The sequence below is a fragment of the Pinus tabuliformis genome, chromosome Q, assembly GCF_031772625.1.
Source record: "Pinus tabuliformis cultivar Carrire ecotype Pingquan chromosome Q, CPIR1, whole genome shotgun sequence".
NCBI classification, from domain to species: domain Eukaryota; kingdom Viridiplantae; phylum Streptophyta; class Pinopsida; order Pinales; family Pinaceae; genus Pinus; species Pinus tabuliformis.
This window is the reverse complement of record NC_142296.1, coordinates 1,146,618,466-1,146,690,554: the sequence shown is the minus strand read 5'-3', so window position 1 is coordinate 1,146,690,554 and position 72,089 is coordinate 1,146,618,466. Positions and strand designations below refer to the sequence as shown.

The 72,089-nt window shown below is 37.2% G+C and overlaps 1 protein-coding gene, 1 long non-coding RNA gene and 1 pseudogene across 2 annotated transcripts; 1 reads left to right on the top strand and 2 right to left on the bottom strand.

Moving 5' to 3' along the window:
- Window positions 1-2,789: 2,789 nt before the first annotated feature.
- Window positions 2,790-4,137, bottom strand: LOC149223642 (DEAD-box ATP-dependent RNA helicase 20 pseudogene; annotated as a pseudogene).
- Window positions 4,138-35,702: 31,565 nt separating this feature from the next.
- On the top strand, window positions 35,703-36,535 carry LOC149223641 (uncharacterized). Its single transcript, XR_016248986.1, has 3 exons — window positions 35,703-36,022; window positions 36,105-36,182; window positions 36,281-36,535. It is a non-coding gene; the product is annotated as an uncharacterized LOC149223641 (long non-coding RNA).
- Window positions 36,536-63,932: 27,397 nt separating this feature from the next.
- Window positions 63,933-68,130, bottom strand: LOC149223640 (nuclear poly(A) polymerase 1-like). Its single transcript, XM_089387959.1, has 10 exons — window positions 67,984-68,130; window positions 67,435-67,503; window positions 67,252-67,317; window positions 66,680-66,835; window positions 66,480-66,593; window positions 65,919-66,015; window positions 65,306-65,439; window positions 65,071-65,196; window positions 64,780-64,944; window positions 63,933-64,349 (listed from the first exon to the last, which is right to left on the bottom strand). Exons 1-10 carry the CDS (start codon window positions 68,128-68,130, stop codon window positions 63,933-63,935), a joined length of 1,491 nt encoding a protein of 496 aa, XP_089244085.1.
- Between the last annotated feature and the right edge of the window lie 3,959 nt (window positions 68,131-72,089).

Below are 72,089 nucleotides of genomic sequence, written 5' to 3'. Positions count from 1 at the left end.
TTGATGAATTAATGTTACATGTAGGCCACAAGGTTCTTCAGTTTGCAGTGGAAGCGAGGATGAGATAAGTTTGTGGGATCATAATCCATAGGGCTTAGGATTAGGACCATAAGAAAACTTGAAATGATAAACCCCCATAAATCGTTTGCATCAAATGGTATCAGAGCACAAAACATTTATGTGTGTAGTGTGGAGGAGAAGCAACCTAATAAGGTACAAGTGATTGAAGATATGGTAATAGATTTGTTTTCTCTGTGTAGGTGAAAACAAAGGAAGGTGAGAAGATTTGCAACAACCTATAACAAGGAGTGCTCGAAGGGTTATAGAGAAGAGAACTAGGAAGATGCCAAAAGCCCAAACTCAGGAGAAAGTTTTGTGAGGTATCATGTAGCAAGGTGTTGACTTGCTACTGTAGAGGTGAGTTGTATCTTACAAGTTGAAGCAGTTACGAGAAGACTAGATGCATATGATGAAGAGGTCATAAATTTTTGTACCTTGGGAGTTTGATGCAAGAGCATCGACCCATCCTTTGAAAAAAATGAGCAAGAATGACTTTTGGAAGGAAAAAATGAGAAAAAGACATCAAAAGGCAAGAGATTTGTTAAAAATCTTGAAAAATTAGATCTATGAGGGATCTTAGGGATTATGTTGAGAGCTTTGTGAAAAATATCATGTTGAGATATTTGTGGAGATAACCATGTTGGGAGCTTTATGGAGAAGATCATGGATCTTGAAATGATCCACAATATTGTAATGTCCTCTATAAATTGTAGCCTTTGGGCATTGAAAAGAGGCAACCATTAGAATGAAGATATGGCCAGGGAAGGCGCCAATAAATGCTATGTAATAGTTTAGTGGGTATAATTAATGAAACTTGATTTCTACTTTATGTAATTCTATGTGTGTGCATGTAGATTTAATGCATTAATGGCTTGATGCATAGATTTGTTAACTTTATTTGATGAATTAATGTTACATGTAGGACACAGGGTTCTTCAATTTGCAGTGGAAGTGAATATGAGATGAGTTTGTGGGCTCATAATCCACATGTCCTAGGATCGAGATCACAAGAAAACTTGAAATGGTAAACCCCCACAAATTGTTTGCATCATTTTTGGTCAAAGCATGTTCTTCATGCTTATGGAGTGAAAAAGAGTCAATTTTTATTATTATTTTAAGTCAAATAAGAATGTTCTTGAGTCATATGGCATTTGGACATTTGTAAGAAAATAATTTTGAATTTTATGTTAAGTTAATAAGTCCACAAAATGTTAAGTCGACCCAACTTGGAACAAGTCGGCTTAGGCCTCCAACAGACACATGTTCGACCTCTTAGATAACTATATATAAGAAGGAAGTTTGACCCTCTTAGAGATCATCAATCACACATAAGAAGTACATTTGAACCATGCGAAGAAGGATAATAAGCAGAAGTCAAAGGAGAGAAAAACAAAGTCAAAGAAGAGAGAATAATATTTTTTCTTGGCTGAATTTCAAACTTGACGAACATATTTTTTTTACAACAAGTGCAAAATTTCAGGGGCCAAAATTTCAGGAGTTGACCAAATTTGGGACAATTTGACCATTGTTGACTTTGACCTTAGATGTGACTTGGAGGAGGGTTTGACTTAGCATTTTCAGTTGCATTTTTTGTCTTGGGCTTAGTCTTGGTCTTGGTCTTAGATATCTCACTTTGATATGATTCCATAAGGGAAGGCTTGTTGGGTTTTCCCCTTGTGGGGTTTTGCCCTGGCTAGTAGCCTAATTTTGTGTCTCGTCTCTTTATTTTCCTTGAAGATTAAACATTTCATATAATTGGTTGATGAAGAAGACATAATAAATAATAAAGAAGAAATCTAAACATTCACAAATAATTATCAAGTAGAGAAATCAAGCCTAGTTCTGCTACACTTGGTTTCTCACAAGGGTTCCCGACTTCTATCCCATATTAACAATGAAATTCTCACCCTGCAACCTCACAAGTGTTCATGGGGATCATGCATGGGATCGTGTAACCTTATTAAACAAATTGATAGTATATGCAACTTCTATTATCTAGTTCCGTGTAACCATCATATGGATTTATATCTGGTGTGTTAGCTGGAGGTGGTTGCTGATAGCAGTTTAGCCTAGCTATCCTAGAAACTATTGCACATGAATTGTCTCTCAAAAAAAATGAAACGAGCCACTCTCCACTCACTACTCTCCACTCACTAGTAGACTATAATTTGTTGTGCTTTGATTTTGAATATTTCTAATAGTTTTGAAAATGATTTCTTATTGTGTACCTTTATCTATGTTCAACCTCTAAGATCATCTTGGAACCCTCAATAGGTTTGGCACAATTTTCCTTACAAGTAAGAAGACTATTTTTATTGAAACTTTACTTCATGATTTCTTTTCATACTAACATACACACAAAACTTTTATGATTCAATTAGTATGAATACTAATAGGTTTATTTTGATGATTTGATTAGTGTATGTATGCATTTATTTACAAGATCCATTATTCAAATGCATTTTGTGTTTCCTACTGTTAAATTGTTTTTTGTGTAGAACTTCATATATTAAATGTTTATATATTTCAATCTATGATTATGGACTTTCAAAATCACAAAAACTAAGGACATACAAATACAATATACAATATTGTTTTAATGTAGATTTTTGCATTTGTTCACATTGTAGATAAAATTTTGGAATTGAATTATATAAATAAGTTAAAACATTCAATGTGTCCAGTAAATATTGTGTCTACCAAAAAATACTATGATACACAAAATATCAGATTGTTCTTGAATGTGCTCCCTAACAGAGTCGCAATTGTATTAACTCTACCATTGCCTGTGCGCAGAATTACCAAGAGGAATAGTGTTTGAGCCTGAAATAACATTTCGATTTCCATACCCTCCTCGTCCGCGACCACGCCCACCGTATCCTCCTCCAAAACCGCCACTACCACCTCCACCTCCGTGAGTCATTGCAGCCAATTCAGGATTAACACGCTGCCCGGCTTCTTGAAGAATGCCAACCAACTCCCCTGCAAATCTTCCATTTGCAGCAGTAAAAAATGAATATGCTGTGCCCTTTGCACCAGCTCTACCAGTACGTCCAATACGATGTACATAATCCTCCAGTGAGCCAGGAAAGTCATAGTTAATGACACATTTTATATCCTTGACATCCAAACCACGGGCTGCAACATCCGTAGCATTCATGATAGGGCTTTTGCCAGCCTTAAACTCTCCCAACACCCAGTCCCTTTCGGCCTGGCTTTTATCACCGTGGATGGATAATGCCGGCCAACCATCCACGCGAAGTTGCTTGGTAACCTGATCACATCCCTTCTTGGTTTCCATGAAAATAAGAATCCGACTTCCATCCATGATCTCTTCTAGTAGCTTCATCAATTTGGGATACTTCTCGTACTCCGAGATAACCTCAACAATCTGATTAATTGCATGGTTAGCTTTCAAATCTGAAGATCCAATAATGACCTTGTAAGGATTATGCAAAAACTGCCTTACTAAATTTTCCACTTCTCTTGGCCAAGTAGCACTCCAATACAATGTCTGCCTATCCGGGCGAATTTGAGTTATAATTTTTCTAATTTGCGGTTCAAATCCCATGTCTAGCATGCGATCAGCTTCATCTAACACAAGATATGTCACTCTGCATAAGTTTGTATGCCTGGCTTCCAGCATATCAATCAGTCGACCTGGTGTAGCAATAACAATCTCAACTCCTCTTTGGAGATCCCGAATTTGGGGTCCTTTTGGGGCACCTCCATAAATGCATGTGCTCTTAATTTTGGAAGATGTTCCAAATTTAACGGCTTCCTGCTGAATCTGGACCGCAAGTTCACGGGTAGGTGCTAACACTAGAACTATGGGACCATCACCATGAGCTAAACGGGGTTGTGCATTGATGTGAACAATGGCTGGCAAGAGGTAGGCCAGTGTTTTGCCTGATCCAGTTTCAGCAATACCAATTAAATCCCTGCCCTTTAGGGCCATTGGCCATCCTTGAGCTTGAATAGCCGTAGGTTCACTGAAGCCCGCTCTCTCGAGCTCTCTGAGAACATGATCTGTGAAACTTGCTTCACGGAAGCCCCGAAGCGGCTTTGGAACATCACGACCTTATGTGAGGACCGTTTTATACTCTCGGTGGAGGAGTGTTTTATGGTCTCGGTGGAGGATTGTTTTGTGGTCGGTCGAGGGTTGGACGTGTGCAGTGTGCTGCAGGTTTTCGTGAATGTTTTGTAAAAGATCTTAAGTGTTGGCCGTGGATTTGCCCGGCACACTTGTTTATTGTATTATTGAAGAAAGTTCATGATATAATATATTTGGGCAGACTTTCTGGGAGTTGCCTCTCCCACTCTTCTCGGTTGTCTTGCAATTGTATTTGGTTAAATTGCATATGATAATGTTAAGAATGGTCTACGAAGATTTATGCTTATGGTAATAAGTGAAGATATATTTATATTGGTTTAAAGCTGTTGATATTGGTTAAGGTGTAGTCCATAAACGTGCACTTGGTTAAAAGTGAGCGTTCGGTGGTGCCGCACCCTGCCCAATAAAAGAAAAAAAGATTGGGGGCGTGACAGGTGGTATCAGAGCTCGGTCGGAGCTGGCAGTTGACAGGTGAAGATAAGGTATGGAGAACAACCGAGGTCTTGTAACTTTGAATATTTGTGGCAGAGATGTTCAAGCGTTGGCAAACTCAGGTGGACCATATAACCTTATATCGGCACGGTTGATAGAAGAAATGGAGCTGATATCTACTATGGAAAACTGGGAGATAACCTCGTGGAATTTGGCAGTGGGCATGATACGAGATGTACCTGTACAGTTGGAAAGATGTAGAGGTCAGTTGGACTTCGTGGTGATAAATACAGATGGCATTGATGTAATGCTTGGACGAGATGGACTTCTTCAAATCAGTTAGGCAATAGATGAGATTGCAGACCCAGAAGAGGAAGTCATGGTGGCCGAAGATGTTGAAGACTTGACTATGATGGAGGTTAGACTTGAAAATGATCAAGCTAAGCCCGAATCATGTAGCTCATGGACATGGACCGATGAAGATACTCATATGGAAGGGCCATGTGATGATGAGGATATGGTGGAGGCCGAACTTGAGTTTAATCAGGTTGAACCGGGATCACACAGGTTGACAACATGGATGGACGCTCACATGGAAGAACCACATGATGATGAGGACTCGATAGAGGCAGAACTTGAAGCCTTGGAGAGAAACATCGAAGAAGAACTTCTTCAACTCGGTTGGACAATGGAGCAAGGTAGAGTTGCAAATTGTGCAGCCCAGGGAGAGGAAGCCATGGAAGAAGAAGATGTTGCAAGCTCGACTACGATGAAGGATGAACTTGAGGATGGTCGGGTCGACCCAGGATCGTGCGGTTTGACAACATGTATGGACAAGGTCACTCACATGGAGGGACCGTATGATGATGAAGTAAGTATTGGTACTTGTGTTTCATTTGGACATTTGGTAGATGGATCATGTGTAGGAGATGGCAAGGTCAGCTTGCCTAAGCATGGAGGCATTTTACCATGGATGACTATGATGGAGCCTTGTATGGAGAAGCAAGGGTTGTTACCTGCTGAAGGACTTGTTGAGGATGCTTGCTACCTTGAGATGGAAGGTGCAAGACCCCCAGACAAGGGTGGAACTTGATGACCGTTGTGGATGATTTGGGTCATGCTTTAGCCACATGGCTAAGTGCCCGGCATGACTCATGGACTGATTGAAGGGCACACCCTTGGGTGGACTTCTCATGGCCGAACTTTTGGAGGAGCTATGAAGAAGGGACTCGTGATGACATGGTGATATGGTTGGTGACCGAGTTCACTAAACCAAAGATCGATTACTTGGATGATGATGGACTTCTCATGGCCGAGACCAAGAGATAGTCTTGGTGGACCTTTGGTGGAGGAGTTCATGATGACATGAGATCGTTGTGACTTTTGGGACATCATATATGGTGACTTAGAGGTCTGATGCATTGAGGAGCTGAGGTCAGGTGACTTTGATGCAGTATGGGATGCATACTTCCAAAGTACATGTATGGGCATGGCTTGGAAGAGTGACTTGGTGTGGAGGATCGATGAGACACTTTGAGGTGATGGGGTTACGATGATGATGATGATGCCTTGGTGGCCGCACTTTGGCATGGGGTTGAGCCGAGACTCAACTACTTTACACACGTGATGATGTTGGGATAGAGGTGGCAGACTTAGCACATTGATACCAACACTTCGTGGACAGCATGTTGCAGATGAGATGGATGGAGTTTTTCATGGACCTGAGCATGGATTATGGGAGCTGATTCTTGGTGAGTTGGGGATGTGGCAGGATGCTTTGAGGAACAACTGATGGTGACATGAGGATGTGCATTCTCATGGGTTGGACGTGACGGTTGGATTAGCTACCCAACTAGTTCAGACATGGGGGTTAACAGTGTACAGAGATGTGTTGGCATTTGTTGGAGTATCATGGCAGCAGTTCACATGAGGACGACATATGGTGATCGAGATGACTTCCCGTGGATGTTGATCTTGGTGGAGAGCTACCGAGATGATATGTTGTCGAGGACGACAACGACTTCAGGTGGAGGAGAATGTAACGCCCTCGAGTCTCGGGCAGGCGTGCACGATGGCGCGAGCGCCCCGTGCACGACGACGGGTGCGTTTTGACACGACAACGGGCGGCGGGGCAAACCTCCGACATATGGGCGGACCCGACAATGGGCGGACCCGACGATGGGCGGACCCGGCGAATGAGTCACCAGCGAGTTGGGATGTGAACACGGTGCAGCAGATGGGCGAGCGGGTGCAGCAGAACGACGAGCTGGGCGGCAGCATACGCAGGCGAGCTGGTTTACAGTAGGTGGGCGAGCGCCCCGGTGGACGACCGCGCACGACGGGCGGACAAACCGGGCGAACGACCCGACCATGCGACAAAACGACGAGCTGCGGTTGCGACGAAGGCTTGTGACAAAGTGCGACATAACGGAGCACGCACGACACTTAGCAATAATGGATAATGCGAAGTGTTTTATACCTTGGTTGGGAGCTTTACATATGGTAAAGTCCGACATAACATATGGGCGTATGGAGGCTTGTACGCACATATGGAAATAATTAAAATATAATATGTGGGTGCATACGTGTATGATAATGGGGCAACCATGAGTGAGAAACCCCTTTATAAACATGAGAGCAAAGCATATTGTATGGATATGGAATTAATAAGAATATAATAATGTAAATTAAACATAATACGTGGGCTTATTATGTAATGAGGGTGGTCGGCCATAAAAAGAAGCAACCCCCTTTGTAAACATGGAAAGATACGTATAAATGGAGAGAGATGGAGTTCATTCTCTCCATCACATCACATCTTCGCTCACATGTCTTGGCATAAGTGGAAAGAGAAAAGTGCGAGGTCTTGTAATGCGCATTCCTCATACGCATGAGGAATAAGGTAAAGGGACCTTCGCATATTTTCAGATTGACTTATGTGAGGACTGTTTTATACTCTCGGTGGAGGACTGTTTTATGGTCTCGGTGGAGGACTGTTTTGTGGTCGGTCGAGGGTTGGACGTGCGCAGTTTGCTGCAGGTTTTCGTGAATGTCTTGGTGACCCGTAGGGGTGCCCGTTCACGAATAAAGGTGCAGAATTGTGTGCGTTGAAAGGCTTCTTATGCCTGATTGTATATATTGTAAAAGATCTTAAGTGTTGGCCGTGGATTTGCCCGGCACACTTGTTTATTGTATTATTGAAGAAAGTTCATGATATAATATATTTGGGCAGACTTTCTGGGAGTTGCCCCTCCCATTCTTCTCGGTTGTCTTGCAATTGTATTTGGTTAAATTGCATATGATAATGTTAAGAATGGTTTGTGAAGTTTGAAGAAGATTTATGCTTATGGTAATAAGTGAAGATATATTTATATTGGTTTAAAGCTGTTGATATTGGTTAAGGCGTAGTCCATAAACGTGCACTTGGTTAAAAGTGAGCGTTCGGTGGTGCCGCACCCCGCCCAATAAAAGAAAAAAAGATTGGGGGCGTGACACTCCCCGTACAGCAACTCCTCCCCGTCCGCCAGCTCCTCCCCATCCACCCCCAGAACCCCCCCAAGCAGGTGCTCCACCACGTCCAAAACTAGGAGGTCCACCCCTGCCACCGCCACCACCGTTAAAAGCGCCATCGCCGAAGTCCCCTTCGAACTCACTTTTGAGCTCCCGATAGGAGTTAGGGTCGCCATATCTGCCGTCGAAGCGATTCATTTTGGAAAAATTGGCTTGCTGAATCCGACTCAATTCTTTACGGCGCAGAGAAATCTTATGACAATATTACTTGAAGATGAAACCCTTCGCATTGTATGTCAGATTTATTAGGACACAACAGATCCACTGTTTGCAAACCCTCTGCAAAAATTGAAGAGGAGGAAGCTCCAACCTTCAGAGCTCGAGAACAATCGAAAACCGTGGAACTATAAGAGCTCAGATGAAGGGAAAAATCGCGTTTAACAACTTCAATCTTCTTCTTTTCCTTCTTCGCAATGCTACTTGTCTCCCTATATATGGGTTTCTTATCTCATACTTTTTCATATTTATTTAGCGTGTTGTTGACCGACATTTGGCTCCTCTTTGGAGCATGGTTAGTTTTACCTTCACCCCAAGTTGGGAAGAGGTTGATCCATCTTATCTTTGAGATTAGTTATATGTTTTAATTAATAGTGAAGTTAAAACATATAAATATAAATGTAAAATTTAAACTAATGTTAAATAATTTCATCTAACAATGGTTTACTTTGATTATCTTTATTTATAAAAAGAAATTTACCAAATAAAAATTAACAAATTGGATAAATACAAAGTACAAAATCATGGACAAAACCTAATAGATTAAAGTACAAAACCACTCTAACCAAATCATGGGCTATAACACTTTTCTCAAAAGCTACTGTAACATGATCAAATATAACTACTAAAAATGAATGGTAAATGAATGGTTTAGTAATAGAGTTCAGGCTTCTGTGATCCATATCAAGTTAAGAAAGATTCTTCGGCGAAAATCACATGGAATATCATTTGTCGACGCGTTTCGAACCAACCAGTGTGGTTCATCGTCAGGACAAGTTGAAGAAACAGATCAAGCTCATCATGTTAAATAGTCTAATCGGAGCCTCCAACAACTATCTTTTCTAATGACTAGTTTGACTCAAGGACAAAGGTCAAAATTATTATATTTGTTTAATATTGTTTAAAGACATAATTATTAAAAATTATTAATAATTTAACGGAAAGTTAGTTGAATAAATGACCTTATAGAATACCTAAAAATTAATATAGAAAATAATAATTTTATTTAAATTTTATTAATATAAAAATAATAATTTAATAATTTTCTTTAAATTTTTATTAATAGATAAAAGGTAATTAAGTTCAAAAATCAAGGCCAACTATCATAAGTTAAGGGAAATTAGTTAAATACATGACCTTATGAAAAAGGTAAATGCTTCAATAGAATAATATTAATTAAAAGAATCATTAAAAATTATAAGTTGATTAATAATTTAAAGGGCAGCTAGTTAAATAAATGACCTAAAATAATAATTTTATTTACATTTTATTAATATAAAAATAATAATTTTAATTAAATTTCATTAATAAATAAAAGGAAATTAGGTTAGAAATCAAAGTTAATTACCATAAGTTAATAGGAAAAAGACCTTATGAAAAGGTAATTGCCTCAATAAAATAAAAAGAATAAATAAAATAATATTATTTAGAAGAATCCTTAAAGAATGTATGCTAATTACTACAAAAAGGTAAAAAAGGACCCAAAATTAGTTAAAAATAAAAGGAACAAAAATAGTTATAAGAAGGACCTCAAAATAAGAAGGTCTTGAAATATCAGAAGAAATAGAAAGAAAGGAGAAAACAAAAATAGAAATCACACTAAAATTAAAATAAATAAAATAAATTAGTTAAATAAAAAGAAAAAATAAAAATAAATAGATTAAAAAAATAATAATAAATAAATAAATAAATAAAAAATAAAAATGAATAAATAAAATTTTAATATATAAATAAAAATAATTATATATATATATATATATAATAGATCAAAATAAATAAAATAATAGTAATTAAAAAAAAAAAAAAAACAAAGAGGATGAAAAACGACTAGGACGAGAGGGCAGGGACCCAACACCTACTGACTTTCCAACCAGGGTAGGGACCCAACACCCAGTGACTTTCCAACCATCGTCTCTATTGAGATTGCTTGGTCTCTTTTCAATCTCAAGCGCTTCCCTGAATTTTCGATGATGGAAATGCGAAACCTTAGCAATAACACTGGCCTCTTCAATACAAACATGATGACTCAAATAATATTCATATATAATATTTATTTTAATAGAAATTAAAAAAATTAATAATTTAATAATATTTTTAAAATCAATTAAGATTAATATAAAATAACTAATATTAATGTAAGATAGTTAAATTTAACCATCAAAATTTAATATAATAATAAATTTATTATACAATTATATGAATGCTATATATATATATATATATGATACATTATATAAAATTTACTTTTACTATATTTATTATACAAATTATGTGCATTTATGTGTATTGTCTATTAAAATAATTAATATAAAATATAACTGAATAATAGAAATATTTTTAGAAGAAATCACATCAGAAGAATTAGGTGAAGCGTTTGGAACCAACTAGTGTGGTTCATCATCAGGATTCATCACGACAAGATGAGGAATCACATCATAGCTCTAGGTTAAATAGGGAGATGGGCCTTCTAACAACTAGGAAATGGCTATATTTGACTGGGCCAGGAAAATAGAGAAAAATTGGAAATTTGTATTAATAATTTAATTAATTAATTTTTATTTTATTATAATTATAGTTATAAAATATAACTATATATATTAATAATTTAATAAATGTAAATATATGTATATGAGAGATCAATTAAATACTTTAACAATAATTACTGTAAATAATATAAATGAAAATGTTCATCTCAATTTATAAGGGAAATTAAAAAATTATAAATAAATAAATTGAGAATTAAACAATATAATTTATAAATGGATTAATAATAAACGTTATGATATTTTTTTTGATTTCAAACTTTTGTGATCCATATTGTTTTTGAGAATGTCTTTCAAATTAATCACATCATTAGTTGTTGGTTGACTTATTGAACCATATAATATTGTTTATTATGAGACAAAGATGAAAAAAATGGATCTATCATTAGATATAAATAGTAGAGGTGCATGAGTTATAAAAATTAGATTAATAAAATATTTTTTTGTTTAATTTATTATATGTTAGAAAAATTGAGAGAGAAAGATCAAAGAGAGATTCATACACAACACAAATTACACTATGATTTTATTGATCTTAATGGTTACATATTTGTAGTATATAAATAACTCATTACGACACATCTAGATAGCTACTACAACTCACACATAGGGAGCACCAACTTCTAGATTGATGGCCAAGGACTCACAATGATAACTACACATGACATGGAAGCATTACTTCCAACATTATCAAGATTATGAATTAAGTTTGGGTAGTCTAATTAATAGTTTAGCTAGTCTAAGTTTTTGTTTGTTTGTTTGTTTTTTTTGTAGTCAATTCTATTCAAAATCTAATACAAATTTTTAAAAATACGTGTGTTTAATTTACAAAGATAAAGAGTGCCCCATGGGTTTTTTTAGTGTGCAAAACCCATTTAGGCATTCAAAAGCATATTTAAGAGAACAAGAAATCACAAACATGCTAGATAAGAATTTATTTGGTATATACTAAGTTCAATTAAGTTTAAGATAATAATTATTTATATTAACAATTAACCATTAATAAATTAAAATAAATAAATAAATATTTATTATAATTTTTTTTTTCAAAATTTTCAACATAAATTATTATTAACATATGATGATTTATATTAATTTATAAAAATAATATTTACTGTAAACAAAACACATAAAAATTATAAATTATATTATTTTTAAAACCAACCTAGATCCATTTAACTCTAGATCTACCAAGTGGTGAGAGGGACCAAATATCTTGAGATACAATCTTATTTTAAAATGAAAAGCGATTTGATCCCTCTCGTGGCTTAGTAAATTCAGAGCTAAAATACATCTAGACTGATATAAAATAATTTGTTAATCAAACAATATTTCCATTTCAAAATAATGGTACTAACAACAACATCAAGAAAAGTAGGCAAAATATTATTCTTTTAATCAAGAAAATATTGCAGAAAGATTTAAGGGCCCAACAACGTCAACATTAAATTCTCTACGATTCCATATTGCTTTCTTATTTTTCATTTTGTTTACTTTGTAATAGGTTTTGCATGCTACTTAAAACTGCAAAGGACTTACACAGATTTTTCTGTGTAGGGTGTAGATTCGTTTCTTCCTTCTGCGGAAAATTTAAGTTTTCTCAACAAGTGTTCATACCTTTAGCGCTCCCTTCACGTAATTTTTATGAAATCATTTGTAAAATTGGGTTCCCACATTAATTTATTCATTTGCACCTAGCTAACTTAATTTCTCGCTCTGTGTTGGGGTTTCAGTATGCAACAAAATTCTAGAAGTGTTTAACGTGCTGAGGGTTTCTCTGCCATGTCTTCGACCTCCACGTGTGGTTCTCGCCTTAATTTTCATGTACTTGGTTTGGCACTATGCCATTTTACGAGATGGTGATCCCAATTAGATTTGCATGGCAGTAATTTGATGGGTTCCTAATGTAATCCTGGTGCTATCTTACTATAGGTTTAGTTTTCCTTTTCCAATCCTTACTGTATAGTTGGACATTATATATACTCCACGAGCAAGATTAAACTAAATGTATGTTTTGGTATAAGAATGTTTTTCAGAATTATATGGTAATGTATTTGGTTTGAGTTTTTTTTTTGTTAATTTTTTGATACAATCAACTTCTATATAAGAGAGAATCTACCTTTCATACCCATTACTCTGTAAACTACCTTTCATACCCATAACTCTGTAAACTGTTCAAGGTTATTTCTTGTTTGACCTCTTTTCCATAATGTATTCAAGGTTATTTCTTGTTTGACCTCTTTTCCATAATGTATTTAATATGCAACTGTGGACTTTGTTATGCAACTGTGGACTTTGTTATGTTTATTCTTGTACAGTTTAGAAGATGCCCACCAGGTTTTCCTGCTATCTAGGTATTTTACTTAATTTATTCAAAGAGAAAACTCTGTTCATTTTTCCTGTTATCTAAGTATTTTATTTTATTAATTCACAAAGAAAATTCTATTCTCCAAGGTTCTCCCATTCTTACAGTGCTAATGTAGCAAAGGTTATTCTTTGTACAACGAGACTGTTTACGGGTGGCCTTACTCAACTCCCTCGTAGCTAAACCATTTAAAATAAATGATTTGACCTCTTGTAACTTGAAATGTTTAGAACAACTACTTACCTACTTGTAAGGTAAACTAAAATATTTCCTTATTTTTTTCTTTTTATCTCAACAATACTGTGTTTTTTATAGTTTATAAACAAATAGTTTATTGTCAAATTCATAAACAACAATATTTTGACATACATTCTGCAATCATTCATGGTTAATTCATACTTTGTTCAATTTCTGATTTTAATTATCTATGTTCTTCCAAGTCCCCAAACACAAAATCACGGGGAGTCGAATGTTCCTCCCATCCTGTGAGAACTAGAATCTCTTCTGGTACTCCCCCCAAGATTATTTCATACTAGGAAACATAATTGTTTAGGTCCTTCTGATTCCATAGACCACCTGTTATGCTCTTAACCTGAAAAATGATACCCAAATACAGAATATGCGAAGAAAAGATACCCAGAACACAGAGTAGCAATGATTTTATTTGAGAGTAATGTTCACTTGCCTCTTCGAGGGGGCAACCTCCAATAGAGCAGAGCTCGACTACAAAATAAGAAACAATGCTCCTCGCAGGGAGTCTCTATCCTTTATATATGACTCATACATGCAATACCACGGGCCAATACTGTGGGTTTTATTAATACCATCTATCTAATACTACGGCCCATTTGCAACTAACTGTGGTCCCGTCATTAATTGCGGGTTAACCATTTACAAATATTAATATGGGCTTTATTGACTCTTGACTATGACGTGATCCCACGACATAAATAAGGGGGTTAGGGTGGGACCCTAACATGCCCTCCCCCTTAAGACTAGCCTTGTCCTCAAGGCTGAAGCTGCGGAAACTGCTGAAGAATAGTGGCTGGTTCCCAAGTTGCATCTTCCGGAGAGGTGTCTTTCCATTTGACGAGGACTTCCTTAATCATGCGGCCGTGCAGTTGCTTGTCTCGTGTGTCTAGAACCTGTTCGGGTTGAAGCCAGATTGACCCTTCTTCTTGCAATTCAGGTAGACTGGTTTGAACTCGGCAATTGTTCCCAATCACTTTCTTGAGGCACGATACATGGACAACTGGATGGATTTTTGCAGTAAGTGGCAAAGCCAACTTGTAAGCCACTTCTCCAATGCGCTGAAGTACTTGGTATGGTCCGTAGAATTTTGGAGAGAGCTTTTGACAACCCTTGTCTTGGTTGCAGCCTCAAAAAGACCTGATCCCCTTCTTGAAATTGGCGCTCTGAGCGATGCTGGTCGACCTGTTGCTTCATGCGGTTCTGAGCTTGATGAAGATTCTCTCTAAGATGGGCGAGCATGGTTGCGTGGTGTTGTAGGAGTTGATCCACTGCTTGTACTTTAGAGCACCCCTTGAGATAAGAAGTAGGAGAAGGCGGAAGTTGACCATATACTGCTTCATAGCGAGTCATTTTGGTGGTGGCATGATAGTTGGTGTTATACCACCATTCAGCCAGAGGTAACCACTGTACCCAAAGGTGTTGCTTTTCTGAAGTGAAACACCTAAGGTAGGTTTCTAGACATTTGATGATGGCTTCAGTTTGACCATCTGTTTGTGGATGATAGGAAGTGCTGAGTTTTAGTTGAGTGCCTTGTATCCTGAAAAGTTCCTGCCAAAAATTACTGGTGAAGATCGGGTCGCGATCAGACACAATAGAAGTGGGCATGCCATCCAATTTGAAAATCTGATCCATGAAAGATTGAGCAACCAAAGTTGGTGTAAACGGATGGGGTAGGGCACAAAAATGACCATACTTCGACAGTCGGTCCACAACCACCATGATCACTGACTTGTTCCCGGACTTTGGAAGACCTGTAATGAAATCCATAGAAACCTCCGTCCAAATTGACGTCGGAATGGGCAGTGGTTGTAATGTGCCTGGTGTGTTGACGGTTTCCCCTTTGTGGCATTGACAGACATCGCATTCTGCTACGAAAGTAAGGATGTCCTTTTTCATGCCTGTCCAAAAAAATGATCTTCTGGTGCGAGCATACGTCTTCTGAAAGCCCGAATGTCCTGCAATGGGAGATGAGTGCAATTCTGCCAAAATGTGACTTTTGAGAGTGGATGTTGGTGCTATTATGACTCTGTCCCTATAGCAAAGAATATCATCCTACCACGAGTAGCCCTTGGTGGAATTTGGATCTACCTGCAATTGAGAAATGAGTTGGGATAGCCCGGGGTGTGAAAACCATTCCTTGTGAGCCTCTTCAATCCACTCTGGAATGGGGAGGGAAATTGCTAGCAGAGTACTTTCTTCCTCAAATTGGTGAGATAATGCATCTGCTACACTATTGTCTTTCCCTTTCTTGTAAATGATCTCATAATCATATCCCAGCATTTTGGCAAGCCATTTATTTTGTTGTGGGGAGGATAGGCGTTGCTCCAAAAAATATTTAAGACTGTGATGATCTGTGCGGATTTGAAAATGTCGCCCCAATAAGTAAGGTCGCTAGGTCTCGACTGCATGTAAGATGGCCATCATTTCTTTTTCGTAGGTAGATTGGCCCAGATTCCTCCCACTTAGTTGTTGGCTTGTGAAGGCCAAAGGTCGCCCTTCCTGCATTAAGATCGCCCCAATACCTGTCCCCGAAGCATCACATTCAATGACAAAGGATTTGGTGAAGTCAGGTAGTGCTAAGACTGGAGTGGAACACATGGCGTTTTTGAGAGCGGTAAATGCCTGTTGTGCTTCCTCGTTCCAGAAGAAGGAATTTTTCTTTAGGAGTTGAGTGAGGGGCTTTGCTATGCGGCCATAGTTGCGGACAAATTTACGATAATAGCCTGTGAGACCCAAAAATCCTCTCAAGCTCTTCAAGGTCTTAGGTTGAGGCCATTCTTGCATTGCCTGGATCTTTTTGGGGTCCACCTTGACACCTTCACGCCCCACAATGTGGCCCAAATACTCAAATTCTTCCATGCCAAACGAACACTTGGACATCTTGACAAATAATTTATGCTTGCGGAGTAGTTGCAAGAGTAGATCGACAAGCTGAAGATGTGCAGCCCAAGTGCCACTATAGATGAGGATGTCATCGAAGAAGATAAGGACAAATTTCCTGAGATATGGTTTGAGAATGTGATTCATAAGGCTCTGAAAAGTAGAGGGGGCATTACAAAGACCAAATGGAATGACCAGGAACTCATAATGGCCTTCATGAGTTCTGAAAGCAGTCTTGGGAATGTCGCCTTCCTTCATGCGAATTTGGTGGTAGCCTGAGCGAAGATCCAACTTAGTGAAGAATTGAGCCCCATTGAGTTTGTCCAGCAAATCGTCAACCACCGGGATGGGAAATTTATCTTTGACTGTCAGTTTATTGAGGGCCCTGAAGTCGGGACACATCCGCCACTCCCCATCTTTCTTGAGCACCATGACCACTGGGGATGAATAAGGACTAATGCTGGGACGAATGACACCTGCTTCCAAAAGTTCCTTGATTATTTTTTCTATTTCATTCTTTTGGGTGAACGGATATCTGTATGGCCACACATTTGGGGGTTGGGCCCCTGGAACCAAGGTGATGCTATGATCATGTTCCCCTCGCGAGGGTGGAAGCTCATGAGGCTTTTCAAAGACCGGCAGATGGTTATTTAAAATCGGTTGCATCTCAGGAGGAATTGGCAGAGACTTGGTGTCGACTACCTGGATGGCATTAAATTGAGCTACCACTCCATGATGGCCCTTTTTTAACAATTTTTCCATCCTATGCGAGCTGATGATAGAGGGGGCTCCCGCTTGGAGTCCACGGAGGGTATGTGTGGATTTGTTCTGCTTAAAACTCATATATAACTCCTAGAAATCCATTGTGATTGGCCCACGAGTGCGGAGCCATTCAGCGCCGAGGACAATGTCGCAACCCCCCATGTTTATGGCAAACATGTGGGTTTTCAACTGATAATCCCCCATTTGAAGTTTGACATTTTCATAGCGGCCTTCACATTTCATTGTGCCCCCATCCGCAATTTGGACTTGGAAGTTAGAAACTGCTCGTACAAAACAATTCACTGCTTCTGCGACTTTTTGATGGATGAAATTATGTGTACTTCCACTATCAATCAAGACTACTACTGGGCGATATTTAAGAAAACCTCTGATTTTGAGAGTTTGAGGGGAAGAAATCCCTGCCAATGCATGTAACAAAATAACTGGTTTGTCAGAGACATTGTCCTTTTGGTTGTCTTCTTCTAGCGCCTCATGTTCCTCAAGTGGTGGATCTTCCTCTGTTGAGTTGTAGTCAGTGGCATCTATTTGAAAAAATTTAGGCTCCTTGCATTTATGACCTGGGGAGTATTTTTCATCACAGTAGTAACATAGTCCTTGCTTTCTTCTTTCGGCCATTTCCGCAGGTGACACCTTTTGGACCTTAAGTGTTTGAGTCGTGTTGTGAGCTTGTGGGGGGTGAAATTTAGTGTAGAAATTTGGGCGACTGTATTGGGCTGCTAATGCACGTTCCACGTTACGGGCTACCTTGCAAGCCTCTGTCCATGTGGGAGGGTGGTGCAGTAAGACTTGAGCTTTGATGGCTTCTTTAAGACCGCTGATAAAACATTCCATGTAGAACACATCTGAGAGACCCCAACTGCGGAAGGCTAAGGCTTCAAAAGCTGTAATATATTCATCCACTGTACCCGTCTGTCGGAGCTTAGTAAGACGACCCAAAAAAGAGTCCTCCTGTTCAAAGCGGCTTTGAAGAGCTTTTGTAAATTGGTTCCAAGTCTTAAAAGGTCCATTGCAACGTTGATGCCATTCCCACCATTGCCACCTTTCATTGTCCAAGTACATGCTCCCCAACATAAGCTGAGTCACATCATCTAAGATGCGGTTCAGTTTGAAATACTGGTCCATTTGTGCTATCCATGCTGACGGGTGTGAACCGTCAAATTTATGCATATCCAACTTGGGAGGTCACTGACTGGGTGATTGGTGGGTGTGCCAGACGTGAGGAGAGTGGCTAGAATCACCCTCATTATATTCATGGCCATTATACACCTCCTCGTGGGCTTGCTCCTTGCCCTTCGGGATTAATTGCTGGACCTGGATACATAGTCCGTTAAGCTGATTGTTGAGGGCTTGCATGGATTCTTCAAGTTTGTCTATCCTTTCATTGGCCATCGCTTGGGCTCTAGTTTCTACCATACACCAACCTGATGAACAATTGGGACCATCGAAAATTTTTTCACTAATAATTGAATGGTACCATCGTGCTTAGCTCGTCGTCCTGATTCTGATGGGCTAGATCACCAATAAGCGCCCCGGAAGATCTCAGACTTTTTTTTTTTTTTGAAAACTCCTAACGGAGTTTTACTCCTTCCTGATCAATACTGCAGTCGCCAAATCCTCAAAATGTCAATGCGGCCAAAAGTCCTGCGAAAATTATACCCCGGTATAGGAACCCTTCACAACAACTCCGATCTGGTGGATCTGAGAGATCTGAATGGCGGATCGGATAGCTCTGGGCTACGGAACAGACTGCTGCTGCGGATCGGCTGGGCCGAATAGATCGGAATGACTAATCTGTGAACTCGAGACTGCGGGACTGATGTCTGCTGTTGCTACTGCACTCCTTTGCACAAGCGGATCTGATATAGATGATGTGCGATCCCCCGATAGAAAAGGGAACTATGGTCTTGAGGAGTGTCAGGTGCTACAGATCGCAATATACATAAGGGTCTGGCAGTAGTACTCGGCCCAATGTTTCAGGGCTCTAACTAAGGAGGATCTACCGTACCCTTAGCCGTACAACCCGACTACCCTATCGTACGGGCGAGTAATCTCTCCGAGTGTTGTTCTCGGTGTACTGTAGCCACAAGACGGCTGACAGTTTATCTATGGCGAGGTTTCAAGGGAGCCTAGGGGGCTTCCGATATACCCAGAGGGTACGTGGAAGACACTCCGTGCGCGGTTCTGTCTAATGCGCTACTACTCGAAGGGGTACCCACAGGGGTTACAAGGGAGTCTAACAGACGTGACCACCTCTTGTATTTCCTGCGTGCATGCCTCCCCAAATCCGCAGGTTTATGCGCTCAACGACAGATCCTGTGGTTTAAAGACGCCGGAACACGTCTCTAGCCAAAATTTTTTTTGCTAAGAATTGGAGATCCCACCGGCCTTGGAAAGTGCTCTGATACCACTTGTTATGCTCTTAACCTGCAAAATGATACCCAAATACATAATATGCGAAGAAAAGATACCCAGAACACAGAATAGCAATGATTTTATTATTCAGAGAGTAATGTTCACTTGCCTCTTCGAGGGGGCAACCTCCAATAGAGCAGAGCTCGACTACAAAATAAGACACGATGCTCCTCGCAGGGAGTCTCTATCCTTTATATATGACTCATACATACAATACCACGGGCCAATACCGTGGGTTTTATTAATACCATCTATCTAATACTACGACCCATTTGCAACTAACTGTGGTCCCGTCATTAATTGCGGGTTAACCATTTACAAATATTAATATGGGATTTATTAACTCTTGACTATGACGTGATCCCATGACATAAATATGGGGGTTAGGGTGGGACCCTAACACCACCTAGTCCCAACCAACTTCAGTCATAGATCTTTCAAGAAGTCCCACTAGCCAACCATCTTAAGTACTCAGGGATTGATGTGATACCATTAACCTGGCAACATTTAGTTTAGATTTTCTTTTAGTTCTCCTCTCTCTCTCTCTCACCTCAGGTTCAAATTACCCCTTTGGTTTTTCCTTTCCTCTCTTTCCAAGGGTTCTATTTCCAGAGAGAGAGAGAAGTTGGGTAGGTAACCGCCAGCACATAACTGCTATTTTTAATTGTTTCCACATATGAAATCTTTTCTTTTCATTCTATCCCCATGACTTGTGGCTACTTTCTTTCCATAAAACTTTATAATATAATTTCATATTGACAATGCACCATTTAAATCAAATCTTTATACTAGGTTGATTGTAGTAAAGTAAAATAAAGTAAAGTAAAGTAATTCTGGAAAATTATCCTAACACCAGAGGGGTGTTACATCTTTACCCCCTTAAGGGAAAAACCATCCTCAATGTTTTCTTCCCTCTGGAAAAGGCTCGGGTATGCTCCTTGCATAAACTGTTCATCCTCCCAAGTAGCCTCCTCCAGACTAAAGTGCTGCCATTGCACCTTAACCTGGGGGATAACTCACTTCCGCAATGTTGTTTCTCTCCGATCGAGAATACGCAAGGGTTCAAATAGGAACTCCCCGTCCGGTTCGACTTGTCATCAAACATCATTATTGTTATTTCTTAGCAAGGTACTTGAAATAATTTTTTTTTTTAACCAAAATTTATTTCCACTACTTGCATATCCTGCCAATGAATAATGTGTCCAGGGTCATGTATGTATTTGTTTTAGTAAAGAGACGTGAAATATATTGTGCACCCATATATGACTGGGTAGGGCTAGCTGATAAGCCACTAGGCCAATTCTAGCAATGATCTAGAATGGGCCACAAAACTGAGGGGCTAATTTAGAGCATCCGCTCCATCTTAAAGTACTCCGCTTGGGTTTTACCCTCACATATACACATTCTCTGATTTCATATTATCTGTAGATTCTCTGCTGGTCAGCATAGTTTTTTGTCGATCTTGGGCTGCCTTTAAGTTGTATCGAACCTTTTTCACTGTAGCTTCCATCTCCTTAAGAATCTCAGGTCCTAACATCAACTTATCCTCTGGGCTATTCTAATTACCAGGTATTCTACATCTCCTTCCATATAATATCTCAAAAGGAATCATTTTTAATGATGCATGATAACTATTGTTATATGTAAATTCCACCAAGTGTAAATATTCTTCCAATTTTGTGAGCTGCTACATCACATACATCCTAAGCATATCTTCTAAAACCTGATTTAATCTTTCGATTTTCCCATCCGTTTGCAGGTGATAGGTAGTACTAAATTGTATTTGGGTGCCTAAACTAGTAAACAAGGCCTTCTAGAAGGCAAAAGTAAACTTTACATCTATGTCTGAGATTATCATCTTAGGTATCCCGTGTAACCTGAAAATTTCATTCATAAAAATATCATCAATTTGTACAACCTTATAGGTTGATTGTCTATATATAAAATGAGCAACCTTGCTCAATTTATTTACTACTACCATTATGGAGTCATTCTGTCTTTTTGACCTTGGCAACCCAATGATAAAATCTAATGTTACAACCTCCCACTTCCACTCTGGAATAGGCAGAGGGGGACGTAGGCTTGCGGGGTGTTGATGCTCTGTCTTCACTCGCTGGCACTCTAAACACTATGCTAAGTACTGGGCTATCTCTGACTAAATGTTTGACCAAAAATAGTCTCTCCTTAATGCTGTAATCAATTTTTTGGTATCCTGGGTGCATAGTATATGGGTTTCTATGGTATTCATTTAGAATAAATCTTTTAAGATCTTGTTGGTTTGGTACATATATGTGATTCCTATATACCAGCATACCCTCGTTATTAACATCATAGCCCAATTTTCTTTTAGAGTTGTCCTCTTTCTTTGCTTGCTGCCATAAGAATTAATATTCTAGATCTTTTTGAGCAGCTTACTTAATTTGATTTGTAAAGTCAAATTTTATTTTACTCACGGAAATTTCATAAATACAATTACATTTTCAGCGAAAGGCATCAACCACCTAATTCTCCTTTCTCTTCATGTGCTTAATGTCAAAATGAAATTCACTTAAAAATGTGGTCCATCGTGCCTAATTGATCCAAGTGGACTAATGCAAACACTCATTTTCAAAAGGCTTCAAATGCATTGGCACATAGTACCATGTTGAAGTGCTCGGCGATACACACCCAACACCGTGAACGACACATCAAATAGACATCGTATGCGAATTCTATGCTTAGTTGAAGTTTGTCCCGTTTTACAAAAAGAAGGGCCTCATGGCACTACTCACGAGCGCCACATGACCCCATGCCTCAGTAGTGACTGGGCACATAGTTGGACATTTTGGACCACACAACCAATCCAGAGCTACTATGTGGTAGTTCGGATTGAGGCCAAGTGGCCCAAGGAATTTCAAAAAATGTTGCAACAAGACTCCGAGAGAATCGAACCCGTAACCTCAAATCTTGCAAAAACCTCAACAAATTCGGCTAACCAACATATCCAACGGGTAGTTCATGACCATATAACGGATTTGGTATTACTTATCATTAATTGGTGAAGGCAGAGTAAAGGAGAGGGGACGGAGCCCACCACCCACACCACTAAATTATAAGGCGGATATGACCGATGCATCAAAACTTTATCAAATCGCATAAGTAAATGGTTATCACATAAAACACGCCATGGAATGGGGCCGAGGGGAGTCGAACCTCTGACTTTCCCTCCCACACAAAGCTTTATAACCAATGCGCCAGGGCACGTTCACGTAGAGAGAAAGGATTTAAATTATTTTGAAGTTGCAAGAGCCAGGGGCGCCAGCCAGAGTTAGCGGACCTCCGCTACAGTTAGCAAAATTGCTCTAGATTGATGGATTTTCTCAAATTTGGCAGTGTTGTAAGTGGATAATTAATTTTGGGGGGTCAAGACATCACCTGGTCCAAATATAATCAAGTTTATACTCAAATTTCATGTTTTTTCATGATGATTTTGATTCTGCAGTCCTTTTCTGCATCTGAACCTCTGATTTTGAGATCATTGTTATAAGTGCACATTTGGAGCCTAATAAGAGTGATTTGTTGATTGAGAAGCGACCTAGAGAGATAGCCAGGGAGGTACTGGTAAACTCCATAATCAAATACTGTGTTATTTGTTTGTGTTTGGTTTGATTTGGCTTTATGTTCTTTTATTTATGTTAATTCACAGTCTTATTGATCTGTTGCACACGTTAACATAAATGGAATTTTTAACATGTTTGTAAGACCATTTTGACATTTAGATCACTGATGGGCATTCAAATTCAGGTGATGAAAAAAATTGGTTAGGCTGTTGTGGTTTGTCATAAGGATGAATTTCTTTCCTAGTAGATAATGTCGCCAATTTGTTAAAGAATGAATTATTGTTGTAATCTCTAAATCATAGGCCGAGTAGCGTTGTTCATGCTCCTTTAGTTTCTGTGATTCATATGCCACCACTCGATCCTCTTGCATCAATACACTCCCAATTCCGGTTTGGCACACATCTGTACAAATAAAGAATTCTTTATTCGGCTCTGCCATCCTTAGAATGGGTGTGGTAGTCAGCAAATGCCTCAACTGATCAAAGATTTGCTGACATTACGTAGACCACTTGAACACTTTCCCTTTTTTCTGTAAAGATGTCAAGGGATGAGCCACTTTATAAAATCCTTCAATAAAGCGATGGACCTGACTAGCCCGAGGAAAGAACGAATATTTTCCATGTTCTTAGGGACATGCCAATCCATGATCGATTTAATTTTCTCTGGGTCTATCTCTACACCCTCTTGTGTGATAATATGCCCCATATATTATATTTGTTCCTTGTAGAATTCACACTTGCTATATTTTTCATACAATTGGTGTTCCCTTAAGGTATGCAACACAATTTGTAAGTGCTTATGATGATCCTCTAGACTTTTAGAATAAATCAGAATGTCATTGATAAAAACCAATACAAATTTGTCAAGATACGGGTGAAATATCCTATTCATAAGACTCATGAATGTAGATAGGGAATTAGTTAGTCCAAAGGGTAAGACTACAAATGCATAATGACCGTAGCGAGTGATGAATGCAGTCTTACATATATCTTCCTCTTTTATTCTAATCTAATGGTACCCTGATCATAAGTCACTTTTAGAGAATACCTTAGAGCCCTTGACTTGATCAAACCAATTGTCAATTCTGGGCAATGGATATTTATTTTTGACAGGAAATTTGTTTTGTTGTCGATAATCGATGCACAATATTAGGGTGCCATCCTTCTAATTAACAAACAACACTAGAGCTCCCCATGGGGATACATTGGGGCATATAGAGTTTTTATCTAGCAATTCTTGTAGCTGAATTTTTAATTATGTGAGCTATGATATACTCATCCTATAATCCAAAGCTGCTATGTGGTAGTTCAGATTGAGGCCAAGTGGCCCAAGGAATTTCAAAAAAGGTTGCAACAAGACTTCGAGAGAATTGAACCCGTAACCTCAAATCTTGCAAAAACCTCAACAAATTCGGCTAACCAACATATCCAACGGGTAGTTCGTGACCATATAACGGATTTGGTTTTACTTATCATTAATTGGTGAAGGCAGAGTAAAGGAGAGGGGATGGAGCCCGCCACCCCCACCACTAAATTATAATGCGGATATGACCAATGCATCAAAACTTTATCAAATCGCATAAGTAAATGGTTATCACATAAAACACGCCATGGAATGGGGTCGAGGGGAGTCGAACCTCTGAATTTCTCTCCCCCACAAAGCTTTATAACCAATGCACCAGGGCACGTTCACGTAGAGAGAAAGGAACTTAAATTATTTTGAAGTTGTAAGAACCAGGGGCGCCAGCCAGAGTTAGCGGACCTCTGCTACAGTTAGCATAATTGCTCTAGATTGATGGATTTTCTCAAAATTTGGCAGTGTTGTAAGTGGATAATTAATTTTGGGGGGTCAAGACATCACCTGGTCCAAATATAATCAAGTTTATACTCAAATTTCTTGTTTTTTCATGATGATTTTGATTCTGCAGTCCTTTTCTGCATCTGAACCTCTGATTTTGAGATCATTTTTGTAAGTGCACATTTGAAGCCTAATAAGAGTGATTTGTTGATTGAGAAGCGACCTAGAGAGGTAGCCAGGGAGGTTCTGGTAAACTCCATAATCAAATACTGTGTTATTTGTTTGTGTTTGCTCTGATTTGGCTTTATGTTCTTTTACTTATGTTAATTCACATTCTTATTGATTTGTTGCACACATTAAAATAATTGGAATTTTTAACATGTTTGTAAGACCATTTTGACATTTAGATCGCTGATGGGCATTCAAATTCAGGTGATGAAAAAAATTGGTTAGGCTGTTGTGGTTTGTCATAAGGATGAATTTCTTTCCTAGTAGATAATGTCGCCAATTTATTAAAGAATGAATTATTGTTGTAATCTCTAAATCATAGGCCGAGTAGCGTTGTTCATGCTCCTTTAGTTTCTGTGATTCATATGCCACCACTCGACCCTCTTGCATCAATACACTCCCAATTCTGGTTTGGCACACATCTGTACAAATAAAGAATTCTTTATTCGGCTCTGCCATCCTCAGAATGGGTGTGGTAGTCAGCAAATGCCTCAACTGATCAAAGATTTGCTGACATTACGTAGACCACTTGAACACTTTGCCTTTTTTCTGTAAAGATGTCAAGGGATGAGCCACTTTATAGAATCCTTCAATAAAGCGATGGTACTACCCGACTAGCCCGAGGAAAGAACAAATATTTGCCATGTTCTTAGGGACATGCCAATCCATGATCAATTTAATTTTCTCTGGGTCTATCTCTACACCCTCTTATGTGATAATATGCCCCATATATTATATTTATTCCTTGTAGAATTCACACTTGCTGTATTTTTCATACAATTGGTGTTCCCTTAAGGTATGCAACACAATTTGTAAGTGCTTATGATGATCCTCTAGACTTTTAGAATAAATCAAAATGTCATCGATAAAAACCAATACAAATTTGTCAAGATACGGGTGAAATATCCTATTCATAAGACTCATGAATGTAGATAGGGAATTAGTTAGTCCAAAGGGTAAGACTACAAATGCATAATGACCGTAGCGAGTGATGAATGCAGTCTTACATATATCTTCCTCTTTTATTCTAATATAATGGTACCCTGATCATAAGTCAATTTTAGAGAATACCTTAGAGCCCTTGACTTGATCAAACCAATTGTCAATTCTGGGCAATGGATATTTATTTTTGACAGGAAATTTGTTTAGTTGTCGATAATCGATGCACAATATTAGGGTGCCATCCTTCTAATTAACAAACAACACTAGAGCTCCCCATGGGGATACATTGGGGCATATAGAGTTTTTATCTAGCAATTCTTGTAGCTGAATTTTTAATTATGTGAGCTATGATATACTCATCCTATAGGGAGATCTTGATACTGGGGCGATCCTTAGAATTAAATCAATAATGAAATATATATCCCTTTTCGGTGGTAACCCTGGTACCTCTTCAGGAAATACATATGCGAACTCTTGGACTATTGGCAGATACGTCTATTCAGCTATTACTGCATAAGTTCTAGCATAACCAACTTGCACTGCATAGATATGAAAACCCTTCCGCAAACATTTACCTAGTTGAGAGGCAATAATTGGCCTCAATATTACAAGTCTCTTAATCCCTTGCGCTTCACACCTAACACCTGCCTCATTCAAAAAGCTCACAGTTTTATCTTTACAATTCACCAAATACGAGTGAGCCTCCAACCAATCCATTCCTATTAAAATGTCACAAGATCCCAAAGGAAAGACATCGCTCACTTTAATGGTTTGGTATGCTAATTCGATAGAGAAGTCTTCTAATTTAGATCCTACTCACCTCATAGCTCCTGTGGCTAGTTAAACTAGCCAAGGGTTTTTAAATTTATGGGTTTGTAACTAACAAAGTTCTACTATTCTAGGAATTATGTCATTTAAACTAGTGTAAGGATATATCAAAATTGAAACAATATGCTTAAAAATTTTACCTTCTATTTCGATCATGCTGGGATGATAGTTTGCCCGACAATCTTCAAAGGCTGCATTAATTTTTAGTATGCTTCTTGCTGCTTTGGTATATTATTTATTGGTTCCAATCTCCCACGGTGAGGGCAATTATTAATGTAATGCGACTCTCCACAACGTCATCATTGTAGGGGAAATTTTTGTCCTTGATTACCCTAAGACTTGGTATATGTTTCCACTGGTTTGGTCTCATTATGAGGTCAAAGTTTCTGTTGATTTTCTCCATATTTCTGCTTTCTGCCCCTTAAAAGTATTCATAGAATTGAACGTTCTATTATTTCTACTATTTTGTGAATTCTTTTATCTCGTCTTGCTGATCCTTTTTCTACATTTGCTGATAGCAGATTCATGCTTTCCTTATATCATCATCCATAGTTTTGGGATAATCAAACTCAAGTCATTCCTTCATATGCATTGGTAAACTGCAAACAAACCTTTTCACTTTAGTTTTCTCCTCTCGTTAGTACGATACATATCGTAGTAAGGAGGTAAACTTGGCCACATATTCATCCATAGTCAGCTGCTCCAACCTTAACTCATGAAATTATTTAGCCTTATCATCATAAAACCAATATGATAGATATTTATTCCTGAAATATTTCTAGAATGCTTCCCAATTAATAGATTGCTCATCAACAACATGCACCACTTTTATTTCTTCCCACCACAAGGTAGCCTTTCCTCGTAACTGGTAAATGGTTAGCCAAGCTTTTAAATTTTCATCATAATCATAGATTTGAAAGTAATTGGTTATATTTATTAACCAATACTCTTCTAATTCCTCAGCTTCACCATCATAACTTAGAGGCTTAATCTTCTTGAATTCACCTTGAAATTCAACTTTCGTTTTCTTTGCCTTTGTGCATCCGTCACTATTTGATGTGTCTCCAGACTCTTTTTCTTGTGTTTTACGATTCCCCTCTGATTCCTATGTTTGGCTTTCTTCTGGTATGGTGTCCTCTCTCCTTCTGTGAGATTATGCTCGATTAACATTGTTAGAGCCTGGATTACAATTCCAATGGTTTTATCTAATTGTCAAGCTCTTCATAATGCTTTCTTATTCATGTATCAAATGTTCATTTTTAGTCCAAAGGGTTGCCATTTCTTACTGGAGTTGATGGATTGTTTCCATCATTGCGGTAGTCTTGTTACGAAATTCATTCTCCAATTGAATCCATAGCTCAGGATTAGTCCCTTCTACCAGTATTGATTCAGGCTCCGTGTTGGGTCTTGCTGATGGTGTGAAATCGGGTCCACCTCTTGTCCTCATAGCGATCTCTCTTTCTCTTTCTCTCTCTCTATGTACACACATAACACAATTATGTTTGCATCCAGGTCCTCAGTGTAGAACCTGAGATCTGATACCACCTGTAATGTTTACCCATAAAGTTTTCTTTTAACCATTCACATTCCCCTAAAAAATGTCTAAACATTTATATATATAATTGTTCAATAGTCATCCACATGAGTTTATGAAGTGTTAGTTCATTGTTTTAAAACATAAAGAGGATAAGACCTTTGCAAAGTTTTGGAGATCAATTTAAATGATGTGAGGGTTAATGTAACCCAGATAGCTCGAGGCTTCTAGACACATTTAATTTCCTGCCACTTGGAACACTCACCACTAATGGATTGGCAACGGATCAACAACGAAAACTTATCTTGGGATTAACACTCGATCAATGGTGGCAGAGGGTTGGAGGATCATTGACAACTTAGAGGGATAACTGGAGGGTAGAGGGTAAATACCTTCACCTCCCTCATTACCTATACCCTCATTCGGCTCATTCTCGGGTTGTTCTTCCTACCTCTGTAACTCAGTTGGGATTTCAATTTTTTTTCCTGAACCACAGGTTAATGGCAACCCTCTCCTTCCCTATTTGCTTTCATCTAAATGGAAACACACATAGGCAATTTTATCCATTAAATTTGCCAATGTAATGACTCGAATGAAGGGGTTGTTTTTGGTTTTTCACTCTTAACAGGTTCTGCCTGCTACTTAAAACTACAAAAAAATTACCCCAAATTTTCTGTGCAGGGTGTAGATTCGTTTCTTCCTTCTACGGAAAAATTAAGGTTTCTCAAGAAGTGTTCATACCTCAAGCACTCACTTTAAGTAACTTTTTTGAAATCAATTGTAAAATTGGGTTCCCACATTAATTTTATCATTTGCACCAAACTAACTTAATTTCTTTCTCTTTGTTGGGATTTCAGTATTTAGCGAAATTTATGGGAGGGGTTTGACCTGCTACGGGTTTCTCTGCCATGCCTTCGACCTCCATGTGTGGTTATCGTCTTAATTTTGATGTACTGGTTTGGAATTGTGCCATTATACGAGATGGTAGTCCCATTTGGATTTGCATGGTAGTAATTTGATGGGTTGCTAACGACATGTTGGTGCTACCTTGCTCGAATATAGGTTTAGTTTTCCTTTTTCAATCCTTACTGTATATTTTGACATTATATCTACCCCACGAGTAGGATTAAACTAAATGCATGTTTCAGTATAAGCATGGTTTTCGACATTATATGGCAATGTATTTGGTTTGAGTTCTTTTGTTAATTTTTCGATACAATGAACTTCTTTATAAGACAAAGTCTACCTTTCATACCCAGAACTCTGTAAACTGTTCGAGGTTATTTCTTGTTTGAACTATTTTCCATAATGTATTTAATATGCAGCTGTGGAATTTGTTTTGTTTATTCTTTTACATTTTAGAAGACGCCCACCGGGTTTTCCTGCTATCTAGGTATTTTACTTAATTTATTCAAAGAGAAACAACTGTTTAGTTTTCTTGCTATCTCGGTATTTTATTTAATTAATTTAAAGAGAAAACTATGTTCTCTGAGGTTCTCCCTTTCTTACAGTGCTAATGTAGCAAAGGTTATTCTCTGTACATTGGGATTGCTCACGGGTGGGCGTACTCAGCTCCCTCATAGCTAACCCAGTTAAAATAATTGATTTGACCTCTCATAACTTGAAATTTTTAGAACATCTTTTTAACATATTTGTAAGGTCAGCTAAAATATTTCCTTATTTATTTCTTTTTATCTCCACAGAACTGTGTTTTTTTTTTTTACAGTTATTGCTTATAAAAAAATAGTTTATTGTCAACTTCATAAACAACAATATTTTGACATACATTTTTCAATCGTTCATGGTTAAGTCATACTTCGTTCAATTTTTTATTAACTAGCAAAATAGCCAACAAATTATACTTATCTGTGTTCTTTTGAGTCATCAACCACAAAATCATGGGGAGTAGAATTTTCCTCCCAACCTGTGAGAACTAGAATCTCTACTGGAACCCCCTTGCCGAGCCGATTTCATACTAGGAAACATGTTTTTTTTCTCCTTCTGATTCCCTAGACCACCTCATCCCTACCAGCTTCAATCATAGGTCTTTCAAGAAGTCCCATTGGCCAACCACATCAAGGAATCAGGGCTTGATGCAATACCAACAACCTGGCAACATTCTGTCTAGATTTTCTTTCAGTTCTTCTCTCTCTCTCACACCTCAGGTTCAGATTACTCTTTTTGTTTTTCCTTTCCTCTTTTTCCAAGGGTTCTCTTTCTAGAGAGAGAGAAATTGGGTAGGTAATCGCCAACCAATAACTGTTTTTTTTTAATTGCTTCCACATATGAAATCTTTTCTTTTCATTATATCCCCGTGACTTGTGGCTGCTTTCTTTCCATAAAAAACTATAATATAATTTCATATTGATAATGCACCATTTAAATCAAATCTTCATACTAGTTTGGCTACAGTAAAGTGAAATAAAGTAAAGTAAATTAATTCTAGAAAAATATCATAACACCAGAGGGGTGTTACATATTTCCCCCCTTGAGGGAAACACTGTCCTTGATGTTTTCTTCCCTTTGGAATAGGTTCGGGTATGCTTCTCGCGTAAACTGGTCATCCTCCTAGGTAGCCTCCTTCAGACTGAAGTACTGCCATTACACCTTAACCTCGGGGATAACTCGATTCTGCAATGCTATTTCTCTCCGGTCGGGAATACACAAGGGAAACATCATTATTGTTATTTCTTAACAAGGTACTTGAAATAAAGTTTTTTTATAACAGAAATTAATTTCCACTACCTGCACATCTTGCCAATGAATAATGTGTCTAGGGTCATGTATGTAATTTTTTGGTAAAGAGACGTGAAACACATTGTCTACCCGTATATGACTGGATAGGGCTAGCTTATAAGCCACCGTAGAAATTCTAACAATGATCTAGAATGGGCCACAAAGCCCAGGGGCTAATTTAGAGCACTTGCTCGATCTTAAAGTACTCCACTTGGGTTTTACCCTCACATATACATGTTCTCCGATTTGATATTCTCGGTAGGTTCTCCGCTAGTCAACATAGTATTTTTGTTGATCTTGGGCTGCCTTTAAGTTGTATCGAACTTTTTTCACTGTAGCTTCCATCTCCTTAAGCATCTCAAGTCCTAGCATCAACTTCTCCTTTGGACTATTCATAGTGCCAGGTATTCTACATCTCCTTCCATATAATACCTTGAATGGACTCATTTTTAACAATGCATGATAACTATTGTTATATGAAAATTCCACCAAGTGTAAATATTCCTCCCATTTTGTGGGTTGTTGCATCACATATATGCTAATCATATCTTCTAACACCTAATTTACTCTTTCAATTTTCCCAGTTGTTTGCGGGTGATAGGCAATACTAAATGGTATTTGGGTGACCAAACTAGTAAACAAGGCCTTCCAGAAGGCAAAATTAACCTTTACGTCTCTATCTGAGATTACCATCATAGGTATCCCATGTAACCTTATTTCTTTTCATAAAGATTCAAAAAATTGTACAACCTTATAGGTTGATTGTACAAGTATAAAATGAGAAACCTTACTCAATTTATCTATTACTACCATTATGGAGTCATTCTATCTTTTTAAACTTGGCAACCAATGATACAATCTAATGTTACAACCTCCCACTTCCACTCTGGAATAGGCAGAGGGTGAAGCAAGTTTGCGGGGTGCTGATGCTCTGTCTTCACTTGATGGCACTCTAAACACCGTGCTAAGTACTCGGTTGTCTCTGACTTCATGCCGGGCCAAAAATAGTCTCTCCTTAATTCTATAATTAAGTTTTTGGTATCCTAGGTGCGTAGTATACAGGTTTCTATGGTACTCATCCAAAATAATTATTTTAACAACTTGTTAGTTTGGTACATATATGTGATTCCTATATACCAACCCTATTTATTAACATCATAGCCCAATTTCCTTTCAGAGTTTTCCTCTTGCTTTGCTTGTTGTCATAAGAAGTGATATTCTCGATCTTTTTGAGCAACTTCCTTAATTTTATTTTACTCACAGAAATCTCATAAATACAATTCAATTTTCGGCCTAAGGCATCAACTACTCAATTCTCCTTGCTCTTCACGTGTTTAATGTCAAAATTAAATTCACCTAAAAACGCAGTCCATCGTGCATGATAGGCATTCAAATACAGTTGATGAAAACAATTGATTATGCTATTGTGGTCTGTCATAAGGATGAATTTCTTTCCTGGTAGATAATGCCGCCAAATTTTTAAAGCATGAATTATTGATGCAAGCTCTAAATCATAGGCTGAGTAGTGTCATTCATGCTCCTTTATTTTCCGTGATTCATATGCTGCCACTCGATCCTCTTGCATCAATACACCCCCAATCCCAGTTTGGCATGCATATGTACAAACTAGGAATTCTTTATTCAGATATACTATCCTTAGAATGGGTGTGATAAGTAGCAAATGCCTCAACTAATCAAAGCTTTGCTGACATTCCATAGACCACTTGAATACCTTTTCTTTTTTTTGCAAAGATGTCAAGGGATGAGCCACTTTATAGAATCCTTCAATAAAACAACGATAGTACCCGACCAACCCCAGGAAAGAACACATATCTGCCATGTTCTTAGGGATAGGCCAATCCATGATCAATTTAATTTTATCTGGATCTATGCTACACCCTCTTGTGTGATAATATGCCCCATATACTGTAATTTGTTCCTTGTAGAATTCACACTTGCTTTATTTTTCATATTGTTGGTGTTACCTTAAGGTTTGCAACACAATTTGTAAGTGCTTTTGATGCTCCTATAGAATTTTAGAATAAATCAAAATGTCATCGATAAAAAAAAATACAAATTTGTCAAGATACGAGTTAAAGATCTCGTTCATAAGACTCATGAACGTAGCTGGGGCATTAGTTAGTCCGAAGGGCATGACTACAAACTCATAATGCCCATAGCAAGTGTTGAATGCAGTATTACATATATATTTCCATTTTATTCTAATCTGATGGTACCCTGATCGTAAATTAATTTTTGAGAATACCTTGGCACCCTTGATTTGATTAAATAGATTGTCAATTCTGGGGAGTGGATATTTATTTTTGGCAGTCAATTTGTTTAGCTGTCAATAATCAATGCATAGTCTTAGGGTGCCATCCTTATTTTTAACAAGCAACACCAGACCTCCCCATGGGGATTGTTAAAATTGGCAACTAGGGCCAAACTCCATGTGGGTCATCTTATTCATGGCTGATAATATTTTTATTAGATTCTTCTCGTCGAGAGGTGTAGGATTGATCTAAAGATCATCCGATTCCGATAAGTATTTATGGAGTTATGAATTTATTTTGATTATGGAATAATTATCAAGCCGACCTAAAACTCATGTAGGCTCAAAAGCCCAACAGTCACATGTATTCAAACATCAATGGTTGTGTATAAATACAAGAGGAATTTTCCTCATTTGCACTCACTCATCTCATCACATCTCTCTCTCTCTCTTGTGCAGAAAAGAGGCTCTTCTCCTACTGCGCAGAAAGAGACTCTTCTCTCACACGTGTGGAAGGAAGATGCAGAATTTAGGGCTGCAACTGCAAATCATAAGTTTGACCAGCGTTGACCATCAGACTCTCTCTTAGAAATACGTTGTAGGTGTAACTGACTCTCCTCTGAAGGCTGCATTTTTTGGTGAAATAAATCCGATGATCGGTTTGCTAAATATTGTCTGCCCTAGTTTGGCAGCATTATCTACTAGGTTACCCTTAAAAGTATTCCTAGAATTGACTATTCTATTATTTTTACTATTTTGTGCAATATTTTGTATCTTCTTGCTAGCCCAACTTTTACCATTATCATTTTTCTGCATCTGCTGATAGTAGATTCACGCTTTCCTTACAACGTCATCCATAGTTTTGGGATAATCAAACTCAAGTTGTTCCTTCATATGCATTGGAAAACTGCAAATAAACCTTTGCACATTTTCTTTCTCCTCTCGTATGTACGGTGCATATTGTAGTAAGGAGGTAAACTTGTGCACATATTCATCCATAGTCAACTGCCCCAACATTAACTCATGGAATTCCTTAGCCTTATCATCATAAAACCATTTTGTTAGATATTTATTCCTGAAATATTTCTAGAATGCTTCCCAAGTAATCGATTACTCATAAAAAATATGCATCACATTTATTTCTTCCCACCACATGGTAGCCTTTCCTTATAACTGGTAAATGGCTAGCTGAGCTTTTAAATTTTCATCATAATCATAGATTTGAAAGTACTTGGCTATATTGATTAACCAAGACTCCACTGATTCCTCAGCTTCGCCATCATAACTTAGAGGCTTAATATTCTTGAATTCACCTTGTAATTCAACTTTTTGTTTCTTTTCCTTTTTGCATTTGTTACTATCTGATATGTCTCCAAACTATTTTTCTTGCATTTTCCGATTCCCCTTTGATTCCGGTGTTTTACTTTCTTCTGGTATGGTGTCCTCTCTCCTTCTGTAAGATTCTACTTGATTACCATTGTTAGAGCTTGGTTTAGAATTCCGATGGTTCTATCTATCTTTCAAGCTCTTCATAATGTGTTCTTGTTCACGTATAAAACGTTCATTTTCAGTCCGAAGGGTTTCCATGTCTAACTGGAGTTGCTGGATTGTTTCCATCATTGCGGCAATTATGTTATGAGATTAATTCTCCAATTGAATCCATAGCTCAAGATTAGTCCCTTCTATCAGTATTGATTCAGGCTTAGCTGTGTCTTGCTGATGGTGTGAAAGCGGGTCCACCTCTTCTCCTCATATTTATCTCTCTTTCTCTTTATCTCTTTCTCTGTGTACTCACACAACACAGTTTTGTTCGCATCCAATTAGGTCCTCAGTATAGAACCTAAGATCTGATACCACATGTAACTTTTCCCCATAAAAATTTATTTTAGCCATTCATATTCCCCTAAATTTTTTCTAAACATTTATATATATATTTGTTTAATAGTCATCCAGATGAGGTTATGAAGCATTAGTTCGTTTTGTGGTTCATTCTTTTCAAACATAATGTGGATACGACCTTTGCAAAGTTTTGGAGATCAATTTAAATGACTTGAGGGTTAATGTAACCCAAACCTCCTAAGGCTTCTAGACACATTTAATTTCTTGCCACCTAGAGCGCTCACCACTGATGGATTGGCAACGGATCAACGATGATAACTTGTCTTGGGATTAACACTTGATCAACGGAGGGCAGAAGCTTGGAGGCTCATCGACAGCTGAGAGGGATAGCTGGAGGGTAGAGGGTAACTACCTTCGCCTCCTGCGCTACCCATACCCTCATTCGGATCATTCTCTGGTTGCTCTACCTCCCTCTACAACTCAGTCGAGGTTTCAAGTTTTCTTCCTGAACCAAAGGTTAATGGAAACCCTCTCCCTTCCCTGGTCACTTTCAGCTAAAGGGAAACACACAGAGGCACTTCTCTCCAATAAATTCGCCAAGATAACGACTCGAATGAAGGGTTTGTTTCCGATTTTTCACTCTTGACAGGTTATGCCTCTTACTTAAAACTACAAAGAACTTACCCCAAATTTTCTGTGCAGGCTGTAGATTCGTTTCTTCCTTCTGCAGAGAAATTAAGTTTGCTCAATAGGTGTTTGTACCTCCAGCGCTCCCTTCAGGTAATTTTTGTGAAATCAGCTATAACTTTGGGTTCCCATGTTAATTCGTTCATTTGCACCCAACTAACTTAATTTATCACTTTGTGTTGGGGTTTTAGTATGCAACGAAATTTTGTGAACGGTTGGACGTGCTGCAGGTTTCTCTGCCATGCCTTTGACCTCCAAGTGTGGTTCTCGTCTTAATTTTGATGTACTGGGTTTGGCATTGTGCCATTATACGTGATGGTAGTGGCATTTGGGTTTGCATGACAGTAATTTGATGGGTTCCTAACGACATGCTAGTGCTACCTTGCTCAAATATAGGTTTAATTTGCCCTTTTCAATCCTTACTGTATAGTTGGACATTATATCTACTCCACGAGCAGGATTAAACTAAGTGTATGTTTTGGTATAAGCATGGTTTGGGGCATTATATGGCAATGTATTTGGTTTGGGTTCTTTTGTTAATTTTTGGATACAATCAACTTCTGTATAAGACAGAGTCTACCTTTCGTACCCAGAACTCTGTAAAATCTTCGAGGTTATTTCTTGTTTGAACTCTTTTCCATAATTTATTTAATATACAGATGTGGACTTTGTTGTGTTTATTCTTGTACAATTTAGAAGATGCCCACCGAGTTTTCTTGTAATCTGGGTATTTTACTTAATTTATTCAAAGGGAAAACTTTGTTCAATTTTCTTGCTATCTCGGTATTTTATTTAAATAATTCATAGAGAAAACCCTGTTCTTCGAGGTTCTCACTTTCTTATAGTGCTAATGTAGTAAAGGTTATTCTCTGTACAACAAGACTGCTTACGGGTGGCCCTAGTGGGATCCCTCGTAGCTAACCCAGTTAAAATAAATGATTTGACCTCCTGTAACTTGAAATATTTAGAACATTTTCTTAACATACTTGTAAGGTCAACTAAAAGATTTCCTTATTTATTTCTTTTTATCTCCACAATACTGTGTTTTTTTTTACAGTTATTGCTTATAAACAAATAGTTTATTGTCAAATTCATAATCAACAATATTTTGACATACATTCGACAATCATTCATGGTTAAGTCATACTTCGTTCAATTTCTCATTAACTAGCATAATAGCCAACAAATTATACTTATCTGTGTTCTTCTGAGTCATCAACCATAGAATCACAGGGAGTCAAATGTTCCTCCCATCCTATGAGAACCAAAATCTCTATTGGTACTCCCCCCGGGTCAATTTCATATTAGGAAACATATTTGTTTTTCCTTTTGATTCCCTAGACCACCTGGTCCCAACCAGCTTTAGTCATAGGTATTTCAAGAAGTCCCACTGGCCAACCAGGTCAAGGACTTAGGGCTTGATGCAATACCAACATCTCGACAGCATTTTGTCTAGATTTTCTTACAGTTCTTCTCTCTCTCACACCTCGGGTTTAGATTACCTTTTTGGTTTTTCCTTTCCTCTTTTTCCAAGAGTTCTCTTTCCAGAGAAAGAAAAAATAGGCAGATAACCACCAATCCATAATTGTTTTTTTTAATGTTTCCACCTATAAAATCTTTTATTTTCATTATATCCCATGACTCGTGTCTGCTTTCTTTCCATAAAACTTTATAATATCATTTCATATTTACAATACACCATTTAAATCAAATTTTTATACTAATTTAAATAAAGTAAAATAAAATAAAGTGAAATAAAGTAATTTTGAAAATTATCCTAACATCAAAATAATGTTATAAACATTAGTATGTAAATTTACTCGCTATTAAAAAATATTAATTCTTACAAATTTCTATTTATAAAATTTTAATTAATATAATCCGAATTATAGCTATTGGTCTTAGACTGAATTTCATATTCACTTTTACCTAATTAACTTTTAGGTGAAGAAATAAGTTCAAAAAAACGTGGGACTTATTTGAGAAATGGTTTTGTGGCCCATGTTTATGTTTTTCTTTATCACTTAAATTTAATCCCATTACATATAAATGTATCCCACTTTTTAAAAAATTCAAGCATTGTTTATTTTTTAATCTATGTTTAGTTTCGGAGGTATTGTTTGTTTTTTAAATTTACTTTGTATATATATTCCCTAGAATTAGATGGGGACCATATATATTCCCTAGAATCGGCTTCAACAGAGAGATGGGACTGCACCGCCAAATAATTTGCTATTGAAACAATATTTGCAATCTGCTGAGAATGAAACTGTACGATGAAAGCGTTAGCTTAGTTGCCTCTACCACAAATCAACATCTCAAAATTTTCTGTTGATGCCATAAATTTGCTGTTGATTTAGATTTTTCAATTTTTTTTATAGTCTCTAAAAAGAAGGAGAGATGAGGGGGTAATTTCAAAGTGACAGTTTCAAACTCTGGTTTTATCTTTGCGTCCAGGGGTTTTGCAAGTGATCCAGATCCTCACAAGCATGGTTGTGTTCTAGCTCAACTATCTCGAAATTCTGTCTATATAGATTTATTTTTTTCTAAATAAATACATGCCAAACTTAGGCAAAATATTTCACCTATATCATTGATGTGTTTTCGATGGTTTCCACAAGCTACCGAGCTCTTGAAGACATTAGAGGAAGGAAAATTAAGAGGAAGGATAATTGCACTGAAGTATTTGAAGAAAAATGAGACTTGATAAGAAATCAAGTCAAAGGATGTTTTAAACATGGATTAATGATTTCAGGAGTGTCATATTGCAATTTGACTATTGTCGCAATCCAAAGGTAGCAACAAGAAATTGACATTAGTTTTTGATTGTGCTTTAAAGTTTAATTTGGTTAACCTATGAATATAAATAGAAGAAAGGAAAAGGGCATTGTGGTTGGCAAAGTTTATATAGTTATTTGGTATATTGTAGGTCACAAGTTCAAATATTTGGAGACAATTTTGGAAGTTGTTAAGAGGACATAAGTTTTCTAATAGTTTCACTTTTATCAGAACATTGTTGATATTATATTGTAAGTTTATTGGGTACATTTTCGGTGGTAGCCGAAACACTTTTTCAAGTTGATTCCTGGGAAAATGGCCAAGGTTGATGATTTGCTATAGTTGTTAAGCAATATAATGTTTTCTATTGTCCATAATGATGTCCAAGTCAGCGAGGACACACTCTTTGACATCTAAACATGTTTGCAAAATGTTAAAAGCAAAATTGAATTCCTGGAGGTAGAGTCCCAATTTCAGTGAGATGAACCACATGAATTACAAAAGAAGAATTATGAACGTTGATCCAAATTTAAATAGGAATGCAATAAATTACATATATAACCATAAATACAAAGATGCATCAGAAATAACACTTCCTTTCATTAGTATCAAATAATGAGATATGCTTACAAACAAAATGGAAATGAGACTAGCTTGGGTGATGGTAGCTTATCTCTATGAAGAGATGTGGCAGCTACATGCCTCTCAACTGAGTTACAATGAGGCTCAAGGGCCGTTTTATTATTGAACAATAAGAGAAAACCCTAAACAACCGAAACCCTAACCCGAGGAGATGTAATACCAAGAATTTATGGGCCCCGTTGGGTAGTCAACTTGGTCATATTATCTCCATTTGACGTGCATGATACCTTGTTGGAAAGATCTCTTCGAGGACTACAATAAAAACATGATTTATTTATAAATCATTTGACATATTTTTCCAAAAAAAACGTCATTTAGGGCCTCAAAATGGCTCCAGAAGTTCAGGACCCGCAAAACTGCAAAAAATAGTAAACTGTGCTATAATTAAGGAAACTGAAAAAACATTGAAAGAACTGTGGTGAGGGTCCAAGTGGAATAGGTGGGTGGCCACTAATATCCACCTGTATCATTCCTCCCCCCTTAGGAAGAAATGGTCTCCATTGCATTGAGTTCCTCCATGAGATGAGGAAACTTCTGCTGAACTTGGTCCCTCGTGAGTCATTTTACTTGGTGCAGGAGTTGGCTGGCTTTGACAACTCGATGCAGTTGGATCTTCTACTGGCGAGTGTTCTTGATATGTGTGTCCATGATCTGATCAGTTGCAACTTGTTCCATGCAGTCTGGATTTAACTCTATTGGTGTGAGATGTTTTGTAATGTCGGATGTGTCCAGTAATGGTGGAAAGTATGGTCGAAGGTGATCCACATTGAACACTGGGTGCAGGCCAAGGAATGGGGGAATGTTGAACTCAAAAGAATTATTTCCCACAACCTTGGTGATGGTGTATGACCCATATCGAAGCACACAAATCTTGCGGTGGGGCCCAACGAGGCGCTCCTTCTACAAATGTAGACAAACTTTGTTGCCCACCTAGAACTTGTGTGGCACCCGATGCTGATCATGTCGCTGCTTGTACTTAGCATTGGCTTTGTCCAATATGTCATGGACTTATTGGTGGATGTGTTGAATGTGCTAAATGAAGCTATTTTCCTTGTCCGCTTCGGACTGGACATGAGCTGAATCTACCTGAGTCATTGCAAATGGTATGGCCATATCAATGGGACATAGTGGCTGGAATTCCAAGCCCACCTGGAAAGGATTGTGGCTAGTCGAGCAATGGAGAGCCCGATTGTAGTTGTACCAGACATAGGGGAGGCTATCATCCCATGTGATGGATTCTTTGAGTTGTAAATGTGCAGAATGTGTACAATCATCCTGTTGACGACCTTTGCCTAGCCATCAATTTGGGGATGGAAAGTTGTGGACTTAGTGAGGTTGGTGTCCAGCATCGACTAGAGACTAGACCAAAATGTACTGAGGAACCTTCTATCCTAATCTGAGATGATAGATCGTGGGATCCCAAAGTGTATGGACACTCATTCAAAGAAGAGTTTAGCAGTGGCTTTTGCTGTGATACTCTTCTTGTAGGCCACCATAATGGCAATCTTCGAGAATCTGTTGACGACCATAAAAAACAGTCATTGCCATGCTTAGTAGAAGGAAGGCCTGACATGCAATCCATGGAGATGGATTCCCAAGGTCGACAAGGGGTAGGCAGCAGAGTATAGAGGCCTTTCTTCTTGATGGTCGGTTTGGCAATGGCGCAGGCAGTGCAGTATTTGATGTACTTCCTGTCATCCTGTCGAAGATTCAGCCAATAGAAATACTTCTCCAATACTGCCACCGTTTTCTTGACCCCGAAATGCCCAACGTCCTAACTATAGTGCGCTACCTGAATCCTCTTGGCATGCTTGCTTGAAGGAACACAAAGGTGTCCCATGTGGCATAATAGAGCATCTTGGAGGTGAAAATTTGGAACTTGCTGACCCTCCAAGAGCGTATGGTATGTGTGGCCAAATTCTAGGTTGCTTTTGTAGAGAAGTGGCCAATTTGAAGTCTCGTGCTCACAAGAGTTGAGCATGGTGGCTAACGCCATGATTGATAGTTGGGTGAGGCAGTTGCAACATTTTTGGTGCTGCCCTTCTTTTACTTGATATTCAAATGGAACTGTTACAGGTATGTGAACCACTTCTGATGAATGATAACTCTGCAACTTCCCTTGCATCAGTATGAACTGCAGGGGTTAGTGGTCTATGTAGATGACCGTTTCCATCCCCAAAATGTAATGCTTCCATTGTCGACAGTTCTGCACAATGGAATACATCTCTTTGTCATAATTGAGATGCTTCTGGACTATGTCTGAAAGTGTCTCACTGTGATATGCCACAAGATGCCCCCGTTGAGTAAGGAATTCTTCCATAGCATAGTCAGAGGCATCTGTCTTGATCTCAAATGGCTGTTGCAAGTCTGGTAATGTGAGCACTGGTGCAGAGCAGAGGTGACGTTTCAACTTTGTGAATGCCTTCTGTTGAGATTCAGACCAAAAGAATTTTTCTTTCACTCCTCCCTTGGTGACTTGACTTAAGGGCCAAGTGATATGAGAGAACCCCAACACGAACCTATGGTAGAAATTGGCAAGACCACGAAAGCTTTGGAGCTCTGTCAGAGTGGTTGGGGCTGGCTAATCCCAAATGACTTGGATCCTGGATGGATCCACATGCACTCTCCATTCATCAATAATGTATCCCAAATACTGAACTTGGGTCATGCCAAAAGTGCATTTCTCCAAATTGGCACACAACTTGAGTTGCCGTAGTGTTTGGAGAACCTGTCAGATGTGGTGGAAGTGCTTTTCCCAACTTTGGCTAAAGATCAAGATGTCATCAAAGTACACCACTACAAATGAGTTGGTGAATGGACGCAAGATGTCTTCCATCAACCTCATGAAGATTGCAAGAGCATTCGTCAACACGAAATGCATAACTAACCATTCGAAAAGGTTATCTTTACTGTTGAAGGCATCCTTCCACATATCGTAGGGTTCGATTGGTACCTGGTGATATTTGGACTTCAAGTCGATCTTGTTGAAATGTTTTTCCTCCTTGAGTTGGTCCAGAAGGTCATCAATCCATGGGATCGGGTACCTATTCCAAACAGTGATCTTGTTCAATGCCTAATAGTCAATACAGAGTCTCCAAGTCCCATCCTTCTTCTGTACCAACACGATCGGGCTGCCATAGGGTGATGAACTCGGCTAGATGTGACATTTCTGCAACAACTCCTGAATTTGCCTCTTGATTTCATCGTTCTCTAGAACAGAGCGTTGATAGATTGGTCCATTGGGTAACAATGCTCATGGGGTCAGATTGATGGAGTGATTAACCTAACAGTGTAGAGGCACCCCTGTAGGGGAGGTGAAGATGTCCTCGTACTCCTCCATGACCTTGTCCATCCTTTGTTGTTGTGCAAAGGGGCCCTGTCTGGAGGTCGTGACCTCTGTCTTCCTCTTTCCATGAGGACGCATCATCGGGAAAATAAATTTCCCAGTTTTGGAAATGAGCTACTAAATTGTTTTGTAGTAATGAGAGAGATGGTGGTAAGCGGTGCTACTTCCGGTATCCTATACAAATTATTTCCCAAGGCAACAGTAACAACGTGAGGCTTTGACTCATACACAACATGTTTCTTCCACAAGTATGGTTATCCTAATAATACATCACAAATATCAAGGGGATCAACATCACATAAAACCTCATTCTTGAAGGGCTTGATGCTGTATGGAAGGTGTCATTGTTGGCTCATGCGCAAATCCTGTCCTTGGGGAAGCCACCCGATGGTGTACGGTTGTGGTTGTGTTGTGGCCGGTAAGCCCAAACGCTTCACAATCTCTGCTGCAATGAGGTTATTTTGGCACCCGCTGTTAACAATGAATTGTAGCAGGGAACCCTTTACCCATATCTGGGAGTGGAAGAGACCCTCCTCCTCCTATGGATATTTAGTTTCCTCTTTCTAGATCTTCATGGTGGAAACAATAGTATTGGGCTCCACATCGATAATATGCTTCCCTTTTTCATTCCCCTTGTTGGGTTCTGACTCAGAGTCATAACATGCATCTGATTCTGAAGCCTTTAGCTTGTCCACTAGTGACTGCTTGGCCCAACACTCACTTGTGTTGTGAGCGGAGCTCTTATGGAACTCACACCACTTTCCGTGTCCTTTTTCCCCTTCACAATGTTTTCCTTTTCTTGTGGATTTAGTGGTTTGTCCTTGGCCTTTCCACCTTGGATTTGTCCTTTGCTCTGCATTTTGGGGGCATCTTTCCCTTGCTTCAGATTCACAGATCTAAAGTCTCGCTTCTTCTGTTTAAACTTTTTCTCGATCTTGACGGCGTATTGGTACGCTGTGACGAGTGAGGAGATGTCCAAGGACTCCATATTGTCTTGGATGTATCTATGTAGGCAACCACAGTACTTGAGTACCACATGTTTCTCAGAATCCTTGATACCCAACTTTGTGCGAAGGGTATGAAAAACATTGGTAAACTCTGACACATCTTGGTCCCTTCCCTACCATAGCATGGTCCACTTTATGTATTTGTCCTCATAGCTCCCAATAGGGTAGTACTTCTCCTTGATGGCATCCTAGAACTAATTCCAAGTGGGAGCAACTGAAAACGGTGAGGTTTTACTTTCATTCTTTTGCTCACAGTAGGTTTCCCACTAGTTCTTGATGTGGGGGGCAACTTTGAGAAGAAAAAAAGTAATCTTTTCCCGGCTGGAAAAATCATGAACATAAAATATCCTTCTAGCAGATTCAACCATTTATATACGATGTTTGCATCTATTTGGTCCTCAAATATGGGAATTTCAAAGTTTACTTGTACCTTAAAAGGTGTGGGGCCTCTAGAGTAGCTATTGGATGTGGATGCGCCATCGGTGGGCAACCGTTGAAGGATCTTGACAAAGTTATCCATCATCACATTCCTTTGTTTCTCAAGGACCTCCTCGAACAATATTTTATAGTATCTTCTGTTCCCTCATATTTCCTTCCCCCCCCATGGGAGGTCGTTGGGATTTGCGAGGCTGGTCATGCAAAGGTTCGACTAGTTCGAGCCCTAACTCCTTATATACCGACCTTCTTGGGGACATGCAAAGAAAAACAGAGAAAGAGCAGACTGCTCAGATACCATTGATCCAATTTAAGCAAGAACACAACAAAGTACAAATATAACCATAAATACAAAGATGCAACAGAAATAACACTTCCTTTCATTGATATCAAATAATGGGATATGCTTACAAACATAATGGAAATGAGACTAGATCGGGCGATGGTAGCTTATCTTAGAGAAGAGATGTAGCGGCTACATGCCTCTGAACTGAGTTACAATGAGGCTCAAGGGCCTTTTTATTATTAAACAATAAGAGAAAACCCTAAACAACCAAAACCCTAACCTGAGGAGATGTAACACCAAGAGTTTATGGGTCCCGTTGGGGTTAGTTAGGTAGCCAACTTCTCGGGGTTGTAACTTGGTCATATTATCTCTGTTTGACGCGCATGATACCTCGTTGGAAAGCTCTCTCTGAGGACTAAATCTAAAAATATGATTTTTTTTATGAAATCATTGAACATATTTTGCAAAAAAAACGTCGTTTAGGGCCTCAAAACAACTCCGGAAGTTCAAGACTCGAAAAACTGCCAAAAATAGTAAACTATGCTACAATTAAGGAAACTGAAAAAAAAATGAAAGAACAATGGTGAAGGTCCAAGTGGAATAGGTGGGTGTCCACCAATATCCACCTGGATCAAACATGTTCTTGTTCAGAACAATAGTTTGTTTGAACCTGATCATCAACAATAAAATGATCAGAGTAATGAAGTGATTTTAGGAGAAAATTTGGATGTAGTTAGATGTTTGGATGTGAACCCTATTATAAGACCATGGGAAGAGATTAAACATAATAAACACATAATTGGTTTGTGTTATAACAAGGATATCCTGGATATATCTTTTCATCTTGCTGATTTTTATAAACCTATACAATATCGAAGTGCTGGATTTTTGGATGGTATTGTTACAGAACAAATTGATCGAGGTCAACTGAGTTGGACATGTCAAAGATCAATGTTTTGATCTTCACCCATGTGAGTATTGTGGAAAGGAAAATCGCCATTCAAACAGATGTTCCAGAAATAAGACTATTGCAAGAGAGAATCTAAATTTAAGATGGATTGCTTCTTGGGATTGGATGAAAACAACCAAGAAGATTTATAAGCATACCGAAGAATATGTTTGAGAGTGATTACCAACCTTGCAGTGATGAAGAATACTTCTCACCTTGTATCTGATAAGGGGGGAATTTTTGGTGGTCTGCTACAAGTTTGAGTTTGAGATATCAGGTTTATTCGAGATGTCAAGTGAGCCTGAGTCAGAGTTAAGTTTATTGAGTTGTTTGTGAACACGCATTTCCATATTTGGAATTGTTCGAGCAACTACAATGATTGTTCCAGAGTTTGTGGTCACCATAAAACCACATTTTTTGTTGTTCTGAGAACTACTATGAAGCTTCCAGAGTTGTTGTTTGTTGATACCTTGAGTTCTCCCATATTGGTTTGTGGTCATCCTTAAAAACCATTTCATGAAAGACATTTAACTCTTTGTTTGAGATGCATTTTTTTTGCATTTTGAGCTCTCATTCTTGGATTTTGGTACATCCCTTCAGATTAAGGGGGGAATTTTAGACAATTAATCCTTGGGATTAAGGTTGGGTTAATTTGAGTAGTTATTGGAGTCCAAGAAGATCCGTAGACTAATTCACCTATTTCCTGTATGTATTAATATGTACACATTGTACATCATTGATTGATATCATTTAATACAATTTATTTGGTTTCCAGTTTGATTGTCTTACAAATAAAATAATATACTTTAAATAAAGAAAACAATTTCGACTATAATACAAATAGAAATGAATATACATATTTAGTTAATTTTAATTAAAAGAATTATAAAACATCAATAATTCCACTCTCACTATGCTTATTTGGTCCATTGTTAATATTACAACCCAATATGAAAGAGGTGTTAAAAATATTTCATTTTTTTTGTAAGTTGAAAATTATATTACATTTAGATTTCAAAGTTACATCGCTATGGGTTCAAAAATTTACCCCATGCACAAAAAATTGGGATAATGGACTTTAGCCAGGTGTAAAAAGCACATAAGAGAAGATTAAGAATAATAACAAAGTCACCAGTTTCCAATCCTAAGCAGTGGTACCCGTAGGGCCCAAAATCTTTCCCTGACATTGGATATTACCCTCCAAATGCGCAATACGAACATCCAACCATTGTAGACAATACTTTTGATGGCTCTAGATCCTCTTAATATCATTGAGGAATGAGATTATTTCATTTATGTCCTCTCTTTTTTTCCTTCAGAACGTGTAGAAGAAGAGTCTTCATCTCCCAATGTAGAGTGGCATAATGAAAATATTGGTTCTTTCATCCCTAGTATATACCAAGGGTTGAGAAGCCAACAATATACCTTTGTAGTAAGTTTTGAGTCTAAGAACGCTTGGTGCTGTCACACCACCTAAGACTCCAATTGATGAATGCTTACTCTCGTATACAGGGAGGTGGAGGTATGATAATTAGAGGTATCCTCCTGCACTTGAAATTGGGTACAAAGCATACCTTTATAATTTTGGCCACCCCACCCTTATGGGCCTCAAAGAAACCTCATACATCATCTATCCATACTAGAAGGAATAGACTGGGACCAGAGTCACACACCCATGAAATCTCGGAGTGACCCACTACACTGTAGCCTCATAATCCCACCACTAATAAACAACCCCAACCAAAATATCCAAATGAAAAATCTACACCATAAATCCATGCTCAGAGTCCTTGAACCCACAAGGCTTACACTAAACATAAATAACAATTCCCCACGTCTAGAAACAAAAACCAAGGGCTCTTGAACCTGACCTAGAGTGATGAAAAAATCTTAGGAAGGACCAACAAATTGCTACTGATTTGGTACCACATAAAGGAAGAGAGATTCCAATAAGCATGACACCAAACAAAGAATAACTAGTCCCCTTGATAGATAAAAGATACGTTAGAAGAGAGACACTTGCCAAGTTTTCAAACCCAACTTCGAAACTTTAGCACAACCACTAACTAGAACTTGAATTTTGAACAGACCATGTAAAATAAGAGGAGCCACCAAACCATACTTACAAGACAACCCCCCCACCAGACAAACCGATTACGCCACAATTCCCAAAAAAGTACTAGGCATTCTCTTATGAATTGGAGGGTTTTAACCACCAAATAATCCACAAAGGAGGTACAAGAAATCATAGGTGCCACCGAACCAACTAAAACTTCTAAAGACAAAAACAAAAAAAAATTGATTGCAAGAACAAGCCTAAGGAAATGAATGCAAATTGAAAATAGAATATACCTTATAATTGTTGAAACTAAATCTTTCAAGCCATGCCACTACCACAATTTGGTCCTTCCCAGAGTAGTAGCCCAAACATATGAGCCAAAGAGGTGACTTTGGTGAGTTAGCCCACTCCACCCAACTGCCAAAAAAGTATATTCGATACCTAGTCTCCTCCATAAACCCTAGAAAGACCACTATCAAGGTTGGCCAACTTTATGAGAAATCTACCATGAGATAATCATATTCAAGACAATTGCTCCCCTTGTTTGGCTGGGTAGCCTATGTTTCCCATCCAACCAAGGCTAGGAGTAGCCCAAAATTCACCAAAACCATCTTAACGATGAGTCTTATATAGCAAAAAACACTATTTACCACCATGTAAAGGGAATACACAATGCACCAGTTGACATACTTGTATGAATGGACAATCTGCATGCAAACATCTTTTTTGTTTGGGGGGGGGGGTGCGTGAGGGATGCCACCCCCTTCCATTAATAACATCGAGAGATGGTGAGGTGGCAGGTGCCTCTCCCAAAACTTATACAACCCCTCTGATCACCCTGTTCGGAGAAGGAATATTTCACTTTCACTCTTGGAGCCATATATACAATATTTCTATCAACTTTAGATGGATAAAATTGTTGAGATTGCAACAAGATGATGGAGCTTAGTGAAAAGAGTCGCCTTCACTAAGTGGGCCCGCAGGCTATTTTTGGCGCAAGTCTATTTTTAGACTATGTCTATTTTTAGACATATGGATCATGTCTATGTTTATGGATGATTGATCAAGTTGGGAAAATAGATGGACTTCTATTTTTGATGAAAGTGTGAGTGATCACAGTGTGAGTGATCAAGTCTATTTTTAGACTGGCTGTCAAAAATAGAAAAGTCAAATATTATTATCTCACAATAATATTTGGACTATAAACTTAATCTTATTCTCTTGGAGCACTTCAGTTTGAGCTACGGAAGTGGCACATGCAGCTGTCAGAAGGAAATTCGTTTTTCTTATGAGTCAGTTGAGTTGTTGCATGCATGACTTCAGTTAGAACTCAAGTGAGTTGAGTTTAGTGGACTGGAGGTACAGTTGATGGAGTTGTGTTCAGTTTAACTTAGTTAAACTGGTTGTAGTTAGTCTAACTGCAGATAGACTAATGATGAGTTGTTAAACTAATTATTAACTCATAATACAACTAAAGAATACATCAGTTAACTCAGTTGCATGTCAGTGCATGTTCAGTTCAACAGGGACAGGTGGTAGAGAATCAGATTGCTATCAGTTGTGACTATAGTTGTGCACCAGATCTTGCACAATCAAAGGATTGAGTATGCCAATGAGTTTGCTCACGTATTTGGCCCGCATTTTAGCCTTTGCTCACGTCCACAAAGAGTGAGTGACTATTTTGCAGGTGAAAATCGAGTTTGGGAAGCAATTCTCATCAGTTCTTGAGCAGGTATTGAGCAGTGGAGGCAGGCAAGCAGTGGAAGAGATTTGGAGATCAGATCTGAGCTGTATTGTGTGTAACAGAGGTGGAGATACTTGTGAGAAGTATTATGTTGTGTAATGTTACATGACTCAATCATTAATATACAGATAGTGTGGGGTTTTTAGCGAGATGCTTTCCCCGTGATACATACTGTGTTAATGTGTGAATGCTCTTGATGTTTTATTGTTATTGATGCTGCTATATTCTTGATCAACGTAGAGGAGCTTATGTATTGTGTATGTTTTCCGCATTAGTACATGATCAGGATAATCTCCATTGAATATGTGTTAAATTATTCAAAATTTCTACATGGTATCAGAGCTAGATGATTTGTAGAAAAAGTTTCTACATGGTATCAAAGCTAGATGATTTGTAGAAAAAGTTTCTACATGGTATCAGAGCTAGATAATTGTAGAAAAAGTTTCTACATGGTATCGGAGCAGCTTGATTTGTAGAAGAGATTTTTACAGGATATCAAGCGAGGGTTGATCGGAAGCAGTTGAGTTGGTTGCTGGTGGAATTCGAATTTGCAGCAGTGTTTTCTTGGTGACAACGCAGCAATGTCTTTCAACGGATTGCGATTGGAGTATGCTCTTGAGGGCAGCTCAAACTATATTGCATGGAAGGACAGGATGGAGGCAGTATTGGATGATAACGGGCTGAAGGAATTCATAGATACGGATATCCCAAAGCCTACTGATGCTACTCAAGCTGATGCTTGGCAAAAGAAGATCGCAAAATGTCGAAGAATTCTGTTGGAGGGCGTGAAGGATCACATTGTGTCCAGCCTCCATGGAAAGGCTACTCCATATTTGATGTGGAAATCATTAACAGAATTATTCCAAAGCAAGAGCGATCAGAGGAAGCTGGCGCTCAAAGATAAACTCAGAAACATCAAATGCGAGAAGGGAGACAGTATTCCCAAGTATCTCACGAAGTTCACTCAGTGTCGAGATGAGCTGGGAAGTGTGGGGGTTACTGTCGATGATGAGGACTTGGTGAGCTTGGCTCTCCTTGGTCTTCCGAAGAGTTGGCATTCCTATCAGGACTCTGTCAATGGTCGGGAGAAGTTGCCAGGATGGGAAAGACTATGGTCAGATCTTGTGCAGGAGGAGATCAGGCGGAGTACCAGGGACGGATCTTCGTCAAAGGGAGCTGATGAAGAGAATTGTGCTTTGGCTGCCAAAGCAAAGAAAGGGAAGAGCAAGAAAGCTTCTCAGTCTGGTGCGAAAGGCAAGAAGCAGGATATGTCCAAGGTGAAGTGTTTTCACTGTCACCAGCATGGACACTATGCCACAAATTGTCTGCAGAAGAAGAAGAACAAGCAAGCTGCTGGATCTGCAGGGGGAGAGGCTTTAGCTTCTCAGTTTGAGCTTGATTTTTCATTGATCGCATGCTTGGTTTCAAGTGTGATGGGATCAGTGTGGTTTCTGGACAGTGGTGCGTCTTTTCACATGACGGGAGATAGAGATTTGTTCTCTGATCTGGAGGACAAAGATCTTGGAGTGCACATCGAGATGGGCGATGATGGTAGATACAGTGCGACCGGTATCGGTACCATTTCCTTTGAGAGGGAGTCTGGTAAACCCTTTGTATTGAAGGAAGTCATGCATGTTCCAGGATTGAAGAAGAATCTCATCTCAGTGGCGATGTTAGAAGACAAGGGGTATGATGTTGTTTTCAGCGAGGGAAAGGCCTTCCTGCGCAGCAAGACAACTGGTGAGACCCGGAAGATAGGGGTTCGAGTGAGGAACCTTTATCAGTTGCATGTAGATGGATGCGCAGCAATGGCAGGCAAGGCAGAAGGATTGGTGAGCCGGGATGATGGCGAGTTGTGGCACAGGAGATTGGGTCACCTTCACCATGGAGCCTTGAAGATACTGCAGCAGATCACTACAGGGCTTCCTAAAGGCACACTTGCGCAGTCAGATCAATGCAAGGGGTGTACTTTGGGGAAGTTTGTGAAAGCCACCTTTCACGAGAAGGATAGTCGCGCCACGACGATCCTTGAGAGAATTCACACAGACGTGTGTGGACCTTTCTCAGTTGCTTCGACAGCAAAACACAGGTATTATGTGATTTTTGTTGATGATTTCTCTCGTAAGTGCTGGATCTTCTTCATGCAGAAGAAGAGCGAGACATATTCAAAGTTCTGTGAATTCAAAGCACTGGTCGAGAAGGAGTCGGGGAAGAAGGTGAAGGCTCTTAGGAGCGATAATGGTGGTGAATACATCTCGGACGAGTTCAAGGATTTCTGCAAGGCAGAAGGGATTCGTAGAGAGCTCATAGCTCCCCATAACCCACAGCAGAACGGGGTAGCTGAGCGGAAGAACAGAACGATTGTGGGTGCTGCACGGGAAATGTTGCATGATCAGGGCCTACCCCTTCACTTGTGGGCGGAAGCATGCAATACAGCAGTTTATGTGCAGAACCGTTGTCCTCATAGGATACTTGGCATGAGTACACCCGAGGAGGCTTATTCTGGTAAGAAGCCTGATCTTTCTCATTTGAGGATTTTTGGTGCTAACGTTTACATGCATGTGACGAAGGATGCCAGAAAGAAGTTGGAGCCGACTGCAGAGGTTGGGATATTTGTGGGGTACACTGATACGCCCCACAACTATCGTGTGTATTTGCCAGACAGTGGTAAAACTGTTGTGCGACGGGATATAAAATTTCAGGAGGAGAAAGCCATGAAGTGTTCGCTTGAGAGGGAGCTACACTTGCATGCAGATGAGGAGCTATTAGTTCCTAAGGATGAGCTTCAGGACGTGGATCAGCCACAGGACGAGGTTCATGGAGTGGAAGAGACCACTCATGCAGCGCCAACCATCAGAGGGCGAAAGCGCTTGACAGAAGCTGAGCGACTGGCTCAAGATGCAGAGAAAGTTGTAGGACCACCTACAGCCCAACGCAGGCAGAGACAGTCACCTGATCGGTACACTGGATACATGGCTCTTATGAGCAAGTGTGTTGTGACTGAGCCATCCTCTTTCGAGGAAGCTGTGGAGGATCCCGCATGGGTAGACGCCATGGTGGAAGAGTATGATTCTATTGTCAGAAACAGTGCATGGGAGATTGTTCCTAGACCGGAAGGGAAATCAGTGGTAGGTTCGAGATGGATCTACAAAGTTAAGCAGGCAGCTGACGGGAGTGTGGAGAAGTACAAGGCAAGATTTGTTGCCCGAGGCTTTTCACAGATTAAGGGGATCGATTATGAGGAGACCTTTGCACCTGTCGCAAGGTATTCTTCCATACGGACGATTCTTGCTCTCTCAGCGCAGATGGGATGGCACATTCATCAGATGGATGTGAAGACTGCGTTCCTCAACGGAGTCATTGAGGAGGAGGTGTACATTGAGCAACCCGAAGGCTTTGAAGTCTTCAGCAGCGAGTCGCATGTGTGCAGGCTCAAGAGAGCGCTGTATGGGTTGAAGCAAGCACCACGTGCTTGGTACACACGGATAGACAGCTATTTCACAGGACTTGGATTCTCCAAGAGCGAGGCGGATCCGAACCTATACCAGATTGTGGTGGAGGGTAAGTTGCTTATCATTGTACTGTATGTTGATGATTTGATTCTAACGGGTGATGAGCTGTTGATACTGTCATGCAAGAAGGATCTTGCTACAGAGTTTGAGATGAAGGATTTGGGCCTCCTTCACTATTTCCTAGGATTGGAAATATGGCAGCGCAGTGGTGGACTGTTTGTTTCTCAGGGCAAGTATGCTCGGGAGATACTGGAGAAGTTCAACATGCATGGCTGCAAGCCTGTTGATACTCCTCTTCCTGGAGGTTGGAGGAAGGAGGATGCCACTTCGGGAGAAGAAGTGGATGCCACTGTTTATCGACAGTTGGTGGGGTCGCTGATGTATTTGGTCAATACACGACCTGATATATGCTATGCAGTTAACCAGCTTTCACAAGCTATGGTTAAGCCTACCAAGCTCTTCTGGAAGGCGGGCAAGCATGTATTGCGCTACTTGAGAGGCACATCGGGATATGGTTTGTGGTACAGACAGGAGGATGAGGTGAAGCTATGTGGCTTCACGGATGCAGATTGGGCAGGGAGCCCAACAGACAGAAAGAGCACATCAGGAGGGGTCTTCAGTATCGGATCGACAGCAGTTTCTTGGTACAGCAGGAAGCAGAGATCCGTGGCACTCAGTTCAGCGGAGGCCGAGTATATGGCAGCAAGTTTGGCTGCATGCGAGGCTATATGGATGAGGAAGATCCTGGTTGGTTTGTTCGGTTCTCATTTGGATCCTACTGTGATTTACTGTGATAACCAGAGTTGCATTAAACTCTCGGCTAATCCTGTATTTCATGATAGATCTAAACATATTGACATCAGGTACCATCATATCAGAGATTGTGTGCAGCGGAGGATCATGTTACTTTCGTACATTCCAACGGAGGATCAGGATGCTGATATTCTGACGAAGGCTCTCACCAGGAGCAAATTCGAGTACCACCGAGGCAGGATAGGGGTTGCTGATAATCCATATCTTGTCGAGAGGGAGTGTTGAGATTGCAACAAGATGATGGAGCTTAGTGAAAAGAGTCGCCTTCACTAAGTGGGCCCGCAGGCTATTTTTGGCGCAAGTCTATTTTTAGACTATGTCTATTTTTAGACATATGGATCATGTCTATGTTTATGGATGATTGATCAAGTTGGGAAAATAGATGGACTTCTATTTTTGATGAAAGTGTGAGTGATCACAGTGTGAGTGATCAAGTCTATTTTTAGACTGGCTGTCAAAAATAGAAAAGTCAAATATTATTATCTCACAATAATATTTGGACTATAAACTTAATCTTATTCTCTTGGAGCACTTCAGTTTGAGCTACGGAAGTGGCACATGCAGCTGTCAGAAGGAAATTCGTTTTTCTTATGAGTCAGTTGAGTTGTTGCATGCATGACTTCAGTTAGAACTCAAGTGAGTTGAGTTTAGTGGACTGGAGGTACAGTTGATGGAGTTGTGTTCAGTTTAACTTAGTTAAACTGGTTGTAGTTAGTCTAACTGCAGATAGACTAATGATGAGTTGTTAAACTAATTATTAACTCATAATACAACTAAAGAATACATCAGTTAACTCAGTTGCATGTCAGTGCATGTTCAGTTCAACAGGGACAGGTGGTAGAGAATCAGATTGCTATCAGTTGTGACTATAGTTGTGCACCAGATCTTGCACAATCAAAGGATTGAGTATGCCAATGAGTTTGCTCACGTATTTGGCCCGCATTTTAGCCTTTGCTCACGTCCACAAAGAGTGAGTGACTATTTTGCAGGTGAAAATCGAGTTTGGGAAGCAATTCTCATCAGTTCTTGAGCAGGTATTGAGCAGTGGAGGCAGGCAAGCAGTGGAAGAGATTTGGAGATCAGATCTGAGCTGTATTGTGTGTAACAGAGGTGGAGATACTTGTGAGAAGTATTATGCTGTGTAATGTTACATGACTCAATCATTAATATACAGATAGTGTGGGGTTTTTAGCGAGATGCTTTCCCCGTGATACATACTGTGTTAATGTGTGAATGCTCTTGATGTTTTATTGTTATTGATGCTGCTATATTCTTGATCAACGTAGAGGAGCTTATGTATTGTGTATGTTTTCCGCATTAGTACATGATCAGGATAATCTCCATTGAATATGTGTTAAATTATTCAAAATTTCTACACAATGCACCAGTTGACATACTTGTATGAATGGACAATCTGCATGCAAACATCTTTTTTGTTTGGGGGGGGTGCGTGAGGGATGCCACCCCCTTCCATTAATAACATCGAGAGATGGTGAGGTGGCAGGTGCCTCTCCCAAAACTTATACAACCCCTCTGATCACCCTGATCGGAGAAGGAATATTTCACTTTCACTCTTGGAGCCATATATACAATATTTCTATCAACTTTAGATGGATAAAATTTGAATATCCATGCTAACCAATATATTTCAATACAAAATTCATATATATTTATAGGTTTACCATAGTAAAATATTTCAATGTCCGAAAGTAAGATGTAAGTAAAAGTAAAATAATTAATTTACTTCCTAATAAGAGGAAAATGTATAATTCATTCAATCCTTGATATAAAATTGATATGTGAGATTCACAAAATATTATTAGTAATAACAATATTCAATGTGGGTGATAAATAAAACATTTCACCATGCAAAGTTAAGTAATATTGCATCTCTGAGATATATATTAGTGATCTTTTAATCTTGCTCCTAATCATGGTCCTGATGATGAACCTAGATTAAGGTTCGAAACACGTCGACTCTATGTTTTCTATGTGATTTCTCCGGAAGATCTTAGCTTTATATCATGAATCATAAAAGCATCCAATCTGAGAATATTGATGTGTATTAAAAAAATATACTAGTAACATAAAAACATTTAAATATGAACAATATGGTCCATAAATAAAATATTTTAATGCTCATCTAAGTAAAATATTCTAAGGTCAACTATGCATATATGTATATATTAGATAAAGCAATTAAAAATATAAATCTTTATGGTTAAAAATTTAAAAAAATTCTCCAAAAGATCTTAGCTTTATATCATGAATCACAAAAACATCCAATTTGAGAATTTGATGTGTATTAAAAAAATATATTAGTAACATAATTTTTTTTTAAATATGAACAATATGGTCCATAAATAAAATATTTCAATGCTCATTTAAGTAAAATATTCTAATGTAAACTATGCATATATGTATATATTAGATAAAGCAATTAAAAATATAAATCTTTATGGTTAAACATTTTAAAACATTTAAATTTACACATTCATTTTAACCACAAATTTATCAAATGAAAATTTGTGGTTAAGATGAATCTATAACAATATAATATATCTTGTTGGGTGAGAAGCGCATTCTACAACCCAATATGAGAATGATTCTTTCCGTGATAAAAATAAGATATTTTGTAAATAAAAATACGATAAAAGATAATAATGAATTTATATCTTTGGCTAGTTTTAATTATCTCACTGCGTTCGGTTGATATAACAACCCAGTATGAAAATTGTTCACTCTCACTCTTAGCCATGAATAAAATATTTCAATATTCATATGAGTAACATAATTTAATAACAAATTTAGAGAAATAAAATAATTAAAAAAAAGTCTTATATTTTCTCTTATGAGTCTTCAAAATGTATAATTCTTATACTTTTTTCTATTTCAATACATAACTTAAATAAATTATGACCAACAAAGAGAATAAGTAATGGAAAGTAAAAAAGTTCAATTACTTCTTGAAAAGAATAATAAAAGGAAGATTTGTAATTTATTCAAAATTTTAATTTAAAATGTATATGTTGCATTTAAAATATTAGTACTAATAAAAAAATTCAATGTAAGTCATAAATAAAAAAATTTCAATGTTCAAGGTTAAATCATATTAACATGTATTTATTCCTTATGTGGGTGAATATGAGGAGAAAGGTCATACCTGCCACCCTAGAATTACAAGGAGCATTAATATAGGGGTTGGTGTGGCCGCCCCCTTGCATGCATAAGTATCCTAGTTAAATTCCCTTCCTTAATTATAACTTGTGTTAACATGAAGAAATAGGGACATGGCAAGGTCTGGTTTAGTTACTTGATGCACCAATGGGTTGTTTCGTTGCACTATGAGAGAATTTAGAGAGAAATATTGTAGAAATGTCAAAAGTTTTTTTTGGGACTCGGTATAGGGATAAATTTTTGATGGTATTCATTGTACGAGGAGTTGGAGTTATTCGCCTGTGCTTGGCATGACATACTAACTAGGGGAAGCTGCTAGAGTTGATAGAGGAAAACATAGATAGAGGTAATTGTGAACGTCTTGTTTTGATTAAGCTCAAGATTTTTGGACTTGAGATCCCTTCCTAGAGAAAGGAGTCTCTCTGGACTGCATTGAAAGGGTAACATTTCATTTTTACTGGGTTTTTCTTAAGCTTCATAATAAGTCCCTTGATTTTATATGGTATGTTTTTGGGATAATTTTTATCTACCAGAAGATACAATGGGATTCTAGTGATGTTTTGATTAGTTTGTGGGGTATCAAATATGAATTCATGATTGAACCAATTGCATGCACTTGTGCACTTTATGGTGATACTTCCAGCATCCGTCTGGTGAGCAAAGACTGGAACTCTCTTGAGTTTCACCTTTTTTTTTATATTTGGGGCTTGTTGATAAATGGAGGTCAATGTATATGTGTTCTCACCTTTGATGTCATCCCTAAGCTGTTGTTGGTAGCCGACCTCATCTGTGAGTTGTCTATTGGTAGGTGCAGTTTCCATTCAATGTGGGTTTACTCTCTCTACATCCTGTGTCAGTCATTTATGGGGGAGTCTATCATTAGCGTTGTAATATTTACTAGGGTTGGTAGCTGTGTTCCCTCGAGTTTGGGGTTAATCCTCGTGGGTGTTAAAACGTACACTCATTGTTATTAGTGGAAGAGAGAGAAACAAAGGATGTGCAATATAAACGTACACTCATTGTTATTAGTGGAAGAGAGAGAAACAAAGGATGTGCAATATATGTGGGGGAGGGGGTTCCAACCCCTAGGGGTGCAGTAGAGATAAGCAATAGGTCGAGGATGATGTTGAGAGATATCATGTAGTGATTGCCCCTAATACCAAAAATAATATTCATAATTTAAAATCCTTGGTTGTTTAAGAAAGAAATGTCTTCTCAGATTATGTGATTTTAGAAAATGTAGCCACTTGGATTCCTAACTTGGGGAACACCTAGGTATGAAGGAAACACTATTTTGGAGCATTAACCTTGTATTGGAAGATGAATAATTTGCTAGGAAGAATATTGATGGATAAGCAAGCAGAGAGGTACAACGACTTTTCTAGGTTGGAGGATGTTAAGAGATACCAACACAATCAGAATTATCACCTAGATATGAGTGAGGAGAGGATTGCACACATCGAGCTTCATTTTCAATGTAAACTAGATTCTCATGGTCCACTAAGGATAAGTGCTAGAGACATTTCCCGGGTCACTCCTTTAGATGCTTGAGTTTGTATGTTCATGTTCAATTTTTGCTTTTACAATGCACTTATAGATAGTCTTGTTATGCTTGTAATGTTGATAATCCTTGAGTTTTGGACCAATTATTCTATAGGTAAGTAGTCAAAATTATCTAGGCTCCTGCTGGGCAGATTGAGACCACCTACCTTGTCACATATATGATGATGATGTCTGAAGGATGTACTTGTTTTCACATGATTTTCCAAGGTAAGACAATATAAACTTACGAACACAAATATTAATGTGTATTTAAAAAATATATTAATAACATAAAAACATTTGAAATAAATAATTCTTATGATTAAAACATTTCAAATAATCTCACTATTTTACATTTTAGCTTCTTTTTAAATATATTTTCTTGTCAACTTTGCCTAAAATCGAGCAAAGATTTTAAAGACATTAAATTCATTTATATATTCAAAAATGCAGTTTAAAAGATGAAAATTTTCACATGGTATAGTATAGATTCATACTAACCACACAAATCTATGAAACATTGAGCACCTAGATCAAATATATAGAATGCTAGATCTGTGATTAAGATTTTTCTTTTTTAAATGTGGTTCACGACACTAAGTGGTCTTAGATATTAAATTCATTTACATATTCAAAAATGCAATTTAAAAGATGAAAATTTTCACATGGTATAGTATAGATTCATACTAACCACACACATCTATGAACACTAAGCACCTCGATCAAATATACAGAGTGCTAGAATCGAGATTAAGATTTTTTTTTTTTTTTAAATGTGGTTCACGACACTGTGGTATTAGACATTAAATTCATTTACATATTCAAAAATTCAATTTAAAAGATGAAAATTTTCACATGGTATAGTATAGATTGATACTAACCACACAAATCTATGAAACACTAAGCACCTAGATCAAATATATAGAGTGGTAGATCCAAGATTAAGATTTTTTTTTAAATGTGGTTCACAATACTCAGTGGTCGTTACATGTTTGAGTGCTAGATCCGAGATTAAGATTTTTTTTAAATGTGGTTCACGATACTAAGTGATCGTTACATCCAACGGAAAATCCAGGTAGATCAACCCAAAGGGATCTACTCGCCGACCAAACTAGCAAGGCCTAACCTAAAGGGTGTCAAGGAGATTTGACCTTGTGACCTCCTGATAAAGCAAAATACTTAATAATAAAAGTTCAACCAAATTAATTATGCCTTGAAGCTTATTCTTGATTAAAATGAATCCTTGAAGCTTAATTCTTGATTAAAATGAATCTATATTAATGTTAAATTTATGTAAAATACCTTATTTTCATATACATTTATCAACATAAAATTAGATATATTTAAATATTTTATAATAAAGTTAAAAAAAAAAAAAAAATACTAAAAAAACAAAATAATTCACATTAAAAAACCAAAAAATTGTAATTTTATTCGCTTTATATTAATATAAAAATAATATAATATTTATTTAGATAATTAAATTTGATTTTTTTCCCTTAATATTGTATAAATTATTGTAGACCCAACTAATGAAAAATTTACAAACTTTTTAAAGAGCTCATGTTTCACTCATCTTCTAAAATTAGAAGTAATATTTAACAAGATGTTGTCTTTAGGCACAACAAAGAACACCGTGGTTTGTTTTTCGATAGTTGGTCATAGTCATATATTAATATATTTATATGATAATTAATTTATTTAATAATAATAATAATTTTTTTATTTTATTTTATTTTTCTTTTATATTTTATATTTAAAATTTGTTTAAAAGTTGAAAAGTTAAACTAAATTAAGTTAATGTAATTTTTTTTGATTCTAATGTGGTATAAGGGATTTAATCTTTTGTAGTTTTGTTTTGTTTTTTTTCTTTTTCTTTCAGTGTTACACTCTAAAAAGAGCTTTGCTCTCCTAGACTTAAGATGAATCTTAACTCTACATTTATCATGTTTTTATACTCAAGATATTCCTTAAAGTGCAAGCATTTGGTGAGTTTGTTTTGAAAAGAGGTTTTTATATCAAGAAATTTGATTATATGGACTTGCACAACCATATAAATTAAATGGTTAGTAAATGAAGATAGACATCAATTCATAATAAGCATCTAAGCACTCACTTCATGATACATCTTTGGTTATATCTTTTTTTTTGCCTGTGGTTCACGCACACCTTGGTCAACGGGTGGCGCTACATCCATGGAAAAATCTGGGTTTATCGACCCATCGACCCTGAAGGGAATCTAGCCCCGCGGCCCACTAGCTAGGCCTAACCCCAAGGGCTTTGGGGAGAATGGACCTTGTGACCTTCCGATGGCGAGGCACTGATTTTGACCAACTGAGCTAACCCTCGGGGTTACAATAATAATAATTATCAATTATAAAAATAATTAATATAAAAGTTAAGTGGGTATATATAATGGAACAAGATTTAACCATGGAGATTTATCTTACTTTATCTTGGAGATTCTTAATTTATAAACATGCTTTGTTATAATACCATGAGCCAATACCATGACTTATCAATATCACATGCCCACAAATATATAACCCACTTTATATGACACTTGTTCTTATGGAATTTGAATTATGATCAATAAAGAGAATAAGTAATTGAAAGTAAAAAAGTTCACTTCTGAAAAGAATAATAAAAGGAAGATTTGTAATTTATTCAAACATTTAATTTAAAATGAATATATTTCATTTAAAATATTAGTAATAATAAAAAAATTCAAAGTAGGTCATAAATAAAAAAATTTCAATGTGCAAGGCTAAATCATATTAACATGCATTTGCCCTTAATGGGGGTGAGTATAGAGAGGAGGAGGAGACTAGGGGCCATACTAACCAACCTAGAAATACTAGGAGCATTACTATAGCAGTTGGTGTGGCTGCTTCATTGCATGCAGAAGTATGTTGATTAAATTCCTTTCCTTAATTATGACTTGTGTTAACGTGAAGAAATCGAGAGGTGGTGAGGTCTAGTTTAGTTACTTATGCACCAATGGGTTATTTCCTTGCACTATGAGAGAATTTAGAGAAATCTTGTAGAGACATCAACAAAATGAAATTTTATAGAGATGTTTTTGGGACGTGGTACAGGGAGAAATTTTTAATGGTATTCATTATAAAAGGCGTTGGAGTTATTGGTCTATGCTTGGCATGGCATACTAACTAGGGGAAGCTGCTAGAGTTGATAGAGGCGGTTCTGAACGACCTCTAGTTTTGGTTGAGCTCATGATTATGGGAGTTGAGATCCCTTCCTAGAGAAAGGAGCCTCTTTGGACTTGCAGTGGAAGGGTACTGGGTTTTTATTAAGCTTCAAAATAAGACCCTGAATTTTATATGGTATGTTTTTGGGATAATGTTTATCTACCAAAAGATATAGGGGGATTCTTGTGATATTTTGATTAGTTTGTGGGGTATCAACTATGAATTCATGCTTGAGCCAAATGCATGTGCTTGTACACTTTATGGTGATGCTTCCAACATCCTTCTAGTGAGCAGAGTCTAGAACTCTCTTGAGTTTCACCTTTTTTCTGATATTTGTGGCTTGTTGATCTATAGAGGTCAATGTCTATGTGTTCTCACCTTTGATGTCATCCTGAGCTATTGCCGGTAGCCAAACTTATCCATGGGTTGTTTGTTAGTAGGTGTAATTTCCATTTAACATGGGTTTACTCTCTCTACAGCTCATGTTAGTTGTCTGTGGGGGATTCTATCATTAGCATTGTAATATTTACCAAGGTTGGTAATTACATTCCCTCGAGATTGGGTTAAGTCCCGTGAGTGTTAAAGAAAATGCTCTTTGTTAGCAATGAACGGTAGAGAAACAAAGGATGTGCAATAGACGCGGGGGAAGGGTTCACGACCACTAAGGGTGTAGTAGAGATGTGACAACAAGTCGAGGAAGCTTTTGAGAGCTATCATGCATCTATTCCCCTTAATACCTAGAATGAGATTCATAATTTAGAATCCTAGGTTGTTTAAGAAAGACATGTCTTCTCAGATTATGCAATCTTAGAAGATGTAGCCACTTGGATTCCTAACTTGGGGAACACCTGGGGAAAAAGGAAACACTATTTTGGAGCATTAACCTTGTATTAGAAGATGAAGACTCTACTAGGCATAATATTGACGGATAAGCAAGCTAAGAGGCACAACACCTTTGCTAGGTTGAAGGATGTTAAGAGACACCAACACAATTAGAATTATCACCTAGATATGATTGAAGAGAGTGTTGCAGACATCAAGCTTCATTTTCAATGTAAACTATATTCTCATGCTCCGCTAAGAGCAAGTGCTAGAGACATTGCTTTGGTCACTCCTTCAGATACTTGAGTTTTCATGTTAATGTTCAGTTTTTCCTTTTACAATGCACTTATAGATAGTCTTGTTATAGTCTTGTTATGCTTGTAATGATAACACTCCTTGAGTTTTGGACCAATTATTCTATAGGTGGGTAGTCAAAATTATAGTTTCCTATTGGGCGAATTGAGACCACATACCCTATGACATATATGATGATGATGCCTAAAGGATGTACTTTTTTTTCACATAAATTTCCAATGTAATACAATATAAACTCATAAACAAACATATTAACATGTATTTAATTGCAAGTTTAAGTTTTGTAGATTACACCATCCAAGTGCCCAAGAAGATTTTAAAAACTTTAAATTCATTTATAAATTCAAAAATGCAATTTAAAAAATGAAAAATTTCACATGGTATAATATAGATCCATACTAACCACATATATTTATTAAACATTAAATATCTAAAGTGATCAAATATATAGAATGTTAGATCTGAGATTAAAATAAATCTACACTCCTATTAAATTCATGTAAATTACCTTATTTTCATATTTTCAAATATATTTATAAATATAAACTCATATTTTTAAATACTTTAGGATGAAGTTTATAAATAAACAAAACTAAAAAAATAAAACAATTCATATTAAAAAAAGGAAATAATGGAGAATTAAAATTTTATTTACTTTATAAAAAAAATAAAACAATTCATATTAAAAAAGGAAATAATGGAGAATTAAAATTTTATTTACTTTATATTAATATAAAAATAATATAATATTTATTTGGAAAACTAAATTTGTTTTTTTCTTCTAATTTTTTTAATCATATTTTATAAATTATTGTAAACCCAACTCATGAAAAAATTACGAACTTTTTAAAGAGCTCATTTTCATTGAAGATTGCATAATCATCGATAGAATGTCAATAGAGTTAATTTTATTTTGAAAAAAGGTTTTCATATCAAGAAATTTGATTCTCTGAACTTGCACAAGCATATAAATTAAATGGTTGGTAAATGTAAATAGACATCAATTCAAAATAAACATCAAAACATTTACTTCATAATACATCTTTGGTTATCACTTTTTTAGAAAATTTACTTGATAAACAAATACCATAACATATTAATCTTTTCCACATATTTAATATTAACCAGTTTAATGGAATATAATATGAATTTTTCAGATTGAACTGGATTGAAAAAACCAATCTGACGTGGAAAGGATTATTTCCAACTATGATTTTACAGGGGAGGAGATTGGTTTATCACCCGCGGTCGGAGAGACTGCAGCTCGCTTTTCAGACTCATTCCCCGCGTCGTTGTCAGCAGGGCGAGGTTGAGAATTTCGTTTCCTTTTACCTTTGTCACTCCTCAGCACAAAATCAGGAATAGCGCGTGCATTGATATACGTAATGTATATATGCATATCCTTTCGGTCCCACTTGGTGAACCTCAATGACTCCGCATGCCTGAATTCGAACGCCACTTGAGTGAGATCGAACTCCTGACCTTCCTGCATCGCAATCCTTTCGTTCCGTCGCAGCCCAACGTAGAAGTAACATTTATAGCCAACGTCTTCGGAATTTGATGGATCCATAAAATCTCGAGGGTGAAGATGAGCATGCAGCCCCAATTTTGTATTGTTTTCAATCTGCATAAATTTGTTTGAAAAAATGGAAAAACCCTTTCCAGTAAATAATCTAGTATATATATTTTTGTTATAATTAATTAATGGTATGGGAATTTTTGGGAAAGTTTTTTATTTTATTTTTCAATCTAATTTATCTATAATATAGCGGATTCTTTAAAATCAAGGATTGGTTAAAATCACAAGTTTGATGGGTGAGCTTCTCACAATCTAAGAGCCCCAAAAAATTGCTAGAGTATTGAATCTATATGCCATCAAAAAATCAGTTTAAACAACATAAATCAAGCTTTAATCATATTTTTTCTACCAAATACAAACAGCAATCTATTAAAAAAATTCCAAAAAATTACACTTCAAAACTACTACTATGTAATATGATTTACCATAATTTGCGCCATAAAAACTACTGCGATGTAAATATGATTTGCCAAACCTGCTGAATAAAAATCCTGAGTCTAGATTCAATCCATCCCTTCCATGTCCTGAAATTGGCTGCGTTGTTAGCCCTTATATCTATTTGGAAATAATTCTTGTAAGCCGAAAAGAAGGGGGAGTACTCGAAAAGATCGCTCCAGGTCTTTTTCCTCGCCATGATATCCTGTAATTTGAAGGATTAATTAAGACCATTCTATTAATTTATCTGCAGTACAATTTGTTATTTGTGTGTAATTACAAGGTCGTCAATGGTGATCTATGAATTATCTGTGCTTATTATTCATAATACCTGGCAGATGATTTGGGCCCTCTGAATTTCTTGCTTTATAATTGTTAAAGTAGATGGAGATACATTGTAGCTAGAATTGATGGAAGGAAATACAGGTGTTATGATGGGCATAAGATCGAGCTTGCTCTGCGAATTAATGGGGTCCCAGTCTGTCAGATTATAATTTGTTTGGGCTATATGGGCTATATCCATTCTACATGGTTTAACGGGGCTTGGCCAGTGCCAGTTGGAATACAAATTGAAGAATCTTGATACCAACTCGCTCGGGAGGGGTCTCCGACGTTGTTCGCTCTGGAGGGGTCTCGCACATTCGTTGACGACTAGACAGAGGAGCAAAGCCAAGTTTACTCCACCAAAATATCCGACAATCTGCATGAATTCATAAATTATTCTTTTTTTTAGCTGATGGTTATCACAAGTCATGAATCAAAATATTATAATTTTTTTGTTTTTTTGGGAGATCTTCATAGTATTTGAATTTAAATTAATTGTAGATTTCAGAAATATTTCAAAATTGGTACGAGCAAAAATTTTGTAGGCTAGAAAAATATTTGGAAATTTGATGATTAAAAAAATTAACTAATTGACCCTCTCATTCCTAAATATTGGAGAAATCTGCAATAAACATAAAAATGCTTCTAGCCAAGCAGAAATTAATTACTGAACTTTGCTCCTGTTCATTTTCTGAAATTTCCCAAAACCAACAAACTACGGGCTCTAAAATATCCAGAAATTTGATAATAAAAAGATAAAAAAATTGAACTCTCATTCCTAAACATAAAAATACCCCTGGTTAAAAATTAGAACTTTGACTTTCAATGCTCCAATTAAATATTCCCAAAACTTACCAACGAAATAAAGATCGCAAAAACTACTACTTACATTTGAATATATGCCTCGACTTTTAGCCCACAGTTTCAGACACCGCAGTGCCGTGCGATAACTCTGCAACAAGATGAATTTATATATTAATTAATGTGATAATCTAGAGAAAGATTTTTCCGCGAAAATTACATGGAATCTCATTTGTCGACGCGTTTCGAACCAACTTGTCTTCACGATGAACCACACTAGTTATCACATGGAATCTCATTTGTCAACGCATTTCGAACCAACTTGTCTTGACGATGAACCACACTAGTTGATTCTAAACGCGTCGGACAAATGAGATTCCATGTGATTTCACCGAAGAATCTTTCTCTAAGCTTAAGTTGATTGTAGATTTTTAAAATATTCTAGAATCCAAAAAATATAGAGACGGTCAAAAAATTGGCCGCAATCCTGATCATGTCTATGGTATCTCAAAATATTTGAGAAATCTACAATCAACTTAAAAATGACCAACCACCATGATTATGAATAATGACCAGCCACCATGATTATGAATAGAAAAATATTTTATTCATTACCTCCATATTTTCATTAACCACTGCTTTAATCTGTTCTATATTTTTATATCCGTTCAAACTGCTAATACTCTTGGGATCCATTCCCTCTAACGTCATATTCATAGGGTTTAAACTCTTCACATGAAAATAATCGACATCAGTGACAGAAATTATTAAACAGACAAATGACATTCATGGCCAGGAAATTGATAATTAATTACATTTGGTGTCTCTGGCAGGGACGTTATAGCGAAGACCAAATCGATTGATACTCCACTGAATTTAAATTTGATTACAGGCACTCTTGCTCCGGGAATCGATAACAGTTCTGTGACTTGAGTCTGCCGTGGTAATGTCCCTTCGAGTCTGTTAAAAATCTTTGGATAATTTAAACAAACAATCTTTATTCAGTGTCAACAAAATGGAAAGGAAAAAGACTAGTACAAAAAAAAAATGTATGGCCTAACAACGTGTCAGAAAGAGTAAATAGATTAAAAAATCATTTTTTTTTGCGGTAGTATGATTATTATTAGGTGAGGAGGTTTGATTTTTATTAAATAGATTACAAAATTATGTTTTTTTTTTGGCGATAATCTGATTATTAGGTGAGGAGGTTTGGTTTTTACTAAATAAGTTAGAAAGTTTTTTTGCGATAATCTAATTATTAAGTGAGGAAGTTTGGTTTTTATTAATTTGATAATCTGATTTTAAATAGTCTATATAAACCTAAACACAATTAATTGAAAAAAAAATATAACACAAAAAAAATTAAAAATCATGTTCATGTTCTAACCTCAAAACGTGAATAATGATTTGGAGTAACACACAACACATCAATGTCTGAACCAGGGCCATGCACCTTCATCCAAGTTCCAAGATTTCAATTAGTACAGGAGTTCTCCAGGGTGGTGCAGCTACAATATTCTAATGAATGAAGATAAATGTGATTGAAAGATTGCAGAAATTTTATACATACTTTCAGACTGTAAGATCCGAAGATAAACATCACAACATTAAATGACCAGTCGAAAGATTGTTCCAAAATCTGATAAAAAACAAATAAGCCTACTTAATATTGAATATTTGAAAGAATAATTTTGGCATAAATCACGTAAATCACATGTAGACAGACATTTGTTGATGAACTACTAGTGTGATTCATTGTCAAGACAAGTTTAATAGATGTCTTTACGATGAACCACACTAGTTGGTATTGAATATTTGAAAGAATAATTTTGGCATAAATCACGTAAATCTTATGTAGACAGACATTTGTTGATGAACTACTAGTGTGGTTTATTGTCAAGACAAGTTTAATAGATGTCTTTACGATGAACCACACTAGTTGGTTTGAAACGCGTCGACAAATGTCCGTCTATATGTAATTAGAGAAGCCTCAATTTAACTATTAATATTGAATATGTTTTAAAACTTCAATACAAATTCTATTTTCTATGACAGAGAAAGATTCGACAGACTTTCGTTTTTACGAATTCCTCTGCTGTAATTTATTGGTTATACTCACGCTACGAAGATCTCTGAGAGCCTCTTCCCTCTGTTTGTTCATGGAACTGCTCTCATAAACATTAGCATCAATCAGATACTGTTGCAGTTCTTGACTCAAACTTGTATTAGAAACATCAGCGGGTGCCTGTTCATTAGGGGAGGCCATGGTAACCCTAAAAAATAAAACAATGGATGTATCTGACAAATTACGAAGTTGGACGTTGGGTCCATATGTTGAATATTCTACAAAATCCGCCTAAACTATTTTAAACTCCCAGACCGATTCAACCAAAAGTCGCGAACATTTGGCCGAATGGATGTCCTTTCCCTCTAAAATATGGTTTAAGTAGTTATTGTGCATTAATTTCGTTTTTTCAGTAAAGTAAATAATGCCGTAGTCTAATTGCTGGTTTAAGTAGTTATTGTGCATTAATTTCGTTTTTTCAGTAAAGTAAATAATGCCGTAGTCTAATTGCTTTTTGGCCTTAAAAGCCATGAAAATAAAATCCAATAATAATTACCACATCGTTAAAACTTGAGGCAGTATTTTTTTTTAAGAATAGCAAATAGATATTTAAGTTAGCTTTTTTGTGTGTTAATGTTATGAAATAATGCACGAGAAGAAATTCAAGTTTTGGTTATTGAGTCAAGAGGTTTATTTTGGGCATGTTTGGAATAATGTGTAACAATGTTTATTTGTTCTCAAAGTTGAAATTTTGACCATATTCATCAAAATAGAATTTTTAAAAATTTAAAAATTAAATAACTATACAAAATATTTAAATAATATCAGATTTCTCATGTTAAATCCCTAGATAAATCTATACTCGTAGTAAATCAATTACTTTATTTTTCTTAAAATACCAAAAATAAAATAAAAAAATAAGTTCACCACTTTAAAATTGTCATTCCATGGCTAAGCAAAACCTTGTGAAATTATTGCTAAACTAGCATAAAAAAACCATTGAAATATTGTAATATTTATACACATTGTACACATATTATAAGCATCTTTAAAGCTAGTAATCCAATTGAGTTATTAGTTCCATCACCTAAATTTTACATGAAATTTTATATAATTGATTTGTGGATAGTTTTATATAACAATTTGATATGAACAAACTAATGTAGTTATAAAAATTTATAAATTAAAGGTGTGATAAATATAGATAGGTATCAATGTATCATAAATATCAAAATATTTTATAATATATTTAATATCATTAAAAATTAATTAAATTGTATTTTATTTTAAATTATTATTATTAACTATAAAAAAATTAAATATATGATTTGATACATTTAAAAAATATGTAAGATTCTTATCATGGAGATTCAACTTTTTTTACGATGAATATTTGTAAGTTATAAATAAGTCATAGTTTATCAATACCACATGCTCAAAAATCCGTAACACATTTCTTATGGTACTTGTTCATATAATGATTTTTTCTTAATTAATCAATTTGATTAAAATGGTAGAAAAGGCGTCCTCTCAAGGTAGCTCAAGTGGCAATGGCCGTGCAATGAAGTCTCACCGAACCAAGATATTGGGTTCGAATCTTGTGGTACACTCCCTCGTATGGACATGTAGAAAATAAAACTATTATCAATATAAATGATCACAAAACACACAAAGTCACCTCAATTGATATTCACATGCTATGAAGTATTATGTAAACCATGAGATTCAAAGTTCAAATCCACCATGGGTCAAGCCAACCACACACGCACACACACACACACATGAATGAAACATTTGATTTGAGAAACTTAATATGAGAGAAAAGGGGCACTCTTTATGGAGTTGTGATGGGCATTGTTGCGTGAATGACTATTACAAAATCTTATGCTAAATAATATCAACTACATAGCAATAATGATACCAAAAGGATGGAATCCATTCTCCTTTCATTGGCCCAATATTTATCATAACTTGATGATAAAAATAACGATACCAAAATAATGGAACCACTTCTCCTTCTAGTGGCCCAATATTTAACATAACTTCATAGTCATCATGAATGGATATCACAAAATCTTATGCTTCAATATCAAGTATATAACAATAACTATACCACAAGAATACCAAAACCCCTTCTCTTTCTAGTGGCCCAATGCCTAAGGCAACTTGACAATCATATAAAGTTAGTGTTTGGGTGTTTGCATGCCTAAACTCTTAATTAGTTTTATGGGCCCAATATTTAACATAACTTGATCATCATCTAGAGTTAGGGTTTGTGTGTATGCATGTATGAACTCTCAATTAGTGTTAGTGTTATGGACCCTCTAAAATATGCTTGAAATTCCTCATGTAGCTAGCCCCACATGTGTGAGATATGGGGGTTGAAATGGCTTCCACTTGATACCATGATGGTTAATAGAGTAATTCAATTTGTGGTAGGTATACATTCCTCATGTGAATTTTTATTGAGGTGATTTTCACATCATTGAAAATATTTTCGTGTGTACAACAATATTTGGAGGCCCCATTTGAGGATTGTTGGGGTCCATAATTGGAAACCCTATCTCAAAGAAATGTGTTATCACTCTGACAACCATCATTGACTAAAGTGTGTTTCCTTTTTGTATGTCATCCTTATTATCTATTTTCCCTTGTAATTTGACATAAAAGCTAACTGATTTAGGTTATTTTATTAATAAATTAATGAAAGGTTGTTTCAGGTTGTTTGGTTTGTTGAGATGATGTTACAAGATAACATTTTCCCTAGTTTTGACTTGCTAAGGATGGAACATAAACTCTATTGATGACTAGTGTTGATAAACGCTGAGCTTATTTTGGATACTTTGTTCTAGTCCTATGCTTAGTAACAAGATTGATTTGGACCAACACCTAGTGAGAGCCAACTCGACCATTGAAAGGGGACATCCATGAACAACATAATTGACTCAGTTGAAATAATTAGGATTCTCACTTGATAAATCATTGCTATTTAGAAAAGTTGTTACAACACTATTTCAACTGGGGTAATTTGTTATAAGATAGTTATTGTATATTCATGATCTAGATCACATGAGAATCGATAGATTCTCATGATGATCTTGCTTTTAAAAAATAGGCATGTACTCTGAAATTATAAAAGAATGTACTACCTTCCCACGAGGCATGCATAGATAAGATTAGAAAAGGAGTACCAACATTTTAATCATGTACTACAAATTTTCATTAATGCAAATATCTACCATTTGTGGCTCCATATCTTTCTCTTGATTAGCTTATGTGTCGTGTAAATCACCAACCCCTACTAAGGAGAGGTATTGTAGTTGTGTATTTATTTTCTCTTAGTTATGGTTCATGTGTAATATACTATTATTTTTACAAATCTTCTTTATACATTGAGTAGTTTCATAATTATAACCTCTATCATTGTGTAACAACATAGGTCATAGGCTGGTACCTTCATTAGCATGATAATTATTTTATTATTGTTACAAATATTTGGCTAGTTTATTTCATTAAATGGGTGTTTTAACAATTGTTTGAGCGTTGAGTGGTTTCTAGGAATGTTGTTCCTTTGGAATAAGAGTGATTGTGTGACAAAATGTGCTTTATGATACAACTGTGTGTTTTCTTTCTGCAAGTGTAAGCAAGGTTTGGGGTGTGATAGCAAGTGTGCTCTGAGTGCTAAGAGTGACATTACATCAATTAGTTTTGAGGTTTCATTAGTGCTAGTTATCATTTGTTCCTGCATATACTTTACGTGATAGCCTTGAAATAAAAAAACCTACCCAAATTAACAATTTATGGGTAAGTTGGCTTGGTTATTTTGAATAAAAAGGACAATTGATCCACCCAATATTTTGGTGCCATTTTCGGGGAGGCTATTAGTGTTGCATATGTGTGACTAGCTTGTTTTCATGCACTAATTGAAAGTGCGGTAGATGTATCACTGGCTCTAAGGTTTCCAAGTGGTAAGATGAGAGGTAATAACCTATGCATCGCTTTAGGATACTGAAGCGGGAGTGTCCTTGTGAGGAGTTAGGGCACATAGGATTGCATTATATGAATAGTGAGTAAGAAAATATGATGCCCCCAAAGAAAATAACCATGCGAGAAGAAGAGGACGAGGAAGAAATAAGAAGAATTGAGATTTGGGAAGAGTA

Excerpts from the sequence above, each read along its gene's own strand:
- LOC149223640 (XM_089387959.1), bottom strand. The coding sequence starts at position 68,130 with ATGGCCTCCCCTAATGAACAGGCACCCGCTGATGTTTCTAATACAAGT. Across the intron at positions 67,504-67,983 it reads CTCTCAGAGATCTTCGTAGC|ATTTTGGAACAATCTTTCGA; the intron begins GTGAGTATAACC and ends GTTTTTTATCAG. Across the intron at positions 67,318-67,434 it reads TCGGATCTTACAGTCTGAAA|GTGCATGGCCCTGGTTCAGA; the intron begins GTATGTATAAAA and ends ACTTGGATGAAG.